This window comes from Phyllopteryx taeniolatus, chromosome 4, assembly GCF_024500385.1.
Source record: "Phyllopteryx taeniolatus isolate TA_2022b chromosome 4, UOR_Ptae_1.2, whole genome shotgun sequence".
NCBI classification, from domain to species: Eukaryota; Metazoa; Chordata; class Actinopteri; order Syngnathiformes; family Syngnathidae; genus Phyllopteryx; species Phyllopteryx taeniolatus.
The window spans coordinates 20,424,368-20,495,219 of record NC_084505.1 but is presented as its reverse complement, the minus strand read 5'-3'; the positions used below and the strand labels follow the sequence as shown (position 1 = coordinate 20,495,219).

Below are 70,852 nucleotides of genomic sequence, written 5' to 3'. Positions count from 1 at the left end.
GTAATAGTAGTAATTGAGGATGTCCACTCCAGAGGTGGGTAGAGTAGACAAACATTGTACTCTAGTAAGAGTACTGTTACTTGAAGTAAAAGGAAAAATGTGTCCTCAAAAAAATAACTTGAGTAAGACTAAAAAGTACAGAGTGAAATAATTACTCAGATAATAAGTAAATGGCAAAAACAATTTTAAAAATGAATAAACAACAAAAACATTTGCAATTTACTGCACGTTTTTTTCTCAAGTTATACGTGCGCTGAAACATCCCCGTTTGGGCAGACAGTGCCAGACAAATACTACAATACATGAAAGCTGTTGTTTTCGTTCGTCTAATGTAAACAAAGAGTAGCGCGCCGCTGCCTTCACGGTAACGACGACCTTCCCAAAATGGTCGCCACGTAGGCACGACAATCAGCCAGCGTGGCCTATAGTTTTAATACCTATGCCCTGGAAGCCCAATAGAAGTTGTGTGAGGTCATGTGACTTTCTTGTGTCGTTTAATTTGGTAAACTAGACTTCAACGTCACTAGTGCTTAAATTAGAAACAGCGCCCAATGCATGTCCCGCCCACGAAATAGTTGATAAATATGCAATAATTGATAAATAAAAGTAGTGATCGGGATTTAGATCAAAGTAACGGAGTAAAAGCACCATTACTTCTTAGCAGCAGAAGCGGCGGAAGGTTTTTTTTCTGGTCACGTAAATGGCCTATTTTAAGTTCAAAACGGCGACTGTTTTGGATGCATGTAAAAGCCAAGTTTAATGTATCAGGATTTTGATTTGGAAACAAGATCACCACCAAATATGAAAAGAACCGGGAAGAAGGAATCCCATCAAGGACTTTCTCCTTGCCAGGCGGCTGAGTGACACACTGAGCTCGCTTGATTCCTTGTACACTAAAGTGTACATTCCTTGAAGTGGTTTTACTACCATATATTTTGAATTGTATTTTGACACTAGATATTTACGTTTGATTGTATTTGCATCTCTTTTTTTGCATTTAAGTTGATACTTCATTAAAAATGCGTCTTTGAGTAAAAGTAGTGCAAAAAAAATCCTTGTTAAAAAAGGTAAACAAAATGTTAAGAAAAACGGATACAGTTGGAAGCTTACCTTCAGTTTTCCTCCTTGCATTATTAGAGTAATCATGTTTTGATGGTATGATGTAATTTTCGGTCATGTTTGTAAATGTTACTGCACGTGGCGAATATTGCACTGAAGCTTTATCACCTTGAATCCGATTGAAATCTGCAAGAAAAATCAGAATTAGTAAGGAAAATCATTCAGCTCGTGGGTGTACCAAAAAACAAAAAAATGTAATATTGGGAGGGCAATTATTCGATCAATAATTAATCAGAGAATTGATCCTAAAAAGATTCGATAGAGACAGCCCTAGATACGAGAGACTTCGAAAAAAGGTAGTCTGTTCAAGAACATTTTACTTTGGTTTAGTACCTTAACAGAAAAAAAGCACATGTAAAACAACGTTGCCCGTTACATGCATGTAACGTCATGAAAAGAACTTACGCTATAACATTAGTGTCTGCGATCTCGTTTTTTTTAAAGGGTTTCGTTGAGCCATGGAAATTAAAAACAAATACTTTTAAAAGTATTGACAAATTTCTGAAAGTAACGGAAGATGTAAATATTTCAGAGCATTCATGATGTCAAAAGAGCAGTTAAAGCTATGATTGCCACCACCCAAAAATCCCACATGATATAAAAAAAATAAAAATAAACTAAATTTAAAAAAAATTATAAACTAAATCAGTCCTTATATTCGGTGTACTTTTTAGCCGAGCCGTGCACTTTGCCGGCGGGGTACTTGAGTCTGTTCAGAGCCATTTTGCGGAGCACGGCTTGGGGCAAGTCCACGCGGCACCTCTCGGCCAGCTCCACCAGGTAGATGAACACGTCGCTCAGCTCGTGGGCGAGCTGCTCCCGCTCCGAGTCGCTCCAGTCGGGCAGGCCCTCGGCCACCTCGCCCTTCCACTGGAAGAGCTCCGAGACTTCGCCCACCTCGCCCACCATGGCCAGGAGCAGGTTGCGGGGCTGGTGGAACTTGTTCCAGTCGCGCTCGTCGGTGAACTCGGCCTGCATGCGACGGATGTCCTCCACGCTGGGCTCCGGGCTGAAGGTGAAGCGGTCCTCCGTGGAGGTAGCGACGTGTGACGGCGCGGTTCCGTTCACCGGACCGTCTTCGAATGCTTTCCCGTTTGTGGCCATCATGTTGAAGCGACTTGGCTCAACGTTGGAGTCCCTCGCTATAACTCATCCCGCCAAACTTCGACCCGGAAATACGTCGTTTTCACTACCGTGGGATTTGTAGTTTAAACACGAGCTTCTCGCGTGGGCTACAATCCTTGAAGAACTACAATTCCCACGGGTAGCCGCGCTTCACAAACATCATGGCAGCCTCCTCCGTCACAGCAAGAGTCCGCTACAAAATGATAAAAAGAACATTGTTATTGTGTCTTAATGCGTCGTGTTCAATCCGGAGATTAAACGTAGAATCTTCGCGATATGATGGCCAGTTGCAAAGCAGGACTAAAAGGTTGGTGAAGACGATAAATTGGAATAAATGTTGTTCGCGTTGTGGCTAACCTGCTAGCTCGTCTCTAATTTATCAGCTAGTAGTTATTATTGTAGTTACGATGTTGTTCTTGTAATTTCGCCTTCTTTCCTCGTAATTTCGCTATTTTTCTTTTCAAAAAGTTGGCAAATCAAAATGCAATTACGCCGGATGATTATTGCTACCATTGACCAAAATGTAAAATCTTTTCTCGTAACATTTAGGCTACATCTTTATCTTGGTAACAGTACAATATTTTTGGGGTAATATCGTAATTTCACTATACTACTTTATGTAATTCTATGATTTTTTTTAAAAATTATTATTATTATGGTACCTTAACAGCTTTTTTTTCATCCCGTTGCAAATGTATTCTCCTAACTTGACAACTTTATTCTCGAACTTGATAACTTTTTTCTCATATCGTTACAATTTTTTTTCTCACAACGTTGCAACTCTGTCCTCGTATTAGTACATTTTTGTTCTATCAATATGACTTTATTTTCTTAACATTACAGCCTAATTCTTGTAATATTATGACTTTATTATCCTAACTTTGCAAAAACATTTTCTCTTAACAGTGCATCTTGACTCGTTAGTCTTGTAAACATTTGGCTTAATATTCTGACTTTATTTAAAAAAAAAAAAAAAAAGACTTTTTTTGTGTAACATTGCAACTTTATCCTTATAAAAGTAAATATTTTTTCCTCGTAATATTCTGACTTTCTGATCGTAGCTTTAAAAATGTTTTTGTCATAACAGTGCAACTTTTTCTCGTAACAGTAAAACTTTAATTATGTGAACTTGCAACTTAATGTTACGACTTTATTTGAAAAACTCCACGACTTTTTGTCGTGTAACATTGCAACTTACTCAACATATTGTGACTTTTTTTGAAATTCTTTACTGTGCAGTGTTTCCATGCAGCTGGAAGGCGTGGTCGGACTGGAGATCCACGCCCAGATTCAAGCCCGCACTAAAATGTTCTCCGGCTCGGCCGTCCACTTCCTTTCGCCTCCCAATTCCCTCGTGTCCTTCTTCGACGCCTCTTTGCCCGGTACATTACCTGTAAGAACTTGAATCACAAGCGTCATATAATCGTCTATAGTTCGTCATGATAATAATCACCATTTGTGATTTGCCAGGTCCTGAACAGACGATGTGTCGAGGCAGCTGTAATGACGGGATTGGCCCTCAACTGCCGTATCAACGAGAAGTCATTTTTTGACAGGAAGCACTACTTCTACGCTGATCTCCCCGTAAGTTTTCAGTCCTATCATCTTCTGTCAGGTCATTTGCTTGTTTCATATTTGGGGATAATTTCTTTTTTTTTTTTTTTTTTTTGTGCTGGAGTCATTAAATCCCCCACCAAGCAGTGTTATCCAACCAAATGAGCCTGACTGTGATTAGGCCTGGGCCGGTGACCGATTTCAAGGTATGCCGCGGTTTGAAAAAGTCACCGTTTCAAAACCGCAAAAATTGAGCATCAGCGGTATGAGCTGTTTAATATATCCACATTTATTTATTTGTTTCACGTCTTCAAAGACAGCAGAAAATGTTGTTACTGTGCGTTTGTACTGTTGAGTGCAAGTTTTCTAGTTAAAAGACGTAAAACAAACGTTTTTGGAACATAACCGCTGACGAGAGACACGGAGCCTTCCTATTCCAGGAGAAGTTGGGGATCGAGCGTGTGAAGAGAGAAAGAGAGACAATTTAATATACTGCTTCTTGTCTTTTTTTAAAATGTTTGTTGAAAACAAATACAAAAATTGTGGTGTTTTTTGGGGGGGGATTTGCATTTCTATTCATTTTAATGGAAAAATGTGTTTTGAGATAAGAGCATGGTCACACAACAGAATAAACTTATCTCAAGGGGCACAACTATTACAAATTGAAACATGTTCAAATAAAATTTAAAGAAGAATATTTAAAAATATATTAAAAAAAATGTAAATGTTAAAATTAAATTGAATAAGAAAAACAAATATATAAACATATAAGCACAATGTGTGTGTATCCAAAAACTAATACTTGTTACTCACTTTAAAAAATGTTTTTGTCCAATTTATTTTGCTAAACTCTATCGAGTGAAGTTCAATTTACTTGATTTATTTCATATTTTGCTGCAATGACATCATTCAAGTCCTTTTGTGTAGGAGTCTAATAAGCCTGGCACCTATTTGATGAACTCTTCCTTGCAGAGGTTCTCCAAACGTGTCATATTGCAAGGGCATGCCTTGTGCGCAGCCCCCCTTTGGGCCACCGATGCATTTGCCATTGGATTTAGGTCCAGGCTCTGACTTGGCCGTTAAAAAAAATAAGAATAATTTTTTTTCATTCTGTGGTAGTTGGGCCATTCTGCTAGTGAAAGCCCACCGCTGCGCTTCACTCCCACCTTGCTCGTGGAGTATGAGTCATGTTATACAATAGGGTTGCCACAGCAACGCGGGCAGCTCGTACACACCGAGGGGGCAGCGCGAGGAATACGGCAAGCAGATGAAATATTTATTATTCTCCTGCTTTTCAGGAAGAAAAAAAGAAACCTTTAGAGGGAAAATGTGCAACACTCGCCTGCTGCATTTTAATGAACGGGTGCAGCTGGCCTCAATTTTACATCATTTATTCCCATTTTTTTCTTACTATTTTACATTTTGTATATTAACATTACTGAGTATTTTTTTTAAGGCTGAGAAGTTAAACTGGTGCTCATTATTTTACCAGTTGGCATGGAGGCTAAAAGAAGAGCAGTAATGAGAGTGGGTATTCAAATTATAGAAGAGGGGGGAAAAGAGGAATTGTTTTGCTTCCGCCTTGTAAATTGAGTACACCAACCATCAAGTTGCTCATCCTGTTACTATGAGTGTTTCCACCTTGGTTTGACTGCCCCCTGTTGGCACAAAGTGGATATTTTTAGACATTTTCAAGAGAAAAACCTTGACACTTGGTCATCTTATCAACACCTTTAATTCGAGGTATGACTGTGGCTTATTGTGACTGTGTTTATTTTTGACATTATAGAACTGTTGCATGAGGTCCTTTCGATCAAAGTCAATTGCCACACAAAAAAAAACCATGAACATCCATCCATCCATCCATCCATTTTCTGTACCGCTTATCCTCAGCAAGTGGAGATTTTTGGACAATTTTAAAATAAACAACGTATCTTTTTTCTTTCATCATTGTCTCCTGTATGGAGGGGACATAGTCATTAGGGGGCTTTTATTTTGGGGGTTTAATTCTTTCTTTCTTTCTTTTTTTTTATGGGTTTTTGTTGGCCGTAGACTGGCTGTAATGAAAGCGCATGTAAATGTCCAGTTAATCAAGAGTAAATCCATTTTTGATCTGGATCTCTTTAATTTGGGGTATGACACAATGTGGTCTTTTGGAAATCTATTTTTGATTGTTTTTTAACTATTGCACCATTTAAAAATTGCTCATTCCCTATAGGAAAAGCTGGGCATTTTGTGATTTGTGTGTGATATTTCCACTCATTAAAAAAAGAATTTTGGGTCATTGAGTCATCATATCAGGGCATATTGACAACATAATTATACATTGGAAAAGCTTCATCAAGACCTTTATTTAAAGGTAGGACTCGAAATGTTTGTTGAAATTGAAAATCTATTTTTGACGTTTTTCCGGGTGACCAATTGCAAAGAAAAAAAAGACTAATTGTAAAATAGAACAAACTATGGATTTTCACTTCTCGTGTGACTTTTGAGTGTATTTTGTACGTTTCACGTCAGGCGGGCTACCAGATCACACAGCAACGGCGGCCCGTGGCGGTGGACGGTTTGCTGCACTACAGCCTCCTGGGCGGCAAGAAAAGGAACCAGGTGCTCCGGAAGAACATCCGCATCAAGCAGATCCAGCTGGAGCAGGACAGCGGCAAGAGCCTGCACGACGACGCCCGCGGCCAGACGCTCGTCGACCTCAACAGAGCGGGTGAGAGCCCCCTCGTCGGGAAGCGGGGTGAAGCGGCGTTAAAGCCTGGTGATGTCACATGGTCAGGTGTGGGCCTGATGGAGCTGGTGATGGAGCCCGACATGACGTGCGGCGAGGAGGCGGCGGCGGCCGTCAGGGAGCTTCAGCTCATCCTGCAGGCCCTCGGCACCTGTCAAGGAAACATGTCGGGTATGACGCTCACTCGCTCAATTTGCTTTCTCAGTCTTAATGAAAAATGGCAAATCACAACAAAGTCGTTGTGAGTAGAACCAGCCCATTGGGGCCCATGCCGATACCTATATTGGGGGCTAAAAAAAAATGATGCATACAATAACCGATATATCGGCGGATATATGAAATAAGAACATAGGTGTACACAGGATATATACTGTACTTGAAGACAAATTCTTATAATACCCAGAATATGATTCAAGACAAAGAAGCAGAACACTACTCAATTAAGAGAAGGAACTTGAATTACAACATACAGATTGTAGGCTGTATACAGTAAACCCCCCTCCATCGCGGGGGTTACGTTACAGACCCCCCGCGATAAATGAAAATCCGTGATACAGAAATACTAATGGAAATGGAATTTGTTTAGTTTTTTACTTGAAATTCCTTTACGGCCTTCAAACACACTTTTAAAACAATATACACACATTTTAAACACCGAATATATTGAGAGAGCGCAATAGCAATGGATAAAAAAAATATCTAAATTAATAACACACACAGTACAAAAAATAGCGTGTTCACATCCCGGAGAGACTGTACCGCGGTACTATCAACTGCCTTAACTGGTTTACAAAAAGTATTGTGCAATAATAATAATAATTTTTAAAAAATGAAAAAGGGGGACATTAGGTAATGATGGACGTGAATTACCAGTTGCATATGTTTGTTTATCTCACCAAGATAATTTACTGGAGCCAACTTTAAAAAGCATAATGCCTGACTTGCTCTTTAATTTCGGGTGTGGGTTGTTTTGTGATTGCACTTCTGATGGACAGGTCCAGCTGAATTTTGGGTTGCTTGGTGATACTGGCGATGGGTGCAAATATTTTCAAAATTTCCGTTCCTGAGTGAGTTTTTCATGAGGGAGTTCATGTGTGGTAACCAAAAAGAAGGAAAAGATATAAGTGACTTTTCTGCAGAGGGCCAGCTAAGGGTGGACGCCAACGTGTCGGTGCACAGACCGGGGGAGCCGCTCGGCGTCAGGACAGAGGTGAAGAACATCAACAGCGTTCGATACCTGGCCAGGGCTATCGGTAAGTGATCCTGTACAGACGGTCCTCTGTTAACGACGGTCCTGATGTACACCGTTTCGAGGTTACAAATGGCATGTGATGAACTAGTAAGTAGGACCCTGCTTACTGTTTTTCATTGTATTGTTTTATATTCATGGCCTAGATGTGTCTTCCATACAAATATTTCTTGTAATTACGACTTGACTACTGCGTGAGCGCTTAGGTTATTGATGTACAGACTTGCCTCCGAATTCAAGTAATGATTTGAGTAGCGTAGTTATTTATCTTGGAAGTGCAAAGTAATACAAGTACAGGTAACTTTTGATTATTGTAAAAGAAAAGCATTGCCCTTCAAAGTCTGCAATATGTTTCTTTTTTGTTCTATTGTTGGACTATCACTTTTGTCTTTTGCTCATCATCATTGATACTTTTATCAAAGGTTATACAGTGGATATAAAAAGTCTACACACCCCTGTACTAATGCCAGATTTTTGAAGAAAAATGAAAAAAAACATTTTCCGTCATTAATCTTCCCTATAATCTGTACAACTTAATAATAATAATAATAAAAAACATTTCTGGAAGGAACGTAAGAATATACAACTGAGATAATGTGATTGTACAAGTGTGCACACCCTCTTATAAGTGTGGATGTGGCTGTGTTCACAATTAATAAGTCATGTTAAACAGGAGTCGGCACACATCTGTCAGCATTTAAAGTGCCTCTGATTTACCCCAAAGAAATTTCAGATGTTCCAGTTGTCTTTTCAGGGGTGCGTACACTTCTTATGTCCACTGTACACGCAAACAAAATTTCAATATTCCTAACTGCCAACATCATACAATTTAAAAAAATAACTACATTAAATAGTTTTAAAAAAAACCCATTAGAACTTAAATTTCATGACTTGTAGAGACACCGTACCTCACATGTCTTGTCAGTCAGGCAACCAGTCCAAAGTCAGCTGGCTCCAGCTCACCCACAATTGATATGGAAAATTGCCAACTTCCTGTCTATTTTACAGCATGAGTTCTTAAGACCTTTATACAGTATACAGTGCCATCAGGGGATTAATAATGCGCTTCATGTTGTTTCGTGACCAGACTACGAGATCCGGAGACAGATAGATGTCGTGCGGCGAGGAGGCAGCGTGCGCAACGAGACCCGCGCCTATGACTCCAAATCCGGGTAAGAGCGGTGCCAGGTTTATTACCATCGCACTAATGATGCCGAATGGGAGTCGATTTGGACGGCGCACGCTTTCCCCGCTCTGTCTTCACCCATGAGTCCTTCCAACATGGAAAGTTGATTGAATGGCGCACCTGAGCCCAGGCGCTTGCGTAAAGCACAATATGGATCCCATCACAATGTGGGTTAGGGTTTAGCACATCTATTGGGAATGAGACACTTTAACAATGAATGAGGCTACATTCTTTATGTGTATTATATCATTTATCTCTGGGTTTTTGTTTTTTTTGTAGGACGACTGTGGCCATGAGGGACAAAGAGGGTCTCCAGGACTACAGGTGACTGAAAACTAGCTGCATCTGCTGGATACAGCATTAGCTACACCTGAGATCCAATACAAGAGCTGTGTCTACAATTGGAACTTTTACAGGCAAAATAGTTAAGTTAGTCAGTCACTTCAACAGTTAATTGATCAGGCTGGTTCTAAAGTTAATAGGTCGCTTAGTTGCCGAGTTAGAAAGTGAGTTACGATAGACAGAATGCTAATCAGTTAGTTGGTTGCAAAGTTAGTCAGTCAAAAATATGTGTCAGTTAGTTAGCTAGTTCAAAACTTGGTTAGTTAACCAGTCAGTTATTAAACAGTTAGTTGATAAGGCATTACCTAGCTAAAAAGTTAGCAAGTCAGAAGGTGTCGAGAAAAGACAGGTGAGAAACAGTTAGTTGAGGTAGTGGGTTATAAAGTTAGTAAGAAAGTCAGTTGGTTAGTTAATTTAGTCACTCAGTCAGTTAAAGTTTGTCAGTTGGTTAGTCAGAGAGTTTAATGAGTGAAATAGAAAGCTAGTCAGTTACAAAGTTAGAATGGTAATTCGTGAGTTAGTTGCAATGTTAGTAAAAAGTTGTAGTCAGCTTAAAAAATATTTTGTTAGTTAATCAGCTAATTCAAAAGTTGGTTAGTTACTCTGTCAGTTATTAGTTAAATTGGTGATAAGGCAGTTTGTTCGAAAGTTAGTTTGTTGCTAGATAGTTAGCGACAAAGTTAAGTCAGAAAGTTGAACAGTTGATAAGTTAGTTAGTTCTAAACTTAGAAAGTGGGTGGGTAGGGTTGGGGATCAAGAACCGATCGGAACCGGGACTAACGTTCCCGTTCTCCCGGAATTTCGGCTCCCAGTTTCGATGCCTACAATCCGCCCACCCCGAAGAAGTGGCGAAAACCAATGAAGGAGAACAGGCACGAAGATGTGCTTGTGGCGGCGAACAAAAGGGTGTCTTAACTTTGTTCAAATGAATGGCCAGTCGTGGAATTAGACTATATTGTGCAAACGAGGCTGTCACGATGTGTAGCGGCTGACGTGCTCCGGGCCTCCGCCTATGCCACGCGGAGCTTCAGTCAAGTCAACTCTGTCAATTGGGTGAGGGGAAACAATAAAAGACATTCAGGCAGCTTACAAGATAAACGGTTGCTCGCACTTTTGCACTGATGATTTTTAGCGTTTATTTTAGTCTTCAAATCAACGTAAGCACAGATGACCGAAAAAAAAAAATCGAACGTTGAGCTAAAACTTCACCGCAGCAACAAAATGCTGAGTTCCGGTGCGTACCCTTCAAAATAAGAGGCTTAAGCTTAAAACATGAAGTCAAGTTAAAACTTGCACATATAAACCATTTGAAGAGATAAAACAATCCCAAATATCTGTTTTAACTATGCTATATTTACCATATAGCTGAAACTATGAATGAATATTAAGTCAATCGGGTTAGTTGCACACACAGTGCCTTTTAGTACATAGGTTTGATGTTGATACTGGTTATAAAGAACCCCGAGTCAAATGTTCATTTTAGTCTCTGCTGTGGGCTGCTAACAAAATAGATGTGAATAATTTGTACACACTTTATTTAAACCAGGCACACCCTTTTGACCCAGCCCCCTAAAAGAATCGGAATCGAAATAAGGAACCGGAATCGCTCAAATTCAAACGATGCCCAACCCTATTGGTTCGTTAGTTAGTCGGTCAGGCAGTTTGTTGGAAAGTTGAACAGTGTGAGATGAACAGGTTTAGGACGGTTCAGCCTTGGTGGCGTCGCTCCGTCTTTATTACTGTGATTGGAGCTCATTGGCTTGTGCGGGTGTACCTAATGTTGTGTCCACTTATTGTAATCTTTGTCACGTGACACGTTTCCGCTCCTTCAGGTTCATGCCCGAGCCCAACCTTCCCCCTCTGATAGTGTACGAAGACCCTTCCCGCATTCCCTCAGGTGCTGACGCCCGGCAGGCGGTGGTGGTGCAGAGTTTGCGGGCCAAGCTGCCCGAGCTGCCCGGCGTGAGGAGAGACAGGCTGGTGGAGACGTACGACATCCTGCCCGAGCACAGCTTCACCCTGCTGGTCAGTCCCACGATCAGGGCTCCAAGTTGACTTTAGGGTTTAAAGACGTCATTAATAAATGAACATTGGCAGTGTTGCCACATGTAAAATGAGCCTTCAAACTGCAATGTTCAGCTTCTCCTATACAGACAAATGGGTGGATAAACCACTGCTTTTAGAATGTATAAGTGGGTACCATGTCTTTGGCGGTGCTCCACGCAACTGACGCTGATCGCCTTCCGCCGGGCTCCTTTCTTGTCATACAGTAAATAATGTGAAAAGTTGCTAATTTGGCAAAACTGGCTGCTTTTATGATGTTCTGTTCGCAGCCATGTTGTTGACGCAAGCAGTGCATGTCAGCAGGGACAGAAGCTACACACCAAAAAACTTTTGAAATTGGCCTGACAATTAAACAACAATGAATGGCCGAGCCCGAGTCTGATTGTTGTTGTTGTCGTCGTTGTGTGGTGCAGAACGAGGAAGGCCTAGTGGAATACTTTGAGAGTGTGCTGAAGGCCACCAGCCGGGAGCCCAGGAAGGTGATTGGCTGGGTGACCAACGAGCTGCTGGCCTTCCTCAAACAACAAGACTTGAACGTCAGCCAAAGGTGACGCGGGCGGACAAAACATCCTCACTGAGTGGCGGCGCTGTCATGTAAAGTACAAAATACATTCGCTCCCCGTTGGAAATACAGCGGTGCCTTGAGATACGAGTTGAATTTGTCCTGTGACCACACTTGTAACGCAAAACGCTTCAATCATCTTTCTCCATTAAAATGAATGGAAATTCAATCCGTTCCAGCCTCCTTGCCCCCAAAACATTTTATTTTTTATTTATTTTTTAACAATTAAAAAATAGCACTCTACAATATTGCACTAGAGTAATAAGATGAATGTAATTACTAGAGTAATAAGATGAATGTAAATAATTGAACAGGCTGCAATTAATTTCATTGTGCTGTTCCTTCTGGTGTGCCCACTTTGGCCACCGCAAGGGAGTGTATCAATAATACAGTCATGCAGACACAAACCAAGAAGAGGACTTCTACTACTATTGTGTCTCAGCAAGATGCTTTAAATGCTTGTAAAGGACTTTGCTTTACGTTTAGTTTGACAGTCAACTATTCTATATAGTTTACTATTTATCAAACGGTTGCTTATCGTGAAGTGAGTTGAATTTAGTTTCCGCTACCATAGAGTGCTCGCATCTATCTCAAGGTCGCACTCGCAAATCAAAAAAATCATCCGAATGACAGCTTGTATCTGGAAAAACTCATAAGTGGAGTGAGTCATTCGTATCTCAAGGCACCACAATGCAAAAAGAAATGATCTGTTTCAGGTGGTTGTGTCACTTAGCTAGTTGGAAAGGTAGTCAGCTGGTTAATTGGTTAGTCATTCAGCTAGAAATGTATTCAGTTTGATGGCTAGATAAATAAGTGATTTCAGGTTTAAACTCAAATCGGGATCTGCCAAGTTTTTTTTTTTTTTGGTCTTTTTTTCAACTGCAATATTTTTCTTCAAACAAAGCAAAATATACAGCTTGGTGTGCCAACTCCTTGTATTGATGAATGAAGTGTGAATCTGCAATGATTGCTTTTGCTGTGATTTTAGCCATGTCTCTCCTTCCTCCATGGCCCAGCTGCTGGAGCTCCTGGAAGCAGGAAGCATCTCGTCTTCAGTGGCCAAGCAGGTCAGTACTCACACACACACACACACGCACTCTCTCTCTCTCTCTCTCTCTCTTTGACACACACAGGTGTTTAGTATTACTCGTGTACCTGCGTGTGTGTCGACGTCTCAGGTGTTCCAGGAGATGTGGAGGTGTTCAGGTGCAAAGACGGCGGCTCAGATCATCCACGAGCAGGACTTGAGCCTCATTAGTGACATGGAGCAGGTGCACGTCATCTGCGCCAAGGTTCTGGACTCGCATCCGCACGAGGTCGGGAGCTGCCATCCTGTCAACTTCACGATGCTTTGAGATTAAATTGCCATACAAACATGCAAGACATCTTTTTTTAATTTTTTTTTATAGATTGAACATATTCATTGTTTCACTTGTTACACTTTTGTGACAGTTAATGCTAAAAAAAAAAGATTTAAAATTTAAATAAAAACATTTACATTCCATATTTCAAAAAGATTATTATTTTTTTTATTATTAATCAATTGGATTTTTATGTTGTTGCGTATAGGTGCAAGCCTTCCGAGCGGGCAACAAGAAAGTTCTGAACAAGCTGATGGGTTCGGTTCAGAAGGAGACCAAAGGCCGGGCTGACCCGGTTGCGGTGCGGAAGATTCTGCAGGACAAAATTTCAGAAACTGTATGAGTTGATTGTACGACGTAAACTACTAATGAGCATCCCTCCAACTGCATGTATTGGCTATATGTAAATAATTTTTTATAATGTATTACCTCCCTTTCACGAAACATGTCACAAGAACCAATTGATAAACCCTCACTATGTATATTTATATTCAGTTTGTATCACACATCATCTTTCCACATTGAAATGAATGAAAATGTTATCCGTTCCAACCCCCCCCACAATTCTTTTAATAGGGAAAATTGTACTATAATATTGTACTTTATGAGAAACAGAGTACCAGTATACTTAAATGTAAAACAAACTTTTTGCATCATTTCATGCTATGATTCAATTCAGTGTGCTACTCCTGGTGTGTCAACCTTGGCCACTGGGAGGCAGTATAATACTGTACAGTCTTGCAGATACATACAAAGACCAGACTTGTTACTACTCAGTAGATTGCTGTAATAGTACTCGTTTTTTGGAAATAGGATAAAGAATGTAGACCTGAGTATTGTTCTATTAGCTGTCTACGTGTTCCATTTTTGTTCATAATATGTGTGTTTAAAGGGCTGTGTCACTTGACTATCAATGCTAACCGTTATCATGTCAATGGGATTTTCCATTATGTGTTAGCATTAAGCTAGCCGGCCGGTCTCAAGGCAACGTAGTTGCATAAATCTTTTGATGTTTAGTTGTGGAGTGACAAATAGCTTAAAGCTTCTTTTTTATGTTCCCCCTTCCATTTGAAGTGTTTTTTTTGGGGGGGGGGGGGGGGGGGGGGGGGAATGTACAATCAATATGATAAACTTATCTTTCCAACAGAATTGTTGCCAATTCCCCATCATTTTTTAATCATCTCGGCTGCCTGGGGTCCCGTGGCACAGGTGGATATTCTGCCATAGTTTCAGCAAAGCTCCTGAAGCCCTAGCTAACAGGTCAGCGAGAGGGTACCGGGTGTACGTTGTCTAGCTATGAGTGTGTCCACGAGTGCTTGACATGATTGACACCTCCTCAAAATGACATTTCACAAATGTTATTGTGCTGCCATTCTTTGTCATCAACAAAACAAGCACAACAAAAAGACTGTATTGCATCATTCATTGCCCGTATAATGTCGCTACAAAACCAAACCAAAAGGAATTGAACATAAAATTAACATCATCTCCAAGACTGCATCAGACGCTTTTGTCTTATTTTCTTGATTGATTCCAGCCATTCTCAGATTTTGTTTTTAAACTAAAGTAAAAATATGAATTAAATTGTCATACTTCTCAATCATTCCAGTTTGATTCTTTTTAAACAGGCACTAAAATGTGAATGTAGGCAACATGAAGGGATTTTTTACCTGCTTTTGTGACAGCTCATGTTTAAGCTTAACGGAGAAATATGTCAAACTCAGTGCAGTTTTGGGAGTTTCGCATGTTGCTTAAGGGTGTCTCGGCAGTGCCATGATTACAAAGGTACACCACAACTCTACCTAGTCTCACAAGATCATGATTGGTTTATCCCTGACACACAAAGAAAAAGCTCCATTACCTGCTTCTCCGTAAAGAGTGTCCCGGGTCAGCAGCCAGTGTTGTGCGGCGACAATCAGCTCAGGAAAGTCCTTACTGCTTGCAGCCAGCTGCTCGATCTGGTTCTTCACCGTTGCCAGGACCTGACGGGAAGTCAATCATGTCCTTAATCACATTTACTTCACCCGTGGACTAATAAACTGGCATTAAAAGCCACGTTTCCACAGGAGTGGTTCTCAAACGCACCAAAGAACCCGAATCAGTCTCCAATGCACTACAGAGTTGACAGTCGAGGTGCAACAATTAATCGATGAAACCAACAACTAATCGATTATTAAATGAAATGACAACTAATTTTGATAATTGATTAATCCTTTAACTTTAACAAATTTAAATCTCTCAACAGTAAATATTCTCCAATTTCTGTAGTCCTCCATAAAAGCCGACTGATTATCTTTGTGTTTAATTAAAGTGAAAACATTTGCAAACATCTGCTGTTAGGAAAAGGATGATCAAAATCTTTGTGGACCAAACCAATAATAATCATAATAAATTTTAAATAATGTCTTGTTTTTGAATAAAGATAAGGAAATTAACAATGTTTTTTTTTTAAATCTGATTCATCAATTGAAAAATCGAAAAAATGAGGTGGGTTTTTTTTGGTGAAAAATAGGGAATTTGGGTTGATGGAAAATTCTGGGATAATTAGGTTTTGGTTGAAATTGTGTGTGAATGATTAATATAACAATAGTCCGGTGCGCTGAGGACGGAGTTGATGTTGATCGCCCACTTCAGGTCCTGAGAGACTGTAATTCCCAGGAACTTGAAGGTCTCGACGGTTGACACAAGGCACCTGGACAGCGTGAGGGACAGCTGTGGCGAAGGATGCCTCCTGAAGTCCACGCTCATCTCTACAGTCTTGAGCGTGTTCATCCCAGGTTGTGTCGGCCGCACCACAGCTCCAGCCGCTCCGCTTCCTGTCGAGATGAAGACTCGTCAGTCTTTCATGAGGCCGATGACAGTGGTGTCATCTGCAAACTTCAGGAGTTGGACAGCCGAGTGCGTTGAGGTCCAGGCGTTCGTGTAGAGAGAGAAGAGCAGTGGAGAGAGGACACAACCTTGGGGTGCCCCAGTGCTGATGCTGCGTGTGGATGAGGTGGCCTCATTACAAAGTTACAAAGCCTCACATTTAACCATTCACACACCAATGGGCGACTGCTGAGATGCAAGGCACTGCCAGGCACACTGGGAGCAAATTAGGGTGCAGTGTCTTGTGCATGGACACTTCGACATGTGGACAGTCAGAGCCGGGATTTGAACCAGCTACCCTTCGGTCACTGGACGACCCGCTCTGCCTAATGAGCCACACCCACCCATCTATCCATCTCTAAGCAGCTTGATGTTCCTGCGACCACAGTTGCACATACTATTCAGAAATGTTAGATCCATGGGACTGTAGCCAACCTCCCTGGATGCAGCCGCAGGAGGAAAAATGATGACAAATTTAAGAGATGGATAATACGAAAGGTAGACTTTACACCGATTTGATTCGGTATCGGACGATATTTAGCATTTTATGCTGATCGGCTTTAATGTCATAATCCCGCAATCCGATCAATGGCTCCGCAGAAGACATTTATCGCCATCGTGCACAGTATATTTGGATTATTTTTAGCCTTGTCGCGCGTCTTTTGACGTAGTACTGTAAATATCTGACGGCCAATACAGTTATTGAAAAAAAACCAAAAAAAACATGTCGGCGGTGTGGGGCAGACAACACGTAATGCCCGGATCAGACTACAAGACAATTTTGCTCTATGTCAGACTACTGCAATAAAATATTGTATTCCGATACCACCGGATCACGTTTTTTTACGATCATTGGGCTTTACCTTGTCAACTCGAATGCGACCGGATACACTCGTTACTGTGGCGACAACAACAAGAGTGGATCGCGCAGACAACAAAAATGGGGAAAAACGTGTATTGGTGGTCACCGGTGCTGAGAAGAGGACATCCATTTAAGGCTTGCTTGAGGTATGTTCCCGTACATTTAATACGACACGGCTCACAAGCAGGCAACAAAACTTTATGTAGCCTAGCAAGCTAGCGTCGGTTTACGCACTAACGGTGGTGCGTAAATATGCTGCCGTTCTGTCGAATCATGCTCTAAAGTTTCGGTGTGGGTAAAGTAATTTAATTACAATAAAGTAATTCAACTACAGTAAGGTAGCTCCCATTATTTCTGTCATATTGTAATGTTGGTTTGACCTGACTGATTAGAATACATGACCTGACTAGAGCAGTGATTTCCAACCTTTATGGAGCCAAGGAACATATTTTACAATTGAAAAATCCCACTGCACACCAACAAACAAAAATGTCACAAAAAGTGGATATATTAATTACTGTATGTACCTCCTGCCATCTAATAGAATTCATTCATTCATTTGTTCCGTCTGTCACTATGCCTCACTGGCATAAATAGATGAACAAAGATACTTTATTAATTGTAAATATAATTTTTTGAGCAATTAAGTACACAAGTATATACAGTAAATGAACCGGTCATTTAAATAGACACATTGCTCCATCTTGTGATTGGATCGGTGATTTTTTATTTTATTTTAATTAATTTTTGATATATTTTTTTTTTAAACTCGCTGATCGGTGATTGGCACCAAAAATCCTGATCGTATAAAGCCTAACAAATGGTAACAAAAGAGCCCAGAGCAACCTCCAAAGAAATCAAAGGTGAACTCCAAGGTCAAATTACATCAGTGTCAGATCGCACAATCCGTCATTTTTTGAGCCAAAGTAGACTTTGGCTCAAAAATGGGAGATGGCCAAGGAGGACACCAACATCACTGTTGAAAATAAATGAGTCAAAACACAGCTAAAAACACCCAAGAATGGCTAAGAGCAAAGCATTGGACTATTCTGAAATGGCCTTCTATGAGCCCTGATCTAAATCCTATTGAACATCTGTGGAAGGAGCTAAAACATGCTATCTGGAGAAAGCACCCTTCGAACCTGAGACAAGTGGAGCAGTTTGCCAAAATACCTGCTGAGAGGTGCAGAAGTCGAAAGTTGAAAGCTACAAAGATCGTTTGATTGCAGCGATTGCCTCAAAAGGTTGTGCAACAAAATATTACGTTAAGGGTACCATCATTTTTGTCGAGGCTTGTTTCATGAGTTTAATAATTCTGTTGAACCACATATCAAAAGCAATGTCTGACTTTCATTGGTTAATTTTCATTATTTTTTTTATTTATCATTACTTTTGTCAGATTCAAGTTATTTCTGTGACCATTGTGCGTTTTTCTTTCATTAACAAAGGGGTACCAACAATTTGACCCATGTGTGTGTGTGTGTGTGTGTGTGTGTATGTTTGTATGGATATGTTTTTATTTACCACAAGCTGCCTGCCTTCTTGGTTGTCTGATTTATTTATTTTTCTGTTGGTCTTTTTGTCTTTGATTGACAGTTCGCTGCTGTCTTTTTGTCTTTGATTGACAGTTCGCTGCGGACACTTGTACTGCCTTCAAGTGCTGTAGGAAAGTTGAATGCCACGAAGGCGCCTCGTTCAGACGTTCCATGGCAAACATCACGTCGTCTTCTCTCGTTTCCTCTCGGCGCGTTAATGGTGAGAGGAGGACGAGGCCGCTGCGTCCGGTTGGTGGAGCGTCATGCCCGAAGGCTGCTGGCTGCCCGCTGGGACAGACGGGCGGGGGTTGAGACGAGGCGGCGGCGGGTTGGAGGGCCGGATGAGGGGCGGCGGCTGCTGCAAGGCGGCGGGGCGGGGCTGCTGCGAGGCGGCGGGGCGTGGCTGCTGCAAGGAGGGCCGGGGCTGCTGCTGGAGGGGCGGCGGCTGGCGGTGCAGGGAGGGCGTGGCCGGCAGCGAGGGACGCAGGAGCGGCGGCGGCTGCTGGAGTGAGGAGGCGGGGCTCGACGTCACGGCGGCCTGAGACGAAGACACGGCAGCGGAAGATGGCCCCAACGCGGGCTGAGCCTTTGAAGAAAAGGGCGGAACCTCAATCAGGTGATGTCATCAACGATACACCTGTCAAATGAAATCTACATTTTTTTTTTTACTAAAATATAACTGACGATTTTACTTGTACTGTTCACAAATGACTGACTTTTTGTGTAGAGGTGCAACAACTAATCTATGATCAAATTAATTGACAACTATTTTGATAATCAATTTATGGTTGAGAAATTTCAGTCTCTCAACAGTAAATTTGCTCAGATTTCAGTCGTCTTCCATGAAAGCAGACTGATTATATTCTCAAAGTGTGGCACGAGTACCACTAGTAGTACTTCAGTGGTAAAGTGTTGGTGGAGCTGCTCCACGGTCAAGGAGGCACATAACTTCAGTGCTATACATTTTTAATTGAATCATTAAGTGTTTTTATTCCCTATATTTAAGCTCAGTGTTAATGTTCAAACAGTGCATAAGATTACAGTGACTACTTTTTAGTAGGGAGGGCTGCACAATATATCGTTTGAGCATCGTAATCGCAATGTCAGTCTGGGTCCTGTCCATGTTGGTGTATTTATATGCAGTAGATCAAGTGTAATATTAATAACATTGTTCAATTGCGTTCAGCATTCACACAATAAGTGACCAGCAGATGGACCCGATTGGACAGGCTAATAAGATTAGCATCGGTGTTACGGTAAATTAGAACCCATCAAACAACACACACACAGAGCAGCCCGGATTGTCATGCGTGCTGGAGCCTATCCCAGCTATCTTTAGGCGAGAAGCGGGGAACACCGTGAACTGGTCGCCAGGGCGTACAAACAAACAACCATTCGCACTCACATTCACACCTATGGGCAATTTAGAGTCTTCATTTAACCTACCACGCATGTTCTTGGGATGTGTGAGGAAACCGCAGTACTCAGAGAAAACCCACGCAGACACAGGGAGAACATGCAAACTCCACACGGGCGAGGCCGGATTTGAACCCGGGTCCTCAGAACTGTGAGGCAGATGTGCTATCCAGTCGTCCATGTGCGTAAAAATTGTATATCTATATACAGTAAAGGTATGATATACTATACAGTCCTGAAAAAAAGATTAGCCTACCTGTGGTTCTTCAATTTCTTATTCATTTTAATGCCTGCACGGTACCACAAAAAGGTATATTATCTGAACAATTCATAAGCTTAATTGTATTAAATATGAATTTGGGTATTATCAAGTGTCCTTTTCAAAATCTGCAGTAGAAGGTATTCAAGTCGTTGGCGAGTGTCCTATTGTTCTCAGCTTGGGGGGATCGTCGCTTGTAATTAGTCAGCGATTGGAATGCATGCCAGACTGATTTAGAGTCTTTAGCGCTAAACTTATTTTCCAACTTTGCTGTATAGATCCTCTTTGCAATGTTAATTTCTTGAGTCAGCTGGTTTCTAGCTGGATTATACAGGGCCCTGTCCCCGCTCTGATATGCGTCCTCCTTAGCTTGGCAGTGAACCACGGCTTCTTGTTGTTGTTGAATGTGCGAAATGATTTTGTTGGTACACAGACCTCTTCACAGAAACTGATATAGGATGTGACAGTGTCCGTATATTCATCCAGGCTGCCAGCTGAATTTTCAAAGACACTCCAGTCTGTGCAGTCTAAACAGCTTTGAATTTCCATCTTTGCTTCATTGGGCCACTTTTTCACTGTTTTCACTGTAGGCTTCGCACATTTAAGTTCTTGGCTGTACGTCGGTATTAAGTGAATTAAGCAGTGATCAGACGAGCCCAGGGCGGCACGAGGTATAGTACGGTATGCATTTTTTAGCGTAGTATAGCAGTGACCTAAAATGTTATTTGTTATCTGTACTTTTCCATCAACATCCTCAAGGCAAATAATGCATCTGTGGTACTCTTTCTATGCATGAAACCACACTGTTGCTCGCAAATACCTCCATCCACTACTCTTTCCCAATGACTTCATTGTGTGGCTCATCAACTTTATTCCTATATCGTTCCCACAGCTCTGCACATCATCCTTAAAAATGGGTGCCAGCAAACTTTTCCTCCATTCCTCAGGCATCTTCTCATCCGCTAGAATTCTGTTGCACAAGCTGGTCAAAAACCCCACAGCCACCTCTCCGAGATGCTTCCATACCTCCACAGGAATGTCATCAGGACCAACTGCCTTTCCATTTTTCATCCTCTCTAATGCCTTTCTAACTCCCCCCTTACTAATCATTGCCACTTCCTGGTTCATCACACTTGCCTCTTCGACTCTTCCTTCTCTCTCATTTTCCTCAAAGTATTCTTTCCATCCGTCCAGCACACTGCTGGCACCAGTCAACACATTTCCATCTCTATCCTGAATCACCCTTAACCTGCTGCACATCCTTCCCATCTTTATCCCTCTGCCTGGCCAACCTGTATAGATCATTTTCTCCTTCTTTAGTGTCCAACCTGGCGTACATGTCCTCATATGAGTCTTGTTTGGTCTTTGCCACGTCTACCTTTGCCCAACGTCGCATCTCAATGTATTCCTCTCCTCGGTCCTCTCAGTTTCCCACTTCTTCTTAGCTAACCTCTTTCCTTGTATGATTTCCTGTACTTTGAGGTCCCACCACCAAGTCTCCTCTCCTTTCCTTCCAGAAGATACACCAAGTACTATTCTGCCTGTATCTCTGATCACCTTGGCTATAGTGGTCCAGTCTTCTGGAAGCTCCTCCTGTCCACCAAGAGCCACCTGCTCTCCTGAACACACAATACATCAACCTTTCTCCTAATCATCATGTCAACCAACTCCTGAGATTTTCCTGTCATAGTCCCAACATTCGAAGTCCCCACATTCTGTTGTAGGCTCTGTGCTTTCCTCTTCTCTTTCTGCCTAAGAACCCGCTTTCCACCTCTCCTTTGTCTTCGACCCACAGTAGCTGAATTTCCACCGGCGCCCTGTAGGTTAACGGCGTAGGGGACGGACGTTGTTAACCCGGGCCACGAGCGATCCGGTATGGAATTCTTTAGACGGACGTTCATATTTGTTTGGCAAAGTTTTAAGCCGGATGCGCATCCTGACGCAACCTTCTGCATTTATCTGGGCTTGGGACCGGCCTACAGTGTGCACTGGTTTGTGCCCCCCGTAGGGCTGCATTAAACAAAGGGTGACATTTTCATGCACCTTTGGAAATATATTTTGTGGGAAAAATGGTGAAGTGTTAAATACCTATTTCAGCCGCTGTGTGTGTGTGTGTGTGTGTCGGAGAGGTGACATTCCACGTCCCTCGAGCCAGCTTCTGTAGCCAGGGATTGGACAGAGGGGGGCTGCGGTGACCCGTGTCCGGGCAAGGGAACGTTAGGTCTATTTATATTTCGCATCATAATTAAAATAGTTTTGCCTTCTATGTAAGATCTAATTGAAATGCATAAGAGGCGAAGAGTGTGAATGTGATTGTTTTTGTTTCGATTTACACAGAGACGGTTGGTGAGGTTAGGGCCACGCCTGAAAATCTAGATGTGACACTTGAGACTGACAGTATATTGACCAGATAAAGACAAAAAACAATATTTTTCACTGATATTGTTGGGGATACATTTGTATCTTTTTGCGTGTTGGTCTATGGCCTATTGTAAAGCTGTTCATTCAGCAACCTGTTTATGCACTTTTCTGAACTGCTAATTTGAAATGTCGCAATTTTGAATTTGATTCATCCAAAAATAAATAAATAATTCAATAAAAAGACTAACTAATTGTGATGGAAAAATGTAAATAAGTTATCATGTGTTGCGCTTTTCTGCTTACTTCTAGTTAGAGAAATGTTTTATCCCACAGGATGAGTCATGTAGGACAAATTTGAGCCGAGGAGTTTCCTCTGTCTTGATAAGAAGTATCGAATTCTTCTACTGTCTCAACCACAACAAATAGTGTTGTGTGCTGATCACATGAGTTGCAACAAGCATGTATGCCCCCACCTTTTTGACGTTGTAACTCATGTAACAAGGGAACTGCCCTAAAGTAATAAAGAGAGAGAATCTGGCAGAGTGAACTCAGAAAATGCTTGGAGACTGTAACTAAGTACGCTCTTGGCCGTTTTCTCCTTGCAAGTCTGAAAACTGAACTACCTCTGTGTCTGTCTTGATGTTTTAGGTGTCTTGAAGCTGACAAATTGATTATTAAAATAAGCATTAGTTGCAACTTGCAGCCCTACTCTGGTCTAAAGTTTCAACAGTAACTGCTTTTGCGTCACATGGTCTTTGGTAATGCTCAGCACCGTAATTGCCTTCCACCGGGCTCCTTTCTTGTCATACAAAGGTGAAAATGATGACTCGGGCCGGAACAATATGGATTTTTTGAGGCCGATATTTGCTAAGATAAAATCCCAATAACCAATTAATTGGCCGATTTATTCTGACTGTTTGACAACACTTTGTCCTTCAGTATTTGTTTTTTACAACAAAGAGAAACATATTGTTTTGCCATTTTATGGGGGATGTTTGGATGGATAAAAATCGCTAACATTAGCCGCTTAAAGCTACTTAAACACCCTTGTCACATTTTTGTGGAAATGTGGCCAAATATAGCGAGAGAGTCACTTGTTTGGGAACACTGTGCTTCTGTAAATCAGCTATTCTCTGTTGGCAGCCATGTTGTTATTGGAAGCAATACACGTCAGTGCGGACACGCTTTTGCACTACAGATGCTGCTAAAAAAAAAAGATGGATTAAAAAAAAATAAAAAAGTAGAATCTCAAATGGATGATGTAATCGCTCCTTGCCATATTAAGTGGGTATATTATTCGTGGAAGCTGCAAAGCCAATTCACCTCGTCATCGTCCTCGTCCGTGCTCCTCCCAGAGTGCGTGGCCGAAGCGTTCTTCGACTCTTCCCCGGAGTGGGCGGTGCCATCCCCTCGCTCCGCCTCCCACTCCTGAAGCACCTCCTCTAGGTTGAAACGCCGCCGGTAGTTGACGAAGAAGTTCTTTACTTGTCCCAGTGTTTTGTTCCCGATGACATCTGCGATAGCCTGGAAGTCTTTGCCGTACTTCCTGACACCTGAAGGACGACATCATGCTTCAGTGATGACATCAATGTGAGAGGAGAGCATCTGATTATGTCATCGCAGGCCAAACTTCACGCTTGCATGCGTCCCAAATTCCAGTACAATTAGCCGTCCCACCATTTGCGGTTCGCTTTTTATTGTCTGCCGCTGCATATTCAGATAATACAAACATAAAAAGGGCCCGCATCTGAAGGTTAAAGAAAAAAAAATGTTGAAACATATCACACAATTTTTTTTTTTTTTTGCATGAGTGTATGAGGGGGCAACTTTTTAGTGTGTAATCATGTGTAAAACAACAATAAAACCATTGTTAAAAAAACATTTGTTACATCAGAATATTTTACATTTTGTAAATGTGAAAAAAATAAGGTTGAAGTTCAACGCATTTTTTTATTTATTTTTTTTAAAATGATAAAACAGGTAATTGTTACAAGATAGCACCCTAACCTCATTCCTTCCCAAAAAAAAGCTCAAATGGGTGCTTCTACTAAATACTGAGCAAAAGGTCTGAATACTTATGGTTGTGTGATAGCTCAGTTTTTCTTTTTTTAATAAATCTGCAAAAATGTCAACAATTCAGTTTTTTTGTCAGTCAATATAGGGTGCTGTGTGTACACTTCGTAAAACAACAAATAGCTTAAATTCAGGTGTTACTAACCCCCCCACCCAACGGTAATTAAATTTGACTTCCTCAACCACTACAAATGTAAAACAACATGCAAAAGAAAACCCTTCAATCCACTGACAAGGTGAGGACATTGTCAAACTTTAGTTGGTATCTCAAAAGAAAAAATAAATACAGGTAAGCGAACATTTACTAAGTAACAGCAGCAAATGTAATTTTGTCTTTCTGAGATAAATATTTCTGGAAAGAAGCTTTAATTCCACCTCAAATTGGCATTATGAGACCACACCGTCCATGTTTAGGACACAACATGCTACAGTCTCTTGTGTTTCTTAAATGCAACGAAGCTCCTCTTCAAATCTTCATTTTGATACGCATACAAGGATGAATTCTTTCCAATAATTAATTTGAAAAAAACGATTTGAGATTTTTGCAGGTTATGCTTTGTCAGAGTTATGTTTTGGGCCGTCAAATTTACCTCAAAGAAAATTAAAATGAAAGAGAATGCTCTTTAACTGTTCAACCTTGTCATGGTTTTTAAAATGGATTTTTATGGTCTTGATCCTGTCACAGTCTAGGTTTTTGTAGGTCTTGGCTTTGTCTTGGTCTTGACTGAGTCAACTCCCAAAGTCTTGGTCTTTTCTTTGTCTTGGCGAGTTGTGGTCTTGGGCAGGTCTCGTTCTCGGATAGCGTGGTCTTGAGCGCAACGCTAATAATGCGCACCATCGAGTCGCTGCTATCCATATGCTCAAAATACAAAGTATTACCTGTATTTTATTAGGTTTTTCAAAGAATTATTCTGCTCATGCGCTGACATAATTCTTAACTGTTTTTTTTTTTTTTATCCCATGCCAGAACAGGCCACCCATAATAGAAAGAATAATGTCACCAAACTGCAACCAATTGCCACTAAAGTTCATGTAGAATTATTTAATTATACCCACGCCAACCTCTGAAATAGGCTTTACACGGTCAGGATTTTTTAGTACCGATTAGAGAGTTTAAAAAAAACGATAACCGATCCGATCACAAGATGGAGCAATGTCTATTTAAATGACTTGTTCATTTACTATGTATACTTGTGTACTTAATTGCTCCAAAAACTACATTTACAATAAATAATGTATCTTTGTTCATCTATTTATGCCAGTGAGGCATGGTGACAGACAAACACAGACAAATGGTCTTCTATGAGATGGCAGGAAGTAAATGCAGTAATAAATGCAGCCACTTTTTGTGACATTTTTGTTTGGTGGTGTGCCGTGAGATTTTTCAATTGTAACATATGTGCCTTGGCTCCATAAAGGTTGGAAATCGCTGCTCTCGTCAGATCGTGTATTCTAATCAGTCAGGTCAAACCAACATGACAGAAACAATGGGTGCTAACTTACTGTCATTAAATTACTTTATTGGAATTACAGTAGTTCATCCATCCATCCATCCATTTTCTACCGCTTATCCGAGGTCGGGTCGCGGGGGCAGTAGCTTTAGCAGGGACGCCCAGACTTCCCTCTCCACAGCCACTTCATCCAGCTCTTCCGGGGGGATCCCGAGGCGTTCCCGGGCCAGCCGAAGGACGTAGTCTCTCCGGCGTGTCCCGGGTCGTCCCCGGGGTCTCCTCCCGGTGGGACGTGCCCGGAACACCTCACCGGGGAGCCGTCCGGGAGGCATCCGAATCAGATGCCCCGGCCATCTCATCTGGCTCCTCTCGATGTGGAGGAGCAGCGGCTCTACTCTGCGATCCTCCCGGATGACCGAGCTTCTCACCCTATTTCTAAGGGAGAGTCCGGACACCCTGCGGAGGAAACTCATTTCGGCCGCTTGTATCCGACCCACAGCTCGTGACCATAGGTGAGGGTAGGAACGTAGATCGACCGGTAAATCGAGAGCTTCGCCTTTCGGCTTGCGACCAAACTCTGACTCCGGTCGTACAGGGACCGAACAGCCCGTATCAGGGGGTTCGGTACCCCATACTCCCGAAGCACCCGCCACAAGACCCCCCGAGGAACACGGTCGAACGCCTTCTCCAAGTCCACAAAACATGTAGACTGGTTGGGGCGAACTCCTACGCACCCTCGAGGACCCTGCCAAGGGTGTAGAGCTGGTCCATTGTTCCACGGCCAGGACGAAAACCACACTGCTCCTCCTGAATCTGAGATTCAACTTCCCGACGGACCCTCCTCTCCAGCACCCCTTTTTAGACCTTACCTGGGAGGCTGAGGAGTGTGATCCCTCTGTAGTTGGAACACACCCTCCGGTCCCCCTTCTTAAAAAGGGGGACCACCACCCCAGTCTGCCAATCCAGAGGCATTGTCCCCGATGTCCACGCAATGTTGCAGAGGCGTGTCAACCAGGACAGCCCTACAAAATCCAGAGTCTTGAGGAACTCCGAGCGAATCTCATCCACGCCCGGGGCCTTGCCACCGAGGAGCTTTTTAACTACCTCGGTGACCTCAACCCCAGAGATAGGAGAGCCCACCTCAGAGAACCCAGACTCTGCTCCCTCATGGGAAGGCGTGTCGGTGGAATTGAGGAGGTCTTTGAAGTATTCTCCCCACCGGGTCACAACGTCCCGTGTTGAGGACAGCAGCGCCCCATCCCCACTATACAGTGTTGATGGTGCAGGGGAAGCCCCCCTCCTGAGACGCCGGATGGTGGACCAGAATTTCCTCGAAGCCACCTGGAAGTCTTTTTCCATGGCCTCACCGAACTCCTCCCATGCCTGAGTTTTTGCTTCAGCAACCACCAAAGCTGAATTCCGCTTGGCCAATTCCAATGAAGTTGGGACATAGTGTTAAACATAAATAAAAACAGAATACAATGATTTGCAAATCATGTTCAACCTATAATTAATTGGAAACACTACAAAGACAAGATATTTCATGTTCAAACTGATAAACTTTACTGTTTTTAGCAAATAATCATTAACTGTGTGACAAGGTCATATTTACCACTGTGTTACATCACCTTTTATTTGAACAACATTCAATAAACGTTTGGGAACTAAGGACACTAACTGTTGAAGCTTTCTAGGTGGAATTCTTTCCCATTCTTGCTTGACGTACAGCTTCAGCTGTTCAGCAGTCCGGGGTCTCCGTTGTCGTATTTTACGCTTCATAATGCGCCACACATTTTCAATGGGAGACAGGTCTGGACTGCAGGCAGGCCAGTCTAGTACCCGGACTCTTTTCCTACAAAGCCATGCTGTTGTAACACGTGCAGAATGTGGTTAAGCAATGTCTTGCTGAAATAAGCAGGGGCGTCCATGAAAAAGACGTGGCTTGGATGGCAGCATATGTTTCTCCAAAACCTGTATGTACCGTTCAGCATTAATGGTGCCTTCACAGATGTGTAAGTGACCCATGGCATTGGCACAAACACCAGCCCCATACCATCACAGATGCTGGCTTTTGAAATTTGCGTCCCTAACAGTCCGGATGGTTCTTTTTCTCTTTCACAACGTCCACAATTTCCAAAAACAATTAGAAATGTGGACTCGTCGGACCACAGAACACTTTTCCACTTTGGGTCGGTCCATCTTAGATGAGCTCGGCCCAGAGAAGCCGGCGGCGTTTCTGGGTGTTGTTGATAAATGGCTTTTGGTTCGCATAGTAGATTTTCAAGTTGCACTTCCGGATGTAGGGCCAAACTGTATTTACTGACATTGTTTTTCTGAAGTGTTCCTGAGCCCATGAGGTGATATCCTTTAGACACCGATGTCGGTTTTTGATGCAGTGCCGCCTCCTGAGGGATCGAAGGTCACGGGCATTCAATGTTGGTTTTCGGCCTCCCCGCTTACATGCAGTGATTTCTCCAGAATCTCTGAACCTTTGGATGATATTATGGACCGTAGATGATAAGATCCCTAAATTCCTTGCAATTGTACATTGAGGAAAATTGTCCTTAAACTGTTGGACTATTTTCTCACGCACTTGTTCACAAAGAGGTGAACCTCGCCCCATCTTTGCTTGTGAATGACTGAGCAATTGTGGGAAGCTCCTTTTCTACTCGATCATGGCACCCACCTGTTCCCAATGAGCCTGTTCACCTGTGGGATGTTCCGAACGGGTGTTTGATGAGCATTCCTCAACTTTCTCAGTCTTTTTTGCCACCTGTCCCAGCTTTTTTGGAACGTGTTGCAGCCATCAAATTCTAAGTTAATAATTATTTGCTAAAAACAAAGTTTATCAGTTCGAACATTCAATGTCTTTGTAGTGTATTCAATGAAATATAGGTTGAACATGATTTGCAAATCATTGTATTCCGTTTTTATTTATGTTTAACAACGTCCCAACTTCATTGGAATTGGGTTTGTACCTCAAGCGAGCCTGAAACGAACTTCCTCGAGCACCGGTGACCACCAACACACATTTTTCCCCATTTTGTTCTTATAAACACACGGCGCGATCCATTATTGTTGTCATCGCCGGAGTAACGAGTGTATCTGGTTGCGTTTGAGTTGACAAGATGAAGCCCAGTGATTGTAAAAAACGGGATACGGTGGTATCGGAATACAAGATTTTATTGCAGTACTCGTACATGCAATGTGAATTGTGAAAGACCAAATGTGTCTTGTAGTCTGATCCAGGCATTACATCATGTCTGTCTCAAACGTGTTGTCTGTTGATATTTACAGTACTACATCAAAAGACACGTGACAAGGCTAAAAATAAACTAGATTTTGGAGTCAAATATACTGTACACGATGGCGACACGGAGTAAATGTCTTTTGCGCAGCCGATCAATGACGTCATTACGAAATTACGGTAATTGTTAAAGATATCCTGCACTATTTATTGAAAAAAAAAAAAAAGTCTTCCATGAAGCTCATGCAAACGCATTTGGACAGAACGCGGGAAGCAGCCGGAGTGCCTGCAGAAAAGCCAAGCAAGCACACTTTTCTCCAGCTACTCCGATAATCGTGCAAACTCCACACAGTAAGGCCGGGGCCCGGATTTGAACCCCCAACTTCAGAACTCATTTGACTTCCTACGAGCATTTGTCAATAAATAAAAACAATTCCAATGAGTCACCTTGAACAGCGAGCAGCTGCTCGTCGGTGGTCCAGCGAGCGTTCACCTTCTGAGCGCTCTGCAAGCCATGTCAGTAACATCGAAGAGCAAGTTATTGGTGCCGTCAAGAATGTTTCCCGTGGAGGCTAACGCGTTGACGACTCGTAACGAACCTCGGGCAGGCGGAAGTCGTTGATTCCAGATTCCAAGACGTGCTTCAGTCCGCTGTTCATCTGTTTGGCATTTTGAACCTGCACGAGACAGCAAAGCTTGTGTGTGGAAACCTTTTTTTTGTACAGAACAACAAGTTGGGTTATTTTGCCGTTCTTCTATCGTCACTATGTAATGCTTTGCACCTGCTGCTTGCTTCTGGCTGGGTTATTTTTGTCACTTCCACTTTGTGGAAGTTGACTGGAAAACTGACAAAAGAGAATTCAAAAATGTAGCATAAATTTAAGCAGGCGGGCTAGCTAAAATTAGCATCCAATCACAGGAGGGATTTACCTTCAAATAAATATTTGCACACAAACGCCATAGTAACACATAGACACAGGTAGTATAACAATACTCACAGGCATATATTCTTCTAATCTGTGAAAAACATTTGATTTAATCACGACTATCTTCTCTTTTTTAGCTTCGTGTAAGTGTGTGGCTCCATATATGCACCGCACCACACTGCCCCAAAGATGCCAAGGGGCATACAGCAGGAACAGCAGATGCAATCATGGCTAAAAACATTGGCACACCATTTCTATTATTTTAATATTTCATTACATTACTTGTTAATTATTTATTTTCTGGTTGTTCTTTTAAGTTATGTTAAAACTTCAGTTTTGGTATTTGAATAAATACACAGTTTTGAAATTAATAAAAAAACAGTTTATTAAGTATAGGGTTGGTTAGGAGTTAGGGTTTCAGTATTTATCAAAATAATCAGGATAATTTTTTTCCATAATGGGGCAGCCCTAAAATCCAAGTCGCAATTTTGGAATGTGATGTGAACACGCGTCACATTCTCTCAAATTCACACACTCGCAGGAGTGAAAAGACATGGCGGACTTTGTAGGAAAGGAAATGTGATGTTTTAAATGATTGTTTTTTTAAAATAATATATACTTTGTAGATTGATGCAAACAGCAGCTAATAATAGATAAGCATAATGAGAAGATAACATCTTTAACAGAATATGAGAATATGAAATCTTGCCTTTTGTTCCCCATGTAAGAAAAATATTTCAACACAAACGGTGGAGCGATTCGATTCAATTCATAGAAAATAACGGACAAATGAACGGATGAATAAAATAATGTTTAGTTGCTATGTTCCTAAGTGGAGAAGTGCCTGTCTTGACGTGAGTGGTCATGTTTACACAGTGGCGACGAGCGGGCGGTTCCATCATAGCGCCCCCTACCTGCCTCTTGAGGGACACCAGTTCCATATCCAGCTGACGCAGGAGGGTGTTGGCGGCGGCGGCGCTACAGGAGACGGCCACCACGTCATCCTGGGTCAGGTACATGCCTTTGGGGGGGCGGCATCGCGAGCGCTGGTGGTGGCGGTGCTGCAGCGTCTGGTGCTCCCGGCGGCCCGGTGCCAACTTGGAGGCCGGCGGCGGCGGCTCCGCCAGGTTGTTGGGCTGTGAAAAACGCCAAACTCGTCCCGCTCAGAGTGGGTCTGCTGGTCGCCACGGCAACTGCCACATTCACATACCTCTTTCTTGGCTTCCTTGTTGGGGTCGTAGTCACTGTCATTGGTTTCCATGGTGTTCGCCTCTTCCATCTCGTCACTACGGTGACAACATTGACAATGTGGCCATTGGCGGACTGTCCCATCAAAAGACGTTAAAGCATCATGCAAGTAATGCCAAAATATATGCACGTGAGGTGCAGGTATTACTTTTGCCCACTTGGGGTCGCCATCCTCACGTTCTACACTGTAGTATCTATGACAAATGTGTGAAGGCCTCATCTGGCGTCTGGAGTCAGCAAATGAGGACGTACAGTTGGCTGGCTGATGATTGGCTTTTGGCTTTAGAGGCTGTGTGTCAACGGCAGGGGTTAGCAACCTTTTTGAAAGAGAGTTACTTGTTGGGTACTGATTAGGCTTTACACGTCTGTCCAAACCAACTGTTAATGGATTACAGTTGGTTAGGAATGTCACAATATTGCGATACTAAAAGTGCTTGTCGTGGTCTTGTCTCGGTATAAAATAATTTGCTTTTGTGCTTAAAATTTACTTTGGTCTGGCTATACTAAGCCACGCCGCTTAGCCGCTAGAGCGCTTCACTTCCTCATTTGAGCGTAAACGCACCCATATTGGTCGCGTAACCTATGTAACTGCGTGGGTACATCACAAGAAATGCAATGACTGGCCCACATGACCTGAAGGCTCGCATTGGAAGGGATGCAGAAGCATTGCAACTCGTACTACGCCTGTCAGAGCGTCGTTTCACAATCCATTGGGCAAGAGGCGCCTTGTTGTTCACCCCAGCAAATGGAAACCCACGGGCCGGGATCGGTTGCCAGTGGACCTCCGTTTTACGCAGCCCGCATCCTGGCTCGCGGCGGCCGCCACCGGGAAGCCGCGCGAGTCGGGTCTCCTCACGCCGCCGCCGCCTCGTCGAAGAGGCGATCCGGCAAAGCATATTGTAACAGTACCACTCTTTTGTGGTGTGCCGGAGAGTGTTTATCTCAAGTCGAAAGTCGTAGGTAAAAGAACATCACACGGAGAGACAATAAAATTCTGACTCCCGCTACAACATATCCGTCCACCAATCCATCCCATTAGTCCTAAAAAATGAAATAACAGATCCACTCCGTACAAATACAACAACCAACAGCAATGCAAAAATAATCTAACCAAATTCCCTCTCTTCAAACTGTCTACATTTCAAATGAAAACATATTTACAGACTGAGGCTGCTCAGAAAAAGAAAAAAAATCTTACAATATCACTAAGAGGAGGAAGAGAAACCAAGGATTCCTGTGTGTTCCTGCATTTCTGACTATTTGAATTTTTGGACTGAAGCAATTCTGTTATTCACTGTTAGTAAGCAGTAGCCAATTTCTAATGTAATAAGTTTAAAGAAATATGACGATAAATACTGTTCAATTATTGAACAGACAATTTCTCAAGGGCCAGTTATTGTGAGCATAGCATGATTATTGCTGCAGCAATAACAGCGTTTTGGAGGTATTGCACTGTATGTGAACGTAAACATTGGATGGACATGGATAGAAGTGCACTGTAATATTATTTTTGAAGATGTCTTTTTTACAAAAACCTGTGGGAAAACATACAGAAACTATTAAAACCTACCGAGAAGAATAGCTTTTTCGGTTCTCCTGCGTTCGCCTCTTGGCTCCACCTGTACCGTGAACCTTCCTGCAATACCGTGAGTTTTCTCACAATAATTATCGTACAATGAGATTAATGCCGTGATAAAACCGAACCGTGAGATATAGAAATAGTTCCATACCTACAGTTGGTTCTAACTAGCGGTGGTATAGTAGCAGCCCTACTATTGCACAATTAATAACATTTTAATCATGATCGCGATTTTGGCTGCCACGATTAAATGTGCCTGGTCGTTGGCGATTTACATTTAAAGTGCGGGCTGAGTTGGCAAAATGACATATATTCACATTTATAAGGTCTTAATGCCTTAATGTATTCTTTTATTGCTCCATAACTCTGGTGTAACTTCTCTGAAATGTCTAGCCTTGCTAATAGCAGCAAGCCATTGTTTGTCCTATCCAAGGACATTCCCACCAGCTACCAAGCCAGCTGTTGTAACTGCTTGGGAATGTCATGATTATTTCAATTTACTGAATCTGACTGCAGTACCTTATCATCTGTTTTTTGGGAGTTTCGGCTTCAAAGAGTGTGAGGGCTTGCATAGAGCATTAGGACAGCTCCCCCTCTGTCTTTTCCACTTCTGTCTCTTTTTGTTTATATCATGTAATTAGCTCTTTGTATTGAGAGGGGGGGGGGGGTTTGACAAGATCGCTTCCTTGATTATTCTACAAAAGAGGAATTTCCAACACAGGGTACTGCTGCATATGAAAAGAGCATCAGTGCCTGCCACCAGGGGACGAACGTATGGTTAAGGCTTTATTAAACGCCGGCACCGGGGCCAACTTCAAAATAAAAGCCTGTGTGCAGTAATATGTGAAGCTTTTATTTTGAACTTGGCCCTCTCAGCACGTTGGCCGAGAGGTGGCGTGTCACGGTAAGAAACAACCGTCGTAGCGGCTGCCTCGAATTCAACTTTTCGGCTGGACCGACCGCAGTAAAAAAATCCCAGAAGTAAATAGAGAGGGAAATCACAACTGTCGAGTTCTGTGCAGTTTATGACCGAGCACGCTGAGCAATGGTCAAGCAGAACAACAAAGACGCACCCATCCTTGACGATACGACTAAGGACAAATGAAGTCCACTATGTAAAAATCCCAGTATGGTGATTCGGGAGTGGGGAAGGAGTGAATGAGGGCTGCAACGAATACTCAAGTGTTTCGAGGACCAAAAAATATCTACCACGGAGGAGTGAATGCAATTGAATTTTTACGCTGATATATTTGGATTTGTACAACACTGCGGTGATCATGTGCGTCTTTGAACCACAGTGAGTCCACTATTTAGTGACTTAAAAGTTTGAATTGCTCATTTATCACGCCACTGTGTTTCCTGCCTTTTTCTGTGACTATTTTCAGCGCCACGTCGGTTTAATTGACAGCTGCGGCTCATTTCTTTGATGTCAGTTACGTACCAAACAACGTTCCTTAAGCATGGCTTGGGTTAATGTGGTTGCCGTTCGTGTGTTTGAAGCGGCGCACTTCTTTACATGTTTGAGTTCTCATTTGGCACGTCAAGTTTGCTATAAGCTTGGCCATGCGTGTTCCGTGGCAATACGTGATGCTTGCAGCCGTACTCAGCCAACAATTGTTTCACATCGTTCCAAGCTACGCATTACTATTAAAGTATTGGTTCATGTTATGCTATTGTGTTAGTTTCATATATTTGTGCTTCCTCTCGAAGTGTCTTTGAGTTTAGTCAGCTGGTCTATAAGCTTCTAAACGCACAGCCTTGAACCTATACTGTATTATGTCACATGCTAAAATGCTAGCTTCTCAAGTGAAGGTGCACAACACAGACGGTTTTTAATTAATGCCTTATGTTTTTTATACTTACAAGAAATTCTAAGTTTAAACTGAAGTTTGTATTTGTTTTATTTATTTGATTGAAATTGCCTCACTGAAAATGTTTAGACAAGAAAATACAGTTTACTTCTCAATGTGAATTTAACAAAAAACACTTCTCTAAAAAAGAAAACCAATTGTTCGCTAAATATTCATTGAAAGGGCTTATTTTTTTATTGCATATTCAAAATTGCTCTTTAACCAAGCAAAACTGAATTTCATTTAAATTTAAAAAATAAATAAATAAAAAGCTAACTTATTCAAATACTGAATGACTCGATAAAACTTGTAGTAGGATACTCGACAACAAAATATTTGATAGCTGCAGCCCTAGAGTGAATTATTCCGAATTCTGAATCATTCATTCGTCCCCCACTCACGAATCACCAGAAAGGGAATTTTCAGTGGACATTTTGTGGAACTGTCTAGGTCCACTACATAATGCAGCCCTATGGGGGGCACAAGCCAGTGCAAACTGGAGGCCGGTCCCAAGCCCGGATAAATGCAGAGGGTTGCGTCAGGAAGGGCATCCGGCTTAAAAGTTTGCCAAACAAATATGAGCGTTCATCTAAAAAATTCCATACCGGATCGGTCGTGGCCCGGGTTAACAACGTCCGCCCCCGGCACCGTTAACCTGCAGGGCGCCGGTGGAAATTCAGCTACTGTGGGTCGAAGACAAAGGAGAGGTGGGAAGTGGGTTCTTAGGCAGAAACAGAAGAGGAAAGCACAGAGCCTAGAATTGAATGCGGGGACTTTGAATTTAGGGACTATGACAGGAAAGTCTCGGGAGTTGGTTGACATGATGATTGTGTGTCCAGGAGAGCAGTCGGAAAGGCAGTAAGGCAAGAAGTTTAGCGGGAGGGTTGAAATTATTTGACCATGGTGTAGATGGGAAGAGAAATGGAGTAGGGGATATTTTAAAGGAAGCGTTAGCTAATAATGTCTTGGAAGTGAAAAGAATATCAGATCGAGTGATGAGGCTGAAACTTGAAATTGAGGCTCTTATGTATAATGTGATTAGTGGCTATGCCCCACAGGTAGGATGTGACCAAGAGGCGAAAGAGAAATTCTGGAAGGAGCTAGACGAAGTAGTTCTGAGCATGCCAGACAGAGAGAGAGTCGTGATTGGTGCAGATTGTAATGGACATGGTGAAGGAAACAGGGGTGATGAAGAAGTGATGGGTAAGTTCACAATCCAGGTAAGGAACATCAAGGGACAGATGGCGGTAGACTTTGCAGACGATGTCATCTGAAGGAGGTAACTGACTGTAAGGTAGTGGTAGGGGAGAGTGTGGCTAGACAGCTTAGGATGGTGGTGTGTAAAATGACTTTGGTGCTCGCGAGGAAGATTAAGAAGACAAAGGCAGAGCAGAGAACCATGTGGTGGAAGCTGTGAAAGGAAGAGTGTTGTGTGGCTTTTCGGGACAAAGTGAGACAGGCTCTTGGTGGACGGGAGGAGCTTCCAGAAGACTGGACCACTGCATCCAAGGAGCTCAGAGAGACAGGCAGAAGAGTACTTAGTGTATCTTCTGGCAGGAAAGGAGAGGAGGAGACTTGGTGGTGGGACCTCAAAGTACAGGAAATCATACAAGTAAAGGTGTTAACTAAGAAGAAGTGGGACACTGAGAGGACTGAGGAGAGGAGAAAGGAATACATTGAGATGCGACGTAGGGCAAAGGCCAAACAAGAGACATATGGTGACATGTATGCCAGGTTAGACACTGAAGAAGGAGAAAAGGATCTCTACGGGTCGGCCAGACAGAGGGACAGAGATGGGAAGGATGTGCAGCAGGTTAAGGGTGATTCAGGATAGAGATGGAAATGTGTTGACTGGTGCCAGCAGTGTGCTGGACGGATGGAAAGAATACTTTGAGGAGTTGATGAATGAGGAAAATTAGAGAAAAGATGGTGAGTGTGGTCAGGAAGTGAAGCAGGATGGAACGGGTGGATGAAGGTGTCAGGTGTGTTATGTGACAGAAGAGTCTCTGCTGGGATGAAGGGGAAAGTTTAGAAGACAGTGGTGAGGCCAGCCATGATGTACGGCTTTGAGACGGTGGCACTGAAGAGACAACGGGAAGCAGAGCTGGAGGTGGCGGAAATGAAGATGTTGAGGTTCGCTCCCGGAGTGACCGGGTTGGATCAAATTAGAAATGAGCTCATCAGAGCAAAGTTAGAGAGAGCAGACTTGGATGGTTTGGACACGTCCAGAGGAGAGAGAGTGAGTATATTGGTAGAAGGATGATGAGGATGAAGCTACCAGGCAAGAGAGCGAGAGGAAGAGCAAAGAGAAGGTTGATAGATGTACTGAGGGAAGACATAAGGGCAGTTGGTGTTAGAGGAGGAGGATGCAGGAGATAGGCTTACATGGAAAAGGATGACACGCTGTGGCGACCCCTAACGGGACAAGCCGAAAGGAAAAGAAGAAGTAGTAGTAGTCTAGGTCCACGACATAAAATCTCAGAATTAAGGAGTAGGGAATGAGCAAATGATTCAGAGCGCAGTGACTGAACACAACTTGAGAATTTTAGTGGACTTTTTAAGGGTAATAAAGTGTAAAGTCCAATATATAACCTGTCCCCCTGGTTGCTCCTGTTGGCCAGTTTTCGGGCTTGGCGGTCCATCAGACTGGTTCTGGATCGGGTCTTCTTCCACGAGTAGTAGTACTTGACCAGGCTAGAGATGGATTTATCTGGCAGCTAGCGTAAAAACAACCACTCAGCAACAGCAAGATGGGAGGAGGAGGCGCGTTTTGGGATTTGTTATACCATCTGCTGGATGCGGTGGAAACTCTTCCCGTGGAAACTGAACGCTTGCTCGAAGAGTACTTTGTCCTCCACCGTCCACTCGTCGGGAAAAGGTGTAAAGTTGGGAAGGTCGGCCAAAGACTTCTCGATATTGTGTTTGTGCCAGAAGAGCATCCCCAGCGCCTGCGCACACAATTCATTTTCATATCATTTGATCGATAAAGACACCAGTAGAAAAAAAATAAATATAAATGAAAAAAATTAAAATGTGATGCTAACTTAGTTCTCTATCTGTAAATGTCTGCGATGCTGAAACAGCCACGCTTAAAGTCGTATTTCCCAAAACTTAATTTCAAATTTTATGCATTTATAGTAAAGGCAATCCTTATTGAAAGAGCAAATGGTGTCAGCCCATTGAAATACACTTCTTGCATTACGTTACAGACAAAATTGCTTAACAGGAAAGACAAACAGCTTCATGAAAATGGTGTGAGTTGCACAATTTCCATGTGTTGCCCTTCAAACTCTGTGAATACAAGTGCATAAATGACCCCAAATACTCATCAAACCCATTACACACTCTTGTCTTTGTACAATCGTAATAACGGTAAAGACATGCAATAGTTGCGACACTTTGACAAATTTATACATATTCACTCCTATCTCAGAAATAACCATTTGTTTTGCTGTCTGCTATTGTTTGAATGCAAAATGGCGGTTTCATCCTGGCAGTTCAGCTCACAGACCCCTCTGGTGTATTGCAACAAAATGAGGCTCTCTCCAGTGGCATTAACGGCAAAGACAGCTTGAGTGATAACAGGGTCAGACGTTAAAAGCCTTCTTGAGTGGAGGTCCTGTCAGAACTTGTCATGGCCCCGTATATTCATGTTATGGTTATTTTTAGTGATTATTTCAGATTTAGCATCTTTATACTGTATTATTTAAGACCCTTTAGGAAATTATTAGTACAATTCCATTCATGGTGACGACTCTGTACTAACTTCTCTTAATAGTATAGTTTGATTATGTATCCTGTATTATATTGTCTTGTCTTTACTGCTTTTTTACATCATGGCCAGGGGACTACAGATGAAAACTAGCCTTCTGGCTAATTCTGGCTTTTTTAACCATGTGTACTTCGTGTGTTTTATGAAATTGCATTGTCCCCTTTCAAAAATAAACTGATAAAATCAAGGCATTACATTTGCACAAATTAATGATAATGCTTAAAAAAATAAATTTCAGAATTCTTAAAATATTTACTGAGCACTGACATTCCAACAATGGTTTAGCTTGTGTCTTGATATGTGCACTCTGTATAATTAGGGGTGCTCTGATGAGGGTTTTACGCTGTGTATATATATACATATATATTCACACATATACACATATATACACACACACACATATATACATATATATACACACACACATTTGTACATATATATACACACACACACATATATGTACATATACACACACACATATATGTACATATACACACACACACACACATTTGTACATATATACACACATATGTACATATATACACACACATATATGTACATATATACACACACACACATGTACATATATACACACACACACATGTACATATATACACACACACACATGTACATATATAAACACACACACACATATACACACACACACACACATATACACACATGTACACACAGAACATGCGCGTACACGCACGCACGCGCATACAGACACGCGTATGTATACACATGCGCGTATGTATACATGCGCATATACACACACACACGTGTACAGACACGCGCACGTGTACACACAGACACGCGCACGTGTACACACAGACACGCGCACGCGTACACACAGACACGCGTACTCGTGTATACACACGCGTACTCGTGTATACACACACACACACGCGTACTCGTGTATACACACACACGCACACGTGTACACGCGCGTGTACGCACGCACGCATATATACACACACACACACACACGCATGTATACACATGCGCGTATGTATACACGCGCATATACACACACACACACACTTACGTGTACACACAGACACGCGCACGTGTATACACAGACGCGTGTATTCACACGCATACGTTTACTCGTGTATACACACACACACACACGCGCGCGCACACACACGCGCGCGCCTATACACACACACGCGCGCGCCTATACACACACGCGCGCGCGCCTATACACACACGCGCGCGCGCCTATACACACACGCGCGCGCGTATACACACGCGCGCGCGTATACACACACGCGCGCGCGTATACACACGCGCGCGCGTATACACACGCGCACGTATACACGCACGCATATATATACACACACACGCGCGTGTACACACACACACACGCGCGCGTACACACACACACGCGCGCGTACACACACACACACACACGCGCGCGTACACACACACACACACGCGCGCGTACACACACACACGCGCGTACACACACAAGTATATACATGTACTGACATTGGTTTTCTGAAGTGTTCCTGAGCCCATGCGGTGATATCCTTTACACATCGATGTCGGTTTTTGATGCAGTGCCGCCTCCTGAGGGATCGAAGGTCACGGGCATTCAATGTAGGTTTTTGGCCTCGCCGCTTACATGCAGTGATTTCTCCAGATTCTCTGAACCTTTTGATGATGATACGGACCGTAGATGATGAAATCCCTCAATTCCTTTCAATTTTACGTTGAGGAACATTGTCCTGAAACTGTTGGACTATTTTCTCACGCACTTGTTCACAAAGAGGGGAACCTCGCCCCATCTTTGCTTGTGAATGACTGAGCAATTCAGGGAAGCTCCTTTTCTACGCAATCACGGCACCCACCTGTTCCCAATTAGCCGGTTCACCTGTGGGATGTTCCAAACAGGTGTTTGATGAAAATTCCTCAACTTTCTCAGTCTTTTTTGCTACCTGCCATCTTTTTTGGAACCTGTTGCAGCCATCAAATTCGAAGCTAAGGATTATTTGCTAAAAATCAATAAAGTTGATCAGTTTGAACATGAAATATCTTGTCTTTGTAGTGTACTGAATTAAATATAGGTTGAACATGATTTGCAAATCATTGTATTCTGTTTTTATTTATGTTTAACACAACGTCCCAACTTCGTTGGAATTGGGCTTGTAGATCAAATTACTGTATATGAACATGACCCACACACACGTGAACTTGTGTTGCGTTTTAGAAAGTGGGTGAGAAATATGTGGCTACCTGCTCCACGTTGTAACCGTGCTTCTCTTTAGCCAGTGCGATGTACTCATCCACTGCCGAGGGAAAGAAGGCATTACTATGGCGACATGAAGGACGGACTGGCCCGAGGTGGACTTCACTCACGTTTGGAGTCATCAATGTCGTGGTAAGGCGACCATACCAACATCCCGCCGTTGTCCTTCTCCGAATATTTGCTGGGGCCTAAATGCACCATGTTGTCATCACCATCACCATCATTGCAATAAATAACACTCCACCACATTACGACTCTCAGGAAAAATACAACATTGGGAGTTGAGGTGCAACAATTACTTCCAAGATGGCGTCTAACCATGTGGTCGCCTCGGTTACGTGCTCTCTCTGATTAATTAATCGACATCTAATCAATCAAATTAATTGACAGCTATTTTGGTAATTGATTATTGGTTTCGAGACCTTTTTCAACTTCAATTCCTTGAAATTCCAGCCTCCCAACAGTAAAAAAAATTCTTAGATTTCTGTGCTCTTCCATGAAAGCAGACTGATTATCTTTTTTTTTTTTTTTTTTTTTTTTTAAATAAGACATTTGCAGACATCGGCATTTATTTTGGAAAACGATCATGAATGAATTTCTGACTGATGCTACAGACCAAACCAGGAACTGAATCATAATAAATTTATGTGTGTGCATTTTCTGCATCGTCAATTTGAAATATCCTATTTTTTAAGAAAGGGGCGGAAATCAAAATCTTTTTTCTGAATCATCAAAAATAAATATTGACAGATTATTTGATTATTAGAATAATTGTTAGTTGCAACACTTATTGGGACATAAGTCATTATCTGGATACACAATTTTGTCCATAATCGCACAACTCTACTTTAACGTAAACAAGCAGCACGTCCGCCTGCGCGCACACAAAATACTTGCATGTATGAGCAGGTTTCTTCATCAAAGACATTTGTTCACGTTTACACGAAAATTAGCAGTCTGAAGTGAACCCGCACATCCTTAAAACACGAAATTATGTTTCGATTTTCTTGTTGGAGCGTCAGAAAACGTCGTCGGTAGCCTCGGTCCCTATTTAACAATATTCTACTTTGCACCAACGTTAACTGACGTCTTATGATTACTCACGCACAATTCAACACACGCATACAAATACACTCAAAATATAAGATGAGGATTTATTTTGGGCGGGGGGGGGGTATGATTTTGCTTCACTTTTGGCTCAGATTATTTTATTCCGCCCGGAGCTTTCGTTCCCCCACTCGGACCGAGGCTACCCCAGTCACGATGGAATCACTAAAACGAGAACAAAAAAATAATAATTTAAAAATCTCACCGGCCTCAAAATCAGGTATGCTGGCCTGATAATCGGCTCCTACTCGCATGCCGACATCTGCGGACAAGAGCAACACAAGAAAACAAAACACACTGGATTGCATTGGAGCGTCAAAGCTATCGGGCTAGCCTGCTAGCAGACGGGCTCGTTGCGGGTTGCCGACCGTGTTCGTCGTCACTGCCGCTGTCGTCCGTCAAGTGTCCGTTTGACGCGTTGGACGGACTCTTGGTCCCGTTGGAGCGGGCCTTGCCCAGATATTCCGAACCTTTGTCCATCATGCCCGCCGGCATGATGTCCCCGCCGCGGTGTCTGCTGGGAAAGCAGAGGAGCAAATTTCCAAACCTTCCGAGAGCAATCGTAGATATGAAGATTTGATAGATACGCAAGCGCGCTGTAACAGCCCGGCTAACTGACGTGCCTACGTGGCGGCCATGTTTGAAAGGTCGATGTTCCCGTCAAAGGCAAAAGCATTTACCATTGAAATTAAGTGGAAATTTGCTCATCTCTCCACCGATTTTTTCCGAGGTTTACTTTTTTTGCTCAACGCCAAAGCATGTGCTATCATACTTTTTAAAGCCTAAAAAAATATTTACCTGTGTTATTCCTAGTTCTCAGGTTGCGATTGTACGGCGTTGTGTGCAACCGAATGCAGCAGAAAGGGCAGGCATACTTTCTGTATATTTTCTTGCCGTCCACATACACATGGAATTCGCTGACGACTTTGACGTCCCTATTTTAGTGTTGCCGTAAAGTAGGTACGCAGATCAAAAGGGGCGTGTCGTATCTAATCTACCTCTTCGGATCTGTGGCGCGATCTACAGAGAGTCTCCGAAAGCTTCGCCTCGTCTGACGTCTTTTACGGCGATGAACACGCTCCCGCGGCGCTCCGGGCTGTGACGAGCATCAGAATGGGATTATGTCCCGGAGAAAGAAAATGTCCGCCACATCGAGGACCTCACCGACACGGCGGCGGTGTTGTTTCCCCCATGTCTGCAGTGAGGCCGCCGCGGGCGGACGGAGGGATCGTGAAAGTAGATCCCTCTGCCAATAGCAAGCGCACGTCGAACGCCATCAATCAAATTTTCGAACATAATTAATAATATCGCCACCAAGAGGACACCAACGTCACATGTTCTTTCACCCACTGCATTAAAATGAAATGACACAAACGTTTAATTGTTTTTTAAATTGCTTATGAACGCATGGACTCTTTTCGACCAACAGGCGGCGACTCAACTACAAAATGTACCGTTTGAATAATAACGAATTGGTTATACATTAGTCATTGTTTGCCAAATGTTCTATCTATCTATCTATCTATCTATCTATCTATCTATCTATCTATCTATCTATCTATCTATCTATCTATCTATCTATCTATCTATCATTTCATCCTTTCATTATCAGCAATTTGTTTGACCTCCATCTAAATAATTGCTTTCATCTTGGAACCTCGTTTCCTGCATTTGCATTTTAGCGAGGACCCCAGAACTCCCCTTACCGCGAACACGTCGACGCGCGCCCGCCATCTCAACGTGTGCGTCCACGTGTCGATGCGGAAGGTGCTGGATGGCGTGAGGACGCCGAGGGCTGGTGGGCCCCCAGAACACCTTCCTGGAAAACATTGTCCGCAGGTCCAGCGGTGAGTTCGTCTTCATCTTCATGCAGCATTCATGTACTCGCATGGATGTTACATGTATGTACATTTCGTATGGATGTACAGGTAGTCTCATGAACGGAACAGAGAATAGGACCCAAAAATGCACGACTCCAAAACAAATGGACAGTTTCAAAAAAGAGAGTTTTAATATACGGGCATAAATCGGTACACAGGCAGGCAATCCAAAAAAGGCAACAGAATCCAAAAACATGAGGCAAAGAGGCGAGGTCGATAATCGGAACAGGGTCAAGTCTTACTGCGTCCCAGTAGTCAAAGCAGCATAAAGCTTAAGATCATGCCAAGGTGAAGAGGGAGAAGGAAAAGCTCCCCAAGCAGAAGTCAAACCGCTCGCTCTCAGGTTGGAACAGCCGATAAAACACACCCCAAGTCATCTAGCTGACAAATTGGAATTTGGACTGTTGTTTTAAGCAGGTTACTTTGCTTCCCTCTCGTGGCCTGGTGAGGTCAAATTTGCAGCTGCATGGCCAGCTACTTGAAGCTGCTTTCACACAGCATTCTTTTACCCCCCTTTCCATATTGTCCACAAATGTATTCTCCTTTCCTTTTTGAGAGCCTCACCCACCGAAATAGCCTTTGTCCTGAGAACATGCGTGCTTGCACACTGCCGATGTAGGTTGCGACATTAACATAATTAGATGTCAGCGTGCCAGCTCCGATTGTTTTTAACACAAAGTAGCATGTGTAGTGATTTTATTTTATTTTTTAAAATGAATACCTCTCTGACATTTTCAATCCAGAAAGTATTTTATAAATGATAATTGGTCCTAAAGTTGTGGCCAGTTGTTAAAGATGTACTGTTTTTAGAAGAACTTTTGAAAATCATTTTTGTGCGCAAGTGTATATAGAGTACATATTGTGGGCATCGGGCCAAATTTGGTCTGTCTATCCATTCATTTTCAAAACCGCTTATCCCGGTAAAGGTCGCGGGGCGCTGCGCCGGAGCCTATCCCAGCTGATTTTGGGCGAAAGGCGGACTACGCCCTGAACCGGTCGCCAGTCAGTCGCAGGGCACATATAGACAGGGACAACCATTCGTACTCACATTCACACTGTCACTGAGTGGGAACTGAACCCACGCTGCCCGCACCAAATTCTGGCGAGTGCACCACGACACCATCAGTGACTTACCCAAATCTGTTCAATTTCCTATTTTTTCACCAATTGATACTGTTGTTCAGTCCACACGTGGGACTGTTATTCTTCTAAATGACTGAGCGTTGTAAATTGCTTCCTCTTTGATCATGCAGCGTTAATAAAGACGTCGTTATTTTGTTTTCCTGAAAAGTAATGGTTTTGCACATGCAAGTATTCCACCCAACGCCAATGATATCCAACCTATAGGATACAGCGTGGTTTTTGTACGAGCGCGCATTTGGAGTTTGTAATCGCTTGCGGTCGTGCGGCTTTAGGAACATGGGATGTCAAGTGTACGACTCCTGAAGCAGAATGGCCAGGCAACTGATGATCTTTTCCGGCCCCTACCCTTGACCGCCGCGAGTGAGGAGATGCCGTGCTCTTATCTGCCGGCACCCGCTGTCCTGACTGCGGCGTAGGCGGCAAGCATTAGCTGTTTTGCGTTTCCTTACTGTGCATTTTTTTTTGGGAAGCGGGGTCACTTGCATTGCTCCTCCACTGGCCTGCTGTGCCAATGAAAGAGCCTACAATTATGTCATTTTGTCATAAACAGTGTCTACACGTTGCTTGCATGCAGCAGAGTACAGAACATCTTTTAGAAACGACACGATGGAAACCGCCTTCAGACTGAAATGAGACTTTTCGGGGACACCTTGTTTCTACGCCAAGCAACCTTCAATGACACCAGAAGCCGATGTGCAGAAATCTTGGACGTTGAACAGAAAAGGAAAACATTCACTGTATTTGTGTGTTGAGCTGTTAATAATACTACTGATAATAATACTGATAATGATGTGCACATGCAAGGTGCTCAAGTGGTTTTGACTTTGTTTGGCTTGTCGTGACCTCAACTGAAGAGGTCATGGGGATGGTTCACGATCAGCTGACTCGAGATGTAATGCACCAATGTGAATGTTTGCTTTGCCAGTAGTTCCCAATTGTTCTTATCGTCTTGCTCTCGTGGGTTTGCTGTACAATCCCCCAGGTCCCCCCAGGTCCCTCCAACCATCCCCCCGTGCATTCATAAACACGATAGGATAAATCAAGAAATCAAGTTGGCCAAATGGGGAAATTTGTCGTTTGCATAAGCATGTTTAGTCTAAGCTGATGCTTTCTGTGAGGGGCATACTAAATGATAGCGCGTGCAGGAACATGCTTGTTTCCGCTCACGGTCGAGCATTGCCAAGCTCCACTGTCGTCGGGTGGTGTTTCTGCATCCAGTGTGCGCTGCTGCCTTTTTGCCTTCATGGCTTTTGTGGTGTTGTGCCAAGTAGAGCGACACACTCCAGTGGTGTGTGCAATGTGCCGTTCATTTCAAGTTTACTGTGTCTGGGCTCGCACTTTACAGACTCCTTGATGGGGGAAATGTGAGTGTACACGCGTTTATGTCAAATTAGGTGAAGAATATGACTTTTTATTTGTGATGAACTATTAAATATGTAATGTAAAAATGCACGCCCATCGATGTGATCCATGGCTGTGGCGTTCCTGCTCCTGTGTCCGCTGGGCCAACGTGTTACCATGGTAACCACGTTATCCATTTGAAGCTTAAAGCCAAAGCTTAAGTCTACTCATGAACCACTTATTGATGAAGATAAAATGTTTGTGTACAATGTGTAACTTTGAAATTGTATCATCAACTTGTTCTGAACATATGATTGCAACGTGTATATGGGTTTTAAAAAGAAAGCTCATGTATATTTAATTTTAGCAATGATTGTTTGAACGTAATTTAATGGGGTTAACAATGATTCCGCAATGCTGGGTGTTTGCACGAGTGTGTGCGTGTTGCCAGTTTTTCCGTCATGTCACAAAGATAAGCTTTGGAAATTAAAATGACTTGATGCTGTGATAAATGTGCGTCTGCTGCTGCTTCCAACGTGTCTCTCTTAAAAGTAAGTTTTATTAATACCTGCATGTAAGTTTGTACGGTTTGTATGAAAATGCTTGCCGCCGCTTCTCCTTACATACATTGTGACCAACAAAGCTGACACAATATGAAGTTGTCATTTCTCGTAATTGTTGATGAATGAAATGTTTAGAGTGAGGAGCTATAAAGGTGTTCTGTCATAAACTGACTCTGCCTGTTTTCCCAACACAACTCCGCTTCCCAAATTGTGGCCTCATGAGAATCAATGCAAACTAATTAAACAACTATGTAAAAATTGTACTACATTTATGGCAACAGCTGCCGAATCCCAATTTTTTGGGAATATTTGTTTTCTAAATTTCTTTGAAAATATAACATTCGAATGAAAGACTTTCATTGTGTGTAGTGACCCTGAACCATTGAGTTATTTAAAAAATAAAAACTGTGATGCAAAGGAAACCTATTCGACCTTTCCTAGTACTAGCACTAGAATAGCAGACTTCGGCATCACGTGAATGACTTCAATCAAGCACGAGAAATGGACAGTTCTCGGAAATAATTAGGACTTGGTCACCTGATTGGTCGCATTTGGCGCCGAAATGTACGCACCCGAAGCTGATTGGTTAATGCAAAACATCTATGATTGGGTAATGCAAAACATCTATTTCCGGTTTGGATCACTTAAACGGGTGAGGCGAGTGACGTTACTTTCGACTTCATTTGTTCCAGCCAAGGTAAGCACGCTGCTTCAAGCTCTCTAGCAATTAATGTTGTTTTTGCTGTGTATTGACTTATTTGAGCGTGTTTTCACATGTTTGACTCTGGCACGCACTCTGAGTGTGAAAGCGTCTTGTGAGTGATTTGACATGCGTTAATGTGTGCTTATACAGCTGAGTGAACATGCGGGGTCGCCATTTTGTAGCGCAAGGTTTGAACTTTACTCTACGGCCAGCTGCATAATTGGCTTCGTGGCGTCGCTGGCTTGGGGTTTGCTGCTCCGCGGTCGTCATTGTGCGTAGCAAAGTTTTAACTTTGTTCGACGCCCAAATGCATAAGTGGCTTCGTGACGTCGCTGGCTTGAGGTTTTATACTTTGCGTGAGTGGTGTGAAGGCGTTTTGAGTGTTTTATCGGTGTTGTAACGTACAATTACCGTCGTCCTCGTGGCGGGACTGTCGCTTCAAGATGACGTCACCGCGGCAGCGCTGCTGCTCCGCGGTCGTCATTGTGTGTAGCAAAGTTTGAACTTTGTTCGACGCCCAAATGCATAATTGGCTTCGTGGCGTCACTGGCTTGGGTTTTTACACTTTGCGTGAGTGGTGTGAAGGCGTTTTGAGTGTTTTAGCGGTGTTGTAACGTACAATTGCCGTCGTCCTTGTGGCGGGACTGTCGCTTAAACATGACGTCACCGCGGCAGCGCTGCTGCTCCGCGTTCGTCATTGTTTAGCAAACTTTGAACTTTGTTCGACCCCCAAATGCATAATTGGCTTTGTAGCGTCGCTGGCTTGGGGTTTTAGCGGTGTTGTAATGCACAATTTCCGTCCTCGTGGCGGCATTGTCGCTTGGATACGGTGTCAACGTTGCTGCGACGTGGTCGCCATTTTGTTGAGCAAAGTTTGAACTTTACTCGACGGCCAAATGAGTAATGGACGACATGGCGTCGCTGGCTTGGCGTTTTACACTTTGCGTGTGTGGCGCGAAGTAGTTTGAGTGTTTACGTGGTGTTTTAGCGGTGTTGTAATGCACAATTACCGTCGTCCTCGTGGCGGGAGTGTCGCTTGAATATGACGTCGCCGCTGCTGCGACGTGGTCGCCATTTTGTTGAGCAAAGTTTGAACTTTACTCGACGGCCAAATGAATAATGGACGACATGGCGTCGCTGGCTTGGCGTTTTACACTTTGCGTGTGGCGCGAAGCAGTTTGAGTGTTGTTGTTTTAGCGGCGTTGTAATGCACAATTGCCGTCGTTCTCGTGGCGGGAGTGTCGCTTGTATATGATGTCAACGCGGTTGCCATTTTGAGCAATGTTTGAACTGTCGTATGTTTACTGTCTTAAATTCTTAATTTTTAATTTCCAATTAACTGTATAGAGTCTCTATGTAATTTTATTTGTGCCTCAACATTTTCCCTCTCAGGTCTTGGCACACCAAATTCAATGCACAAATCGGCGATGTTTAATGTACTAACTCCCAAACCAAACTGAGTCAGTGAAAAGGTTATTCCTTTTTATACCTGCTGTTTACTTGGCCTGTTTTAAAATTACAAAGAATGTCCATTTGCACTTTCCAAACTTGTAAGTGTTCAGCTCATTCAAACCAACCTGTGAACAACTCTGCTTCCCGAAATTTCAAAATAAAAGCCCGAAATTACAAATTTAGCTAGAACTTTTTTATTTTCAGTGGATTTGCACTGTTCCTACTTATGTGAGCTCATTAAAACCAAGCTGTGACCAACTCCCCTTCCTCAAATTTGACAATTTCAAAATAAAAGCCTGAAATTCGTATTTTTGCCATAACTTAATTTTCAGTGGATTTGCACTGTTTGTACTTGTACGTGTTGAGCTCACTCAAACCAAGCTGTGAACTCCCCTTCCCCAAATTTGATGGAATTTGTAAATAAAAGCCTGAAATTCCAAATTTTGCTGTAACGTATGTCAATGGATTTGTACCGTTCCTATTTCTGTTCAGCTCATTCAAATTAAACTGAACAACTCCCCTTCCCCAAATTTCAAAATATAAGTCCGAAATTTAGCTGTAACTTGCTAAGTTGTCAATGGATTTACAGTTTCTACTTCGTGTTGGTTTGGGGAACTGAACTCTTCCCCACCAGGAATTGGGGGCATTGCCCCCTCTTCCTGAGGGAAAGGATGGTGCACGGTCCATCCACCCATGGTTCTGCTTACCATAACCCTGGTTATAATCCCTGGGGTATGCGGGCTGGCGGCCCCGCCCATAGCGGAGCTGTCAAACCCCCACCTTCCATGGTATTTGTTTCTTTTATTTGAGTTCGCCTTGGCTATTTAAGTCATCTTTATTTTTGTTGTTTCTTATTAGTTTCGGTATCAATTTATGTATTAGAATGAAAGAAACCAAACAAGTCAATAAAACAAAAAAATCTGCAATTCAAAACAAAATACCTATAACAGCCTATTATGCGTGTGCCCTGACAACGTTTCGGCCTGTAAGGGCCTTCAGGTCGTGGCACACTTACTTTTAATAAAACAACAGCGACGCAGCTATACTCTTTGATGTTCTCCCTCCGAAATCCAAAACAAACTGAGGCTTCGAGGCTTGTCCGCCTTTTATATGCTCCTCTTTTTAAAACATTTTAACTTGTGTTAAAAGTAACATAACTTCAAATTAACCCCATGTTGTTGTCTTTTACTACTATATCCATTAAATAACCTATTTTAACTGTATTTAAACCATTTCATGACATCCACTGGATGTGTCCACTAATGCACTGTGCTGAGGAGGTAAGGATTGCGAAACACCCTGGCGTGCGTGCTTGTGTGAGTTGTGCCACACGTGATTGTGTGTGCATCCAGGGGTTGGTGCGTCCCTGTAGTAAAAGCAGCATGAAGCTTAAGATCATGCCCAAGGTGAAGAGGGAGAAGGAACAGCTCCACAAGCAGAAGTCAAACCGCTCGCTCGCTCTCAGGTTGGAACAGCCGATAAAACACACCCAAAGTCATCTAGCAGACAAATTGGAATGTGGACTTGTTTTGAGCAGGTTACTTTGCTTCCCTCTAGTGGCCTGGTGAGGTCAAATTTGCAGCTGCATGACCAGCTACTTGAAGCTGCTTTCACACAGCATTCCTTTTCCCCCCCTTTCCATATTGTCCACCAATTTATTCTCCTTTCCTTTTTGAGAGCCTCACCCACCGAAATAGCCTTTGTCCTGAGAACATGCGTGTTTGCGCACTGCCGATGTAGGTTGCGACATTAACATAATTGAATGTCAGCGTGCCAGCTCCGATTGTTTTCAACACAAAGTAGCAAGCGTAGTGATTGAAAAAAAAAAAATAAATAAAAAAAAATAATTAATACCTCTCTGACATTTTCAATCCAAAAAGTATTTTATGGGGTTAACAATGATTCCGCAATGCTGGGTGTTTGCACGAGTGTGTGCGTGTTGCCAGTTTTTCCGTCATGTAACAAATAAGCTTTGGAAATTAAAATGACTTGGTGTGATAAATGTGCGTCTGCTGCTGCTTCCGATGTGTCTGACTTAAAAGTAAGTTTTATTACCTGCATGCAAGTTTGTTCGGTTTGTATGAAAATGCTTGTCGCAGATTCTCCCTACATTGTGACCAACAAAGCTGACACTATGAAGTTGTCATTTCTCTTAATTGTTGATAAATGAAATGTTTAGAGTGAGGAGCTATAAAGGTGTTCTGTCATAAACTGACTCTGCCTCTTTTCCCAACACAACTCCGCTTTCAGCTGGACTATTGCATGACAGGTGTGCGTGTCAAATGCCTCAGTGTGTTCTGTATGTTGTTTGTGAATCCATCCAGTAAGGAATAAACCGTATTGGAAAACTAAGTGATTGTTGCAGTGCATTGTACTAGTACTAGGAGGAAAGGTTGTCGAATATGTTTCATTTTCATCAGTTTTTATTTTTGAAATAACTGAATGACTCAGGGTCACTACACACAATGGAAGTCTTTCATTCGAATGTGATATTTTCAAAGATATTTAGAAAACAAATATTCCCCAAAAAGTTTGGATTCTGCAGCTTTTGCCATAAATGTATTACAATTATTACAGTTTAATTAATTTGCATTGATTCTCATGAGGCTACAATTGGGATTTAAGTGCATTACTTTTCTATTTAGAAGTGGAGGTATTTTTCACTTTATTTGCACAATGCAGACTTCGGCATCATGTGAATGACTTTAATCAAGCACGAGAAATGGACTGTTCTAGGACATAATTAGGACTTGGTCATCTGATTGGTCGCATTTGGCGCACACTAAGCTGATTGGTTAATGCAAAACATCTATGATTGGTTAATGCAAAACATCTATTTCCGTTTGGATCGCTTAACCGGCTGAGGCGAGTGACGTTAATGTCTCCTTCATCTGTTCCAGCCAAGGTAAGAACGCTGCTTCATGCTCTCTAGCAATTAACGTTGTTTTTGCTGTGTCTTGACTTATTTGAGCGTGTTTTTGACATGCTTGACTCGGGCACGCACTCAGAGTGTGATAGCCTCTTGTGAGTGATTTGACATGCGTTAATTTGTGCTTATACAGCTGAGAGAACATGCAGGGTCGCCATTTTGTAGCGCAAGGTTTGAACTTTACTCGACGGCCAGATGCATAATATGCTTCGTGGCTTCGCTGGCTTGGCGTTTTACACATTGCGTGAGTGGTGTGAAGGCGTTTCGAATGTTTTAGCGGTGTTGTAACATACAATTGCCGTCGTCCTCGTGGCGAGGATGTCGCTTGAATATGACGTCGCCGCTTCTGTGGCGTGGTCGCCATTTTGTTCAGCAAAGTTTGAACTTGACTAGATGGCCAAATGAATAACGGACATCGTGGCGTCGCTGGCTTGGCGTTTTACACTTGGCGTGTGTGGCGCGAAGGAGTTTTCGAGTGTTTCCGTGGTGTTTTAGCAGTGTTTTAATGCACAATTTCCGTCGTCCTCGTGGCTTGAGTGTCGCTTGAATATGACGTCGCCGCTGCTGCGACGTGGTTGCCATTTTGTTGAGCGAAGTTTGAGCTTTACTCGACGCCCAAATGAATAATTGACTTCGAGGCGTCGATGGCTTGGCGTTTTACCATTTTCGTGTGTGGCGCAAAGCAGTTTTCGAGTGTTTACATTGTGTTTTAGCGGTGTTTTAATGCACAATTGCCGTCCTCGTGGCGGGAGTGTCGCTTGAATATGACTCTGCTGCGACGTGGTCGCCATTTTGTTGAGCAAAGTTGAACTTTACTCGACGTCTAAATGGATAATTGACTTAGTGGCGTCGATGGCTTGGGGTTTTACTATTTGAGTGTGGCGCAAAGTAGTTTTCGAGTGTTCACATGGTGTTTTAATGCACAATTGCCGTCCTCGTGGGGGGACTGTCGCTTGTATATGATGTCAATGCTGCTGCTTCGCGATTGCCATTTTGAGCAAAGTTCGAACTGTCGTATGTTTACTGTCTCAAATTATTTTATTTTTTTTATTTTTAAATTGCCTATCAATTGTATAGTCTCCTTTATGTAATTTATTTTAGATGTGCTATATTAATGGGTATGAATTTATATTTCTAATAAAAATCCCCCAATCAGCCAAACTCTGTGCCTCGACAACATTTTCCCTTTCTCAGGTGTTGGCACACCAAATTCAATGCACAAATAGGCGATGTTTACTGTACAAACTGAAGGAACCTGTGTTTAAAATCACCTATTACTTCTGAGGTTCCATGCGTGTTCGTTTTCGTGGAAGAACTACAATTATAACGCGTTAGAAGTCAACCAATTTATTCCTGACAGAGGAATCTATACATTTTGCAGAGCTCTGGGTTCAGCTGTCACCTGTCCTCTTCAACAGGTGTTTTGGTTTCAAAGCTGATATTTTTCTCCAAAAGCTTTTTGTCTTGCATCAGGAGTTGAAGGTTTTTAAAGTGCTTTTCAACATTTACTCCACTGCATGGACTGGAGAAAAGAACTGCAGCGCTTAAAACCATGTCATCTAAACCTTGTAATGTTGTTGCAGTTGTAAGAAGTCCAAACACGTGCATTGCAAGGTGGTAATGTTGTTTGGCACTGCAACACCAAAATATAAAATCTTAGTTACCATACAGATATTTATAAGATTTATTGATAAAATTAGCAACCAGTTAACAAATATGGATGACATTGTTCAAATTACTAATGAAAATAGTAATATTTTCTGCAAATGTCCTTGGCATTCTTCATCAAATGCCTCAAGCAACAGTGTAGGATAGGTACTTCAAAATCTGTGGATGTCCCCTTTCCACAAACTATAGAGTAGTAATGTTCAATGGTGCTATTCAAATTGGTCTTTATAAATGAAAGACACAGTGCTTGCATTAGCACAATAGAAGCATGACTGGTGCCTGCATCGCTCTCTGTCCATACATCCTTGAAACGTGTCAAGAAAATACTTGACCGAGGCAGTGGTGTGTTCACAAGTCAAGTAGGGAAGGGTGAGGAGTTTTTCAATGAATTCTTCACAACAAGCTCATACACATAGAATGGTGGGGAGCATTTTTCCTTCTTTATGATGCTGCCAGTGGCGTCCAAATAGAGGATGTCTTCTCTGGTCCCGTCACGATAAATGTCAATACAGTACACCTTTGGGGAATAAAAATACTTTTTGGAGCACATCTGGCTTAAGTCTTTCTTTCCACCATGAAATGCAAACTTAACAGCTCATTGTTGTGCAGATGACTTTTTTGCCTCTTTTCCCATGAAATGGTTTTCAATACAGGAGGTGTGAGTGCCTCATCTCTGCAGCCTGATTCCATGACTGCTTCGTCCAATTTCAGAAGGTTTCTTAAGTAGAGAGATCTGGGCAATTCTTTTTGTAATTTTTGCCCCAGTGAATCCCTTTCTCTTCCTCTCACAGGTCTTGACTTTAGTTCAATGCGATTGTGGATGCTCATACCACCCTTGAAATGTACAGTGTCTTAAAAAAATCCTTTGCTATCTATTGTGACGGTGACTTCAACAGGACAGTTCTCAAATTGACAGTAACACAGACACCAAAATTCCAGGCCTTGTCTTATTGAGCCAAGTGTCTTAGTTCTGTCTTTTGAAAGCTATTGAACAGTATGGATGGATGGATCTAATTCCTTTGGAAATAATGCCAGTCAAGGCCCTTGAATCCTCTGGGTTTTCTCAATTTCTGTAATGAGGCCCAGTCCTTTTGGTCAACTAAAAAATAGGTTGGACCGGAAGGCACTTTTATCCTTACGAATGCATCGTCTTCTGTCGACAAGTCAGGATCACGGTCATTGATACTGGTTCCCTATAGAATAAATAGGAAAGCAAAAATATATTAATGGTTTTGTAATATTTAGTACCTATACTTCATAAGTATGCCTCACAGTTCTGAGGACCAGGGTTCAATCCCCGGTCCTGCCTGTGTGGAGTTTGCATGCTCTCCCCTTGCCTGCATGGGTTTTTGCCCGGCACTCCGTTTTCCTCCCACATTCCAAAAAAATGCATTAATTGGAGACTCTAAATTGCCGTAGGTGTGAGTGCGAATGTTTGTTTGTAGGGTTAGGTGAGGGGAACTGAACCTTCCCTCTCCCAGTATAGGGGAAATAATTCCCCTTCCGGGATCGGGGGGGAGATGCACGGTCCATCTCCCGTCTCCATTTCCCCATTCCTGGCGGCGTGCCGGCTGGCCCCGCCGGTCATAGTGGAACACTCTCCACCAGTCATCTTTGTTTTAATTTTCTTTTTTGTATTTCAAATGAATTGTATAGAGTCGCCTTTGTTATTTATGTAATAATTTTCATCTTAGATGTGCTATTTATTAACAGTTATGAATTTGAAATATCTCTAATTATAACCACAAAAAATCCCTCCCAAAAAACAATTTTTGTCGACCAAACGGTGTGCCTCGACAACGTTTCGGCTCTAAGGAGCCTTCCTCAGGTCTTGGCACACTGAATTAAAGAAATGCACTTTTACAAAGAAGTGATGTTAACTGTCCAAACTCTCAAACCAAACTGAGTCAGTGCAAACGTCCTCCCCTTTTATACCCGGTGTTTTTTGTAAAATAAGATCTTTTAAAAGAATATGTGCAAAGTAAAACCCACTTTAAATTAACCCCATAATTGCCATTCCTTCTGCATAATTGCTATCCTGACTGTATAATCTCTAATGTAATTGAACCTATGCATCCCATGTATTGATATTTTCACTTTATAACTCGTTTTAATAGCATTTTAATAATTGTGTAGTTTTTTTAGATTTTTATGCTGTTTTATACTTTTTAATGTAATTTTACAATTGTTTTGCTTTTTTGGGTCTTTTTAACTTTTTGTGATGTAGTTGTAATAACCTTTGTTCCCCCTAGGGTTACAGTTGGAAATAGGGATAGGAATGAAGTGGTTAGGGTTTGAAGTGGTTAGGGTTTAAGATTAGGGGTTGGAAATGGGGATAGGATAGGACTAGAGTTAGATAGGGTTAGGGTTAGGGTTAGGGTTAGGTTAGGGTTAGGGTTAGGGTTAGTTAGTAGGGTTAGGTTTGGGGAACTGAGTTAGGGTTAGGGTTAGGGTTAGTTAGGGTTAGGGTTAGGGTTAGGGCGAGCGATAAGATCTCTCCTCCCGTTATGTTGGGAGGAGGTAATGCACAGTCCATCCCCCAGTGTTCTCGGGTTAGGGTTAGGGTTAGGGTTAGGGTTAGGTGAGGGGAACCGAACCCTCCCTCTCCCAGTATAGGGGAAATAATTCCCCTTCCGGGATCGGGGGGGAGATGCACGGTCCATCCCCCTACGCCATCTCCCGTCTCCATTTCCCCATTCCTGGCGGCGTGCCTGCTGGCCACGCCGGTCATAGTGGACCACTTTCCACTCTCCACCAGTCATCTTAGTTCAAATTTTCTTTTTTGTATTTTCAATTGAGTTTTATAGAGTCGCCTTTGTTATTTATGTAATAATTTATGTTTTGGACGTGCTATTTATTAACAGTTATGAATTTGTAATATATCTCTAATTATAACAACAAAAAACAAAAAAAGAGAAAATCCCCAAAAAAAACAACTTTTGTCGACCAAACGGTGTGCCTTGACAACGTTTCGGCTCTAAGGAGCCTTCCTCAGGTCCTGGCACACTGAATTTAATAAATGCACTGTAAAAATAAGTGATGTTGACTGTTCAAACTCCCAAACCAAACTGAGCTAGTGAAAACGCCCTCCCCTTTTATACCCGTTGTTTTTTGGTCCTATTTTAAAAAAGATCTTTTAAAAGAATATGTGCAAAGTAAAACCCACTTTAAATTAACCCCATAATTGCCAATCCTTCTGCATAATTGCCATCTTGCAATTGAACCTTTGTCCATGTATTGATATTTTAACCTTATAACTCGTTTAATAACATTTTAATAATTGTATAGTTTTTTTGGCTTTTTATGCTGTTTTATATTTTTTAATGTATTTTACCAATTGTTTTGCTTTTTTGGGTCTTTTTAACTTTTTGTGATGTAATTGTAATAAACTTTGTTCCCCCTAGGGTTAAAGTTGGAAATAGGGATAGGAATGAAGTGGTTAGGGTTTGAAGTGGTTAGGGTTTAAGATTAGGGGTTGGAAATGGGGATAGGATAGGACTAGAGTTAGATAGGGATGTGAGTGGTTAAGATTAGGAGTTAGGTTTGGATAAGGAGATATAATAGAGTTATGAATTAAAAATTAAGAATTAAAAGGGAGTGGTTAAGATTAGGGTTAGGGTAGGATAAGGGGATAGAAGGTTAGGATTAGGGGATAGTGTTGGTTAAAGTTGGAAATGGGGATAGGGATAGGAATGAAGTGGTTAGGGTTTGAAGTGGTTAGGGTTTGAAGTGGTTGGGGTTTAAGATTAGGGGTTGGAAATGGGGATAGGATAGGACTAGAGTTAGATAGGGATGTGAGTGGTTAAGATTAGGAGTTAGGTTTGGATAAGGAGATATAATAGAGTTAAGAATTAAAAATTAAGAATTAAAAGGGAGTGGTTAAGATTAGGGTTAGGGTAGGATAAGGGGATAGAATGTTAAGATTAGGGGATAGTGTTGGATAAGGGGATAGAATAGAAAGATAGGAAATGGTTGGGAATTGGGGATAGGAAGATGGAAGTGGTTAGGGTTAGGGTTGGAAATGGGGATAGGATAGGACTAGGGTTCGGGTTAGACAGGGAAGGGGGTGTGGGTTATGAATGGATAAAATTTAGCCAGATAAGAGAGAGGAGGGGTTTGTTTGATTAGGGTGGCATTTAGGGTAGGGTATCCGGACCGTATTCCCTAATGGTGCGCGACATTCAACCCCCCTGGCACTTTAGACCCCAATCTGAATATCCATCGCCGTTCCATGGTCTTTCTCTCTCTCTCTGTCCACAGGATATTCCTTTGTAATCCCGCTACCCTCAACGCTCCCAATCCATGGATCAAGAAATGCTGAACCAGTGGTGTGTGTAAATCTTTCTTGTGGTTCACATTATATCTGTGTTGTGTGATGCGGGTCATCAATGTGTTGGAAGTTTCCCCGACATACTGCAGTCCACACTTCTTGCACAATATGAGATAGACACAGTTGGTTGATTTGGGACTAAATCCTTGTTCAATTTTAATGATTGTTTTATCCACTGCATTCCTGACGAATTTGAGTTTAATAAAATATTTGCTCAATGGTTGTGGTTTTTTAATTTTCAACGACGGTAACCTTGCCCGAATAAGTAAGTCCTTTAAATTTTTGTTCCGCCGATATGCCGATATGATTCTAAAATTTGGCCCTCCTGCAGCACATCCCAATTTTCCCTCAAAATCTGCTTTTATTTTTTTGTGTAATAAATTCCCAACTGTGAAGTATGAGGTGATCAAGGGGAGAATGTCCTCCTTTGTTTCTTCTCTTCTCTCCAAAAATGTCCTTAGGCAACGTCTGAGAAATGACCTCCCATATCCTCTTTTCCGTAAAACCTTAAACAAAATCGTCACCGCCTCGTGAAAGTTTTGCCTTTTTGTGCATATCCGAGCAAAGCGCAAAATCTGTGACTTCACGATTCCCCGAAACATATGCGTTGGATGAAAGCTGGTTTTATGAACCAATGCATGCGTGTCAGTAATTTTGAAGTGCACTTTTATATCCAATTTATAATTTTGTTGAAATTTTGTCCCTTTGAAGACGGTGGTATCCAAAAAGTCAATCGATTGGCGGTTGACCTCCGTCTTGAGCTGTATCGAATTGTTGTGTGCATTCAAAGTATCCACAAATTGGTGAAATTCTTCCTCCGAATATGTCCAAATTCCAAATATGTCGTCCAGGTAACGGATGTAGCGGTCTGGTTTTTTATCACACTTTGTAAAAACCTCTTCTTCCCATATAGCCATAAAAATGTTTGCATACGCTGGGGCGAATTTCTTCCCCATAGCTGTCCCTTTAATTTGTAGATAATAATTTTCATTAAAGATAAAATCATTTCTCGTCAGATTTATTTCTAGCAACTGTAGTAATTCCACATCCGGTCGTTTTGGATCCGGATATCTTTGTAAGATCTTCCTCACACTCTCCATTCCCGCCTGGATCGGAATGTTGGTGTACAGGCTCTCTACGTCCATTGTGAAGAAGAAGAAGTCCGTTTTTGTCCTAATCTTTTTGACCATGTCTACGAATTGGTACGTATCTCGCACATACGACGGGTGTCTTGTGGACAGCGGGGTGAGATAGAAATCCAGAAACTCTGCTGTGGCATACGTGTCACTGCCGCAATCTGAGACGATCGGTCTGCCTGGAGGGACTTCATAAGGTACAGTCCATGTGGTAGGATCCTTATGTATTTTTGGCAAAATATAAAACCGACGTTCCCTCGGTTCCGATTCCCCTATTAAATAGCGTGATTGTTTCCCATTGATGAATTTCTTCTTTTTTAATTCCCGAACAATTTGAGCCACTTTTGGCATTGTTTCCCAAAATATGGGTTTGTCCAATTTTTTATAATAGTTTTTATCGTCTAATTGTCTCTGTGCTTCCATGATATACTGGTCCCGTCCGAGCACGACCATTGCCGACCCCTTGTCGGCCGGCTTAATCACAATGTGTTTGGCATAAATTAAATCCCGCAGCGCCTTCACCTCTTCCGGTGCTAAATTGTATTTCTCTTTTTTCGGAATGAAATGTTTTTTAATTGTTACCAGATCCTCTTCAATCACCTGCTGGACTTGTGGCGGCATATCCGTCGTAGCCGGTGTCCAGATGGAAGGGGCGACAAAAGGCGGCCGTTCCCTCCTATGTGAATTTCTGAAATAAAAAGCCAATTTTAATCTGCGATGGTAATTTTGTATGTCAAATTGGAATTGTGTTTTCTGATCACGTTCGATATCTATAGATGGTATAAATGATAAGCCTCTGCTGAGTAACCGATGCTGTGGTTCCGTTAGAAGGAAATTTTTGGCTAGGACGACCACATCTTGTGCGACGAAGGACTTGGGTCTCTCGCCCCCCTCTTTGTGTAGCCTTAGAGGGCGATGGAGTTTAAAAAGCGGATCCAATGGTCCAGCATAGCCGCCGCGGTTTCCCGGGTCCAATGGACCTCATCGTCCTCCACCTCGAACAGACCCTCCGGCAAGAGTGGAATGTGACCCATATTCCTCTCAATATGGTCATTGAGGGTCTGTAGATTTTCTTTCTCATCCGCTGGGAGAGCGGCTGAGAAATTAATGAGCGGCACCCAAATTTCCGCATATGGAAACTTTTTCTTCGAGGCCCTAATTGCTCCTTGTACCGTTTTAATCGTTGTCTCTTTGGATTTATTGCATCGGCTATTGATGCCAAACGACAGAACAATTTTTTCCACAATCAATTCCGGTGATGCCTCTGTCTTTTCCATCAGCGTTTGCCCATGGCGGAAATGACCCCCCGGATAGGCGTCAATCTGCAAGTTTGCATTAAAAAAATCGGGAATCTTGGTCAGATTCGAGTCCCCGATAATAAGCCATTTCTTTTTAACTGTGAGATTCCAGTCCATCAAGCGTCTCTGGGTATGGCGATGTGCGGTCACCGAGAAACGTTGGGGTTCCGGCTCTACGAACCGGTCCGAGGAGTCCTGGAAGATCTCACCGTCTTCCGCCTCCCTATGCACTTGGACCTGGTCCGGGCCCAGGGTCAAATTTGTCTCCCCCTCCTGGTCTGACATGGACCCATCAAAGAGGTGATCGAACCCCAACGGAATCGGTGTACGCACTACCCTACCTACAGGAGAGGAGGTGCGCGCCTGTGATTCCAGGACTACCCTGTTCTCTGGGTCCTCAATTTGAGGTAACCCCAGTTCCTCCTCTATATTGTCTTCAGTGAGGACCACTCCCCGGGTACGCCTGGACAACCGCGGTGTCTCCAGCTCTTCCTCCGTTGGAGGAGGCTGTACAGGCACTACCGTTGTCCTAAGCCCCCCACTGGGCCTGGTCCCCTGTCTTTTGACTTGTCTCTGCTCCCGCGGGTCCTCCGCGGTGGGCAAAACCTGGTCCCGGGTATCCATCGTCTGACTCGCTTGAGGCAGACGAGGGGCCCGGGCCGGCTGCACCACCGGCAGGAGTTGTCGCGGAGCAGGCGCCCTATCCGCGTCTCTGGAGTCCGCTCTTTCTACAATGATTGCTTCCGCATGATCAATAACCTCCTGTGTAATATGGCTGAATCTCCTCCTAGCCCAACGGACTGCCACCTCGTAGGCTACCTTCCAATCTGGCGTGAGGAGGGCTGTGAGATCATCCAATAGTTCCCCCAACACTTCTTCATAGTGTTCTGCCAGAATTTGACACGTCGTGTGGCCCCAGTTTTTTGCGTTGGCCACCACGTACTGTAATGTATTTGCCCTTGGTAAGGCTGGTCTTATCATGGATGACAAGACTTCAACCATCCTAGCTATCATCCTAGGCTCCGGTTTGTCCCCACTCCGATCAACATTATTTAAGTGGTGAACCACCTTGATGACAGCAAGAAATTTCTGTGCCAACTTCCTGAATTCAGGAGTGGCCGCTTGTCGCTTAACGTTGGTGTCCCCAACTGACGGCATGAACCCCTGTCTCGTCGGGGCTGGTCGGCCCTGGCGTACCACTGCCGCATATGAGCGGTAAGGGGGATAATTTTGACGGGGTGGGCGTGGGGGAGGCACTGGCTGGGTAGGTGAGGGGAACCGAACCCTCCCTCTCCCAGTATAGGGGAAATAATTCCCCTTCCGGGATCGGGGGGGAGATGCACGGTCCATCCCCCTACGCCATCTCCCGTCTCCATTTCCCCATTCCTGGCGGCGTGCCTGCTGGCCACGCCGGTCATAGTGGACCACTTTCCACTCTCCACCAGTCATCTTAGTTCAAATTTTCTTTTTTGTATTTTCAATTGAGTTTTATAGAGTCGCCTTTGTTATTTATGTAATAATTTATGTTTTGGACGTGCTATTTATTAACAGTTATGAATTTGTAATATATCTCTAATTATAACAACAAAAAACAAAAAAAGAGAAAATCCCCAAAAAAAACAACTTTTGTCGACCAAACGGTGTGCCTTGACAACGTTTCGGCTCTAAGGAGCCTTCCTCAGGTCCTGGCACACTGAATTTAATAAATGCACTGTAAAAATAAGTGATGTTGACTGTTCAAACTCCCAAACCAAACTGAGCTAGTGAAAACGCCCTCCCCTTTTATACCCGTTGTTTTTTGGTCCTATTTTAAAAAAGATCTTTTAAAAGAATATGTGCAAAGTAAAACCCACTTTAAATTAACCCCATAATTGCCAATCCTTCTGCATAATTGCCATCTTGCAATTGAACCTTTGTCCATGTATTGATATTTTAACCTTATAACTCGTTTAATAACATTTTAATAATTGTATAGTTTTTTTGGCTTTTTATGCTGTTTTATATTTTTTAATGTATTTTACCAATTGTTTTGCTTTTTTGGGTCTTTTTAACTTTTTGTGATGTAATTGTAATAAACTTTGTTCCCCCTAGGGTTAAAGTTGGAAATAGGGATAGGAATGAAGTGGTTAGGGTTTGAAGTGGTTAGGGTTTAAGATTAGGGGTTGGAAATGGGGATAGGATAGGACTAGAGTTAGATAGGGATGTGAGTGGTTAAGATTAGGAGTTAGGTTTGGATAAGGAGATATAATAGAGTTATGAATTAAAAATTAAGAATTAAAAGGGAGTGGTTAAGATTAGGGTTAGGGTAGGATAAGGGGATAGAAGGTTAGGATTAGGGGATAGTGTTGGTTAAAGTTGGAAATGGGGATAGGGATAGGAATGAAGTGGTTAGGGTTTGAAGTGGTTAGGGTTTGAAGTGGTTGGGGTTTAAGATTAGGGGTTGGAAATGGGGATAGGATAGGACTAGAGTTAGATAGGGATGTGAGTGGTTAAGATTAGGAGTTAGGTTTGGATAAGGAGATATAATAGAGTTAAGAATTAAAAATTAAGAATTAAAAGGGAGTGGTTAAGATTAGGGTTAGGGTAGGATAAGGGGATAGAATGTTAAGATTAGGGGATAGTGTTGGATAAGGGGATAGAATAGAAAGATAGGAAATGGTTGGGAATTGGGGATAGGAAGATGGAAGTGGTTAGGGTTAGGGTTGGAAATGGGGATAGGATAGGACTAGGGTTCGGGTTAGACAGGGAAGGGGGTGTGGGTTATGAATGGATAAAATTTAGCCAGATAAGAGAGAGGAGGGGTTTGTTTGATTAGGGTGGCATTTAGGGTAGGGTATCCGGACCGTATTCCCTAATGGTGCGCGACATTCAACCCCCCTGGCACTTTAGACCCCAATCTGAATATCCATCGCCGTTCCATGGTCTTTCTCTCTCTCTCTGTCCACAGGATATTCCTTTGTAATCCCGCTACCCTCAACGCTCCCAATCCATGGATCAAGAAATGCTGAACCAGTGGTGTGTGTAAATCTTTCTTGTGGTTCACATTATATCTGTGTTGTGTGATGCGGGTCATCAATGTGTTGGAAGTTTCCCCGACATACTGCAGTCCACACTTCTTGCACAATATGAGATAGACACAGTTGGTTGATTTGGGACTAAATCCTTGTTCAATTTTAATGATTGTTTTATCCACTGCATTCCTGACGAATTTGAGTTTAATAAAATATTTGCTCAATGGTTGTGGTTTTTTAATTTTCAACGACGGTAACCTTGCCCGAATAAGTAAGTCCTTTAAATTTTTGTTCCGCCGATATGCCGATATGATTCTAAAATTTGGCCCTCCTGCAGCACATCCCAATTTTCCCTCAAAATCTGCTTTTATTTTTTTGTGTAATAAATTCCCAACTGTGAAGTATGAGGTGATCAAGGGGAGAATGTCCTCCTTTGTTTCTTCTCTTCTCTCCAAAAATGTCCTTAGGCAACGTCTGAGAAATGACCTCCCATATCCTCTTTTCCGTAAAACCTTAAACAAAATCGTCACCGCCTCGTGAAAGTTTTGCCTTTTTGTGCATATCCGAGCAAAGCGCAAAATCTGTGACTTCACGATTCCCCGAAACATATGCGTTGGATGAAAGCTGGTTTTATGAACCAATGCATGCGTGTCAGTAATTTTGAAGTGCACTTTTATATCCAATTTATAATTTTGTTGAAATTTTGTCCCTTTGAAGACGGTGGTATCCAAAAAGTCAATCGATTGGCGGTTGACCTCCGTCTTGAGCTGTATCGAATTGTTGTGTGCATTCAAAGTATCCACAAATTGGTGAAATTCTTCCTCCGAATATGTCCAAATTCCAAATATGTCGTCCAGGTAACGGATGTAGCGGTCTGGTTTTTTATCACACTTTGTAAAAACCTCTTCTTCCCATATAGCCATAAAAATGTTTGCATACGCTGGGGCGAATTTCTTCCCCATAGCTGTCCCTTTAATTTGTAGATAATAATTTTCATTAAAGATAAAATCATTTCTCGTCAGATTTATTTCTAGCAACTGTAGTAATTCCACATCCGGTCGTTTTGGATCCGGATATCTTTGTAAGATCTTCCTCACACTCTCCATTCCCGCCTGGATCGGAATGTTGGTGTACAGGCTCTCTACGTCCATTGTGAAGAAGAAGAAGTCCGTTTTTGTCCTAATCTTTTTGACCATGTCTACGAATTGGTACGTATCTCGCACATACGACGGGTGTCTTGTGGACAGCGGGGTGAGATAGAAATCCAGAAACTCTGCTGTGGCATACGTGTCACTGCCGCAATCTGAGACGATCGGTCTGCCTGGAGGGACTTCATAAGGTACAGTCCATGTGGTAGGATCCTTATGTATTTTTGGCAAAATATAAAACCGACGTTCCCTCGGTTCCGATTCCCCTATTAAATAGCGTGATTGTTTCCCATTGATGAATTTCTTCTTTTTTAATTCCCGAACAATTTGAGCCACTTTTGGCATTGTTTCCCAAAATATGGGTTTGTCCAATTTTTTATAATAGTTTTTATCGTCTAATTGTCTCTGTGCTTCCATGATATACTGGTCCCGTCCGAGCACGACCATTGCCGACCCCTTGTCGGCCGGCTTAATCACAATGTGTTTGGCATAAATTAAATCCCGCAGCGCCTTCACCTCTTCCGGTGCTAAATTGTATTTCTCTTTTTTCGGAATGAAATGTTTTTTAATTGTTACCAGATCCTCTTCAATCACCTGCTGGACTTGTGGCGGCATATCCGTCGTAGCCGGTGTCCAGATGGAAGGGGCGACAAAAGGCGGCCGTTCCCTCCTATGTGAATTTCTGAAATAAAAAGCCAATTTTAATCTGCGATGGTAATTTTGTATGTCAAATTGGAATTGTGTTTTCTGATCACGTTCGATATCTATAGATGGTATAAATGATAAGCCTCTGCTGAGTAACCGATGCTGTGGTTCCGTTAGAAGGAAATTTTTGGCTAGGACGACCACATCTTGTGCGACGAAGGACTTGGGTCTCTCGCCCCCCTCTTTGTGTAGCCTTAGAGGGCGATGGAGTTTAAAAAGCGGATCCAATGGTCCAGCATAGCCGCCGCGGTTTCCCGGGTCCAATGGACCTCATCGTCCTCCACCTCGAACAGACCCTCCGGCAAGAGTGGAATGTGACCCATATTCCTCTCAATATGGTCATTGAGGGTCTGTAGATTTTCTTTCTCATCCGCTGGGAGAGCGGCTGAGAAATTAATGAGCGGCACCCAAATTTCCGCATATGGAAACTTTTTCTTCGAGGCCCTAATTGCTCCTTGTACCGTTTTAATCGTTGTCTCTTTGGATTTATTGCATCGGCTATTGATGCCAAACGACAGAACAATTTTTTCCACAATCAATTCCGGTGATGCCTCTGTCTTTTCCATCAGCGTTTGCCCATGGCGGAAATGACCCCCCGGATAGGCGTCAATCTGCAAGTTTGCATTAAAAAAATCGGGAATCTTGGTCAGATTCGAGTCCCCGATAATAAGCCATTTCTTTTTAACTGTGAGATTCCAGTCCATCAAGCGTCTCTGGGTATGGCGATGTGCGGTCACCGAGAAACGTTGGGGTTCCGGCTCTACGAACCGGTCCGAGGAGTCCTGGAAGATCTCACCGTCTTCCGCCTCCCTATGCACTTGGACCTGGTCCGGGCCCAGGGTCAAATTTGTCTCCCCCTCCTGGTCTGACATGGACCCATCAAAGAGGTGATCGAACCCCAACGGAATCGGTGTACGCACTACCCTACCTACAGGAGAGGAGGTGCGCGCCTGTGATTCCAGGACTACCCTGTTCTCTGGGTCCTCAATTTGAGGTAACCCCAGTTCCTCCTCTATATTGTCTTCAGTGAGGACCACTCCCCGGGTACGCCTGGACAACCGCGGTGTCTCCAGCTCTTCCTCCGTTGGAGGAGGCTGTACAGGCACTACCGTTGTCCTAAGCCCCCCACTGGGCCTGGTCCCCTGTCTTTTGACTTGTCTCTGCTCCCGCGGGTCCTCCGCGGTGGGCAAAACCTGGTCCCGGGTATCCATCGTCTGACTCGCTTGAGGCAGACGAGGGGCCCGGGCCGGCTGCACCACCGGCAGGAGTTGTCGCGGAGCAGGCGCCCTATCCGCGTCTCTGGAGTCCGCTCTTTCTACAATGATTGCTTCCGCATGATCAATAACCTCCTGTGTAATATGGCTGAATCTCCTCCTAGCCCAACGGACTGCCACCTCGTAGGCTACCTTCCAATCTGGCGTGAGGAGGGCTGTGAGATCATCCAATAGTTCCCCCAACACTTCTTCATAGTGTTCTGCCAGAATTTGACACGTCGTGTGGCCCCAGTTTTTTGCGTTGGCCACCACGTACTGTAATGTATTTGCCCTTGGTAAGGCTGGTCTTATCATGGATGACAAGACTTCAACCATCCTAGCTATCATCCTAGGCTCCGGTTTGTCCCCACTCCGATCAACATTATTTAAGTGGTGAACCACCTTGATGACAGCAAGAAATTTCTGTGCCAACTTCCTGAATTCAGGAGTGGCCGCTTGTCGCTTAACGTTGGTGTCCCCAACTGACGGCATGAACCCCTGTCTCGTCGGGGCTGGTCGGCCCTGGCGTACCACTGCCGCATATGAGCGGTAAGGGGGATAATTTTGACGGGGTGGGCGTGGGGGAGGCACTGGCTGGGTAGGTGAGGGGAACCGAACCCTCCCTCTCCCAGTATAGGGGAAATAATTCCCCTTCCGGGATCGGGGGGGAGATGCACGGTCCATCCCCCTACGCCATCTCCCGTCTCCATTTCCCCATTCCTGGCGGCGTGCCTGCTGGCCACGCCGGTCATAGTGGACCACTTTCCACTCTCCACCAGTCATCTTAGTTCAAATTTTCTTTTTTGTATTTTCAATTGAGTTTTATAGAGTCGCCTTTGTTATTTATGTAATAATTTATGTTTTGGACGTGCTATTTATTAACAGTTATGAATTTGTAATATATCTCTAATTATAACAACAAAAAACAAAAAAAGAGAAAATCCCCAAAAAAAACAACTTTTGTCGACCAAACGGTGTGCCTTGACAACGTTTCGGCTCTAAGGAGCCTTCCTCAGGTCCTGGCACACTGAATTTAATAAATGCACTGTAAAAATAAGTGATGTTGACTGTTCAAACTCCCAAACCAAACTGAGCTAGTGAAAACGCCCTCCCCTTTTATACCCGTTGTTTTTTGGTCCTATTTTAAAAAAGATCTTTTAAAAGAATATGTGCAAAGTAAAACCCACTTTAAATTAACCCCATAATTGCCAATCCTTCTGCATAATTGCCATCTTGCAATTGAACCTTTGTCCATGTATTGATATTTTAACCTTATAACTCGTTTAATAACATTTTAATAATTGTATAGTTTTTTTGGCTTTTTATGCTGTTTTATATTTTTTAATGTATTTTACCAATTGTTTTGCTTTTTTGGGTCTTTTTAACTTTTTGTGATGTAATTGTAATAAACTTTGTTCCCCCTAGGGTTAAAGTTGGAAATAGGGATAGGAATGAAGTGGTTAGGGTTTGAAGTGGTTAGGGTTTAAGATTAGGGGTTGGAAATGGGGATAGGATAGGACTAGAGTTAGATAGGGATGTGAGTGGTTAAGATTAGGAGTTAGGTTTGGATAAGGAGATATAATAGAGTTATGAATTAAAAATTAAGAATTAAAAGGGAGTGGTTAAGATTAGGGTTAGGGTAGGATAAGGGGATAGAAGGTTAGGATTAGGGGATAGTGTTGGTTAAAGTTGGAAATGGGGATAGGGATAGGAATGAAGTGGTTAGGGTTTGAAGTGGTTAGGGTTTGAAGTGGTTAGGGTTTAAGATTAGGGGTTGGAAATGGGGATAGGATAGGGCTAGAGTTAGATAGGGATGTGAGTGGTTAAGATTAGGAGTTAGGTTTGGATAAGGAGATATAATAGAGTTAAGAATTAAAAATTAAGAATTAAAAGGGAGTGGTTAAGATTAGGGTTAGGGTAGGATAAGTGGATAGAATGTTAAGATAAGGGGATAGTGTTGGATAAGGGGGTGAAATAGAAAGATAGGAAATGGTTGGGAATTGGGGACAGGAAGATGGAAGTGGTTAGGGTTAGGGTTGGAAATGGGGATAGGATAGGACTAGGGTTCGGGTTAGACAGGTAAGGGGGTGTGGGTTATGAATGGATAGAATTTAGTCAGATAAGAGAGAGGAGGGGTTTGTAGGATTAGGGTGGCCTTTAGGGTAGGGTATCCGAACCGTATTCCCTAATGGTGCGCTACATTCAATCCCCCTGGCACTTTAGACCCCAATCGGAATATCCATCGCCGTTCCATGGTCTTTCTCTCTCTCTCTGTCCACAGGATATTCCTTTGTAATCCCGCTACCCTCAACGCTCCCAATCCATGGATCAAGAAATGCTGAACCAGTGGTGTGTGTAAATCTTTCTTGTGGTTCACATTATATCTGTGTTGTGTGATGCGGGTCATCAATGTGTTGGAAGTTTCCCCGACATACTGCAGTCCACACTTCTTGCACAATATGAGATAGACACAGTTGGTTGATTTGGGACTAAATCCTTGTTCAATTTTAATGATTGTTTTATCCACTGCATTCCTGACGAATTTGAGTTTAATAAAATATTTGCTCAATGGTTGTGGTTTTTTAATTTTCAACGACGGTAACCTTGCCCGAATAAGTAAGTCCTTTAAATTTTTGTTCCGCCGATATGCCGATATGATTCTAAAATTTGGCCCTCCTGCAGCACATCCCAATTTTCCCTCAAAATCTGCTTTTATTTTTTTGTGTAATAAATTCCCAACTGTGAAGTATGAGGTGATCAAGGGGAGAATGTCCTCCTTTGTTTCTTCTCTTCTCTCCAAAAATGTCCTTAGGCAACGTCTGAGAAATGACCTCCCATATCCTCTTTTCCGTAAAACCTTAAACAAAATCGTCACCGCCTCGTGAAAGTTTTGCCTTTTTGTGCATATCCGAGCAAAGCGCAAAATCTGTGACTTCACGATTCCCCGAAACATATGCGTTGGATGAAAGCTGGTTTTATGAACCAATGCATGCGTGTCAGTAATTTTGAAGTGCACTTTTATATCCAATTTATAATTTTGTTGAAATTTTGTCCCTTTGAAGACGGTGGTATCCAAAAAGTCAATCGATTGGCGGTTGACCTCCGTCTTGAGCTGTATCGAATTGTTGTGTGCATTCAAAGTATCCACAAATTGGTGAAATTCTTCCTCCGAATATGTCCAAATTCCAAATATGTCGTCCAGGTAACGGATGTAGCGGTCTGGTTTTTTATCACACTTTGTAAAAACCTCTTCTTCCCATATAGCCATAAAAATGTTTGCATACGCTGGGGCGAATTTCTTCCCCATAGCTGTCCCTTTAATTTGTAGATAATAATTTTCATTAAAGATAAAATCATTTCTCGTCAGATTTATTTCTAGCAACTGTAGTAATTCCACATCCGGTCGTTTTGGATCCGGATATCTTTGTAAGATCTTCCTCACACTCTCCATTCCCGCCTGGATCGGAATGTTGGTGTACAGGCTCTCTACGTCCATTGTGAAGAAGAAGAAGTCCGTTTTTGTCCTAATCTTTTTGACCATGTCTACGAATTGGTACGTATCTCGCACATACGACGGGTGTCTTGTGGACAGCGGGGTGAGATAGAAATCCAGAAACTCTGCTGTGGCATACGTGTCACTGCCGCAATCTGAGACGATCGGTCTGCCTGGAGGGACTTCATAAGGTACAGTCCATGTGGTAGGATCCTTATGTATTTTTGGCAAAATATAAAACCGACGTTCCCTCGGTTCCGATTCCCCTATTAAATAGCGTGATTGTTTCCCATTGATGAATTTCTTCTTTTTTAATTCCCGAACAATTTGAGCCACTTTTGGCATTGTTTCCCAAAATATGGGTTTGTCCAATTTTTTATAATAGTTTTTATCGTCTAATTGTCTCTGTGCTTCCATGATATACTGGTCCCGTCCGAGCACGACCATTGCCGACCCCTTGTCGGCCGGCTTAATCACAATGTGTTTGGCATAAATTAAATCCCGCAGCGCCTTCACCTCTTCCGGTGCTAAATTGTATTTCTCTTTTTTCGGAATGAAATGTTTTTTAATTGTTACCAGATCCTCTTCAATCACCTGCTGGACTTGTGGCGGCATATCCGTCGTAGCCGGTGTCCAGATGGAAGGGGCGACAAAAGGCGGCCGTTCCCTCCTATGTGAATTTCTGAAATAAAAAG

General features: G+C 42.7%; 3 protein-coding genes and 2 long non-coding RNA genes across 18 annotated transcripts; 3 read left to right on the top strand and 2 right to left on the bottom strand.

Moving 5' to 3' along the window:
* Positions 1–167: 167 nt before the first annotated feature.
* Positions 168–2,324, bottom strand: dctpp1 (dCTP pyrophosphatase 1). The gene has a single exon (XM_061770434.1). The coding sequence runs from the start codon at positions 2,224–2,226 to the stop codon at positions 1,765–1,767; it is 462 nt and encodes a 153-aa protein (XP_061626418.1). The 5' UTR covers positions 2,227–2,324; the 3' UTR covers positions 168–1,764.
* gatb (glutamyl-tRNA(Gln) amidotransferase, subunit B) lies at positions 1,995–14,399 on the top strand. 6 transcript variants are annotated; one of them, XM_061770433.1, is made up of 13 exons: positions 1,995–2,134; positions 3,484–3,637; positions 3,715–3,828; positions 6,316–6,514; positions 6,581–6,703; positions 7,672–7,785; positions 8,869–8,953; positions 9,247–9,291; positions 11,142–11,334; positions 11,787–11,920; positions 12,924–13,002; positions 13,114–13,251; positions 13,505–14,399. In XM_061770433.1, the coding sequence occupies exons 2-13, from the start codon at positions 3,491–3,493 to the stop codon at positions 13,637–13,639; spliced, it is 1,506 nt and encodes a 501-aa protein (XP_061626417.1). In that variant the 5' UTR covers positions 1,995–2,134; positions 3,484–3,490; the 3' UTR covers positions 13,640–14,399. The 6 variants fall into 6 exon arrangements, 4 of the variants coding, with proteins under 4 accessions (XP_061626417.1, XP_061626415.1, XP_061626414.1 ...); XM_061770431.1 differs by lacking the exon at positions 1,995–2,134 and adding an exon at positions 2,322–2,551 and having other exon boundaries at positions 13,114–13,312; positions 13,505–13,644; XM_061770430.1 differs by lacking the exon at positions 1,995–2,134 and adding an exon at positions 2,355–2,551.
* Positions 14,400–17,440: 3,041 nt separating this feature from the next.
* On the bottom strand, positions 17,441–43,271 carry rcor3 (REST corepressor 3). 9 transcript variants are annotated; one of them, XM_061770422.1, is made up of 14 exons: positions 43,103–43,271; positions 42,473–42,618; positions 42,310–42,366; positions 41,108–41,185; positions 40,985–41,037; positions 40,238–40,318; positions 37,758–37,919; positions 37,564–37,688; positions 31,505–31,859; positions 31,209–31,430; positions 29,968–30,045; positions 29,816–29,873; positions 23,921–24,150; positions 17,441–19,147 (listed from the first exon to the last, which is right to left on the bottom strand). In XM_061770422.1, exons 2-14 carry the CDS (start codon positions 42,597–42,599, stop codon positions 18,776–18,778), a joined length of 1,998 nt encoding a protein of 665 aa, XP_061626406.1. In that variant the 5' UTR covers positions 42,600–42,618; positions 43,103–43,271; the 3' UTR covers positions 17,441–18,775. The 9 variants fall into 9 exon arrangements, with proteins under 9 accessions (XP_061626406.1, XP_061626405.1, XP_061626404.1 ...); XM_061770421.1 differs by having other exon boundaries at positions 42,473–42,621; positions 43,103–43,248; XM_061770420.1 differs by lacking the exon at positions 43,103–43,271 and adding an exon at positions 42,903–43,080 and having other exon boundaries at positions 42,473–42,621.
* Positions 43,272–43,368: 97 nt separating this feature from the next.
* On the top strand, positions 43,369–47,228 carry LOC133476697 (uncharacterized). The gene is made up of 3 exons (XR_009788120.1): positions 43,369–43,554; positions 43,787–43,951; positions 45,400–47,228. It is a non-coding gene; the product is annotated as an uncharacterized LOC133476697 (long non-coding RNA).
* An 8,920-nt stretch (positions 47,229–56,148) lies between these two features.
* LOC133476695 (uncharacterized) lies at positions 56,149–63,784 on the top strand. Its single transcript, XR_009788119.1, has 2 exons — positions 56,149–58,111; positions 63,495–63,784. It is a non-coding gene; the product is annotated as an uncharacterized LOC133476695 (long non-coding RNA).
* Positions 63,785–70,852: the final 7,068 nt, after the last annotated feature.

What these genes read in the sequence shown, in the direction of transcription:
- rcor3 (XM_061770422.1), bottom strand. Translation starts at nt 42,599, where the DNA reads ATGCCGGCGGGCATGATGGACAAAGGTTCGGAATATCTGGGCAAGGCC. An exon ending in ACAAGGAAGCCAAGAAAGAG is followed by an intron (nt 31,431 to 31,504) that starts GTATGTGAATGT and finishes CGTTTTTCACAG; the next exon opens with CCCAACAACCTGGCGGAGCC. An exon ending in ACGACTTCCGCCTGCCCGAG is followed by an intron (nt 29,874 to 29,967) that starts GTTCGTTACGAG and finishes CATGGCTTGCAG; the next exon opens with AGCGCTCAGAAGGTGAACGC.
- gatb (XM_061770430.1), top strand. Translation starts at nt 2,406, where the DNA reads ATGGCAGCCTCCTCCGTCACAGCAAGAGTCCGCTACAAAATGATAAAA. An exon ending in ACTTCTACGCTGATCTCCCC is followed by an intron (nt 3,829 to 6,315) that starts GTAAGTTTTCAG and finishes GTTTCACGTCAG; the next exon opens with GCGGGCTACCAGATCACACA. An exon ending in CGTCGACCTCAACAGAGCGG is followed by an intron (nt 6,515 to 6,580) that starts GTGAGAGCCCCC and finishes TCACATGGTCAG; the next exon opens with GTGTGGGCCTGATGGAGCTG.
- dctpp1 (XM_061770434.1), bottom strand. Translation starts at nt 2,226, where the DNA reads ATGATGGCCACAAACGGGAAAGCATTCGAAGACGGTCCGGTGAACGGA.